Raw genomic sequence first — 72,089 nt, forward strand, 5'->3', positions numbered from 1 at the left:
AAACGCCACTAACTTTAGCAGACTTTTACCATCACATTTTCATTCATATAGAACCCAAATTGTCAATATAATTTCCTGTAACATCAAATCCAACAAAAAACTGCAAAAATAAATTATACTTCAAATCCAACCAAAAACTGCAAATCTAAATGATACTTCAAATCCAACAAAAGAAATATGTATATGGTCAAAATTAATAAATGAAATAAAAAATTATATTATATTCAAAAGTTATATTGTTAAAATATTCTCACAATAAGAAAACAAACGTCTAATATGGCAGATTTTGCGACTGCTGAAACATCTTCATCATATTCTAAAGCTCTAATTAGAGTTCGTCATATTTTCTGCTTGCCTCTACTTCCCTCGCTGCTGCCTTTGCTTTAAGTTGTTGTTGGAGTTCTTTATATTTTCTTTGAGCCTCTGCTTCTCTCGGTGCTGCCTCCGCTTTAAGTTGAGCAATTTGCTCCACTGTGCTCGCTTGCATCTGAGCCATCTGGTCTCTTAACCTCTGAACTTCAGCTTGAGCCTGATTCACCGAAGGCATGTATTAATGTGAGCTGGATCCAAAATATTGGGTTGGGTTAACAAAAAATCTTTGAAATCGAACCCAACCATACCTTTCAGGACCCAAAACTTTAGTAATAATTCAGATATCAATGTCGTCAAGATTAACAGAACTATCACTTGAAGCGATTGCTTCATACTCCGCCCTTTTATCCTTTAGTTCCTCCTAATAAATCAATCAAAGAGTTAGAAACGAAATATTTAATCAAAACAAATGCAACATAACTTAATATTATTTGCATTACAAACGATGAATTAAACCATTATAATTAAACTTTATAAATATTTAAAATAATTCAAATTTTATTAAGTAAATATACCATAATTTCTGCAGCTTTAGTAGTCATAAGAGATCCATCTTTCTTTCTATGTGTAATATCAAAAAGCTGAAGGCGTCCAACTTTTTGACCAGACGGCAGTTCCTAAAATATAGTAGGAAAAATATTATTTAGGACAAAGTAATTAATATTTGACACAATTAATAAATTCAAAATACCTCGTCATCAGCTACACAAGCAAAACTTTTCAACCCAGCTGTGTGCATGAATTTTTGTTTTTGCCTACTTGTAGTTCCAACTCGCTCACTATCCTACATTATGAAATTATTATTACGTATATAGTAAATACTATAAACCGAAATAACTATAAGAGTTTAGAAGTATGTAATACCTCTCCTTTCTTTAAATTCCAAAATCTAACTGCATCTTCTCATTGGTACCTCAGCATTCCCAACAGGACATTTCGTAATTTCTCTTTGAGGATTATATTTTTCTTAAAATATTCCTTCTAAAGCACTTTTATGGTCTCTCCATTTTTCTCCTAATTCCTTCTTCACATAATTATTTGAGACCTCTAAAGCAAATCTCTCCTACAAATAACACAAGTTTAGAAAGTAAATATAAATGAAACTTAAACCAAAGTATTGTAAATTACATTCACGTTATTACCTTAATATTATCAAGAGCATGATTTTTGTTACTATTAGGCAAATGATGCCCTGACTCGTAGTTGATAGGCAACAAATTGGCATTTCGTGCTATAATGCACAAATATCCTACTAAAAGTCGAGCTTCTAATCGAATAGGTTGTTCATGACTGTTTCTAGATACTTTGACACGCTCGATAGAATTTAACTCGTACAAATCTTTTAATAGTGTGCGTTATCGAGTTTTGCACCTCCCACCACTTTCAGCTAAAAAAATGGTATATTATAATATAAGAATTTGAAACAAAAATCAATAATAAAACTCAACATGCATGTAAATTAAAGTTAACATTACTTTGAATTTCAGCAGGTTTGTCGACTGTATTCGGAACATTCGAAGATCCAATAGAAGTCTGTTGTTCACTATTTGTTTCTTTTGAATATGGAGGATTTTGAATAAGACTTAGATCTCGCAATCTTCTTCTAGGCATTTTATCTGTAATATACATAAAATAGTTGAAATATTAGTAACTAATTACAACAATCATAGTACATATAAAATAGTTGAAATATTTAACAAGATCAATGCTTAAATTATAATATTGCATATAATTAAAAAATCATAAAATCTTACTACATCATGATTCGTAAATATCTTCATCCACATCCTGGCGAACCCATTGAAATTGTGTACTAGGACTAGGATAGTTTCATTTAAGTTTTGTTCTAGAAAAGGCAAAGTTTTTGACCTTTTGTGAATGTCATCTCTACTTCCATTGCCCATGTCAAACAAAGTCTCTAGGGTTGTTACGGAGTACAACGTACCAACCCTTATCAGTTGGATATTTCGAGTAAAAAACTTGTTTGACTTGAGAAGAAAATAGATACGACTCGTCTATCAATTGTTGTCCAGTGTGAATTAATCGAGAGAAGTTCACCATTGTAAAACCAAATTGATCTTTTTTAATACCACGAGTAGTATAAACGTCAGCCCAATCACATCGAAATAAGACAACCTTACGTTTGCTGTAATAATCCAATTCAATAATGTCAGTAAGAAGTCTGTAATACTCCACAGTTCCCTCAACAGGATTACTGTCCCTAGCACTAGCATAACTTGTTTTGCTGTAATACTAAATAATGTCAGTAAGAAGTCTGTAATACTCCACCAAGTTTTGCTTCATGAGGGAGATAGATTAGCAAGTACACCATAATAGTGAAGAAGGAAAGTGGAAAGATCTTCTCCAAATTTCATAAAGTCAAGGCAGCCCGATCTTTTACGTTCTCAAGTTCTTCAACAATCAAAACTTTGCCACAAATAGCTTTCATTATATTGGATAGTTCAATTATACAAGACGTCACCTTTTTTGACATACAACACAATAAAGCAACTGGCAGTAAATCTTGCATCAAGATGTGATAATTATGTATTTTAGGGAATATAGTCCTTGATCTTTAAGACTCGCACATCGAGATATATTTGATGCATACGCATCTGGGACCATTACATACTTCAACACCGTGCAGAACACTTCTTTTTTTTTATTCGACATGGCAAAAATAGAAGGCGACAACCGAGATTTTCCATTCGGAAGTAATTGAGGATGAAGATTGTAATAGCCTATTTTTGCCTGAGCCCAAAACTAAAACCTAAAATAAAAATTACAGTCCATTAGAGCCCAATTCAGACTTAAATTAACCCATTACATATCAAGCCCAAACCCTAAACCCAAACTAAACCCTAGCCCACAAAACTTAAAAAAAAATTCAACCAAAAGAAACACTAGGTGCGCCGCACCTAGGTCCGCCCCTAGCCGCCGCCCTTAGGCCTGCTCTTGGTCGCCGCACGCCAGCCACCTCCAAGCCCGCAGCACGCGTCTGACACTTGCAAAATGAATAACCACACACAACAGCAAAAAAATCCAATAGCAAGACGACAAAAAAAAAAATTAAAGGATTGTAACTTGGCTATAAAAGCCGAAGTATTCTCGTTGTAATTTTTTTACGCATACTAGTAAATCGAAAAAGTAGAACAGAAGTTTTAAAAGGTGTTGATTTTGATCTTTTACTATTTTCTCTTCGTTTTCTTATTTCCTTTTTATTTATTTATTTTTTACTTTTTTACAAATCAATTTTAACAAAAAAAACATAGAAATAGAAAGGGATTTTAAAAGAGGCGTACCTTAGGGTTGCGCTTCTCTGTCGGGATGTTTGAGATAGCCACCTCCGATGAAAGGTGGCCGGAATTCAAGGGGTCTCTGGTTAGTTCGGGTATTTTCGCTTGATTTTTGGATGTTTTTGCTTCAGAATGGGCTTAGGGAGGTTGTTTTAATCGAAATGGCCCTTTTTTTGGGACTCCAGCCGCTGTAGGCGGCGATCACCGCCGTCGTCGACCGGTGGCCACAACGGACAGACGGTGGCCCATTTGGCCGGAGAAAAGGGGAAAGGTTTGAGAGAATTTCAATTTTTTCTGAGGAAGAAGAAAAATGAAAATTTTTGAAAAAATTTTTAAAATTTTTTGATTAAAATAGCAACCACTAAACGGTGTCGTTTTGAGAGTTGGGTTCAGAAACCAAAACAACGTTGTTTTGGCCTCTGACTCGTGACCCGACCCGTCTGTGTATAGGATCCGCTTGTTTCTGCGATGAATGGGCAATTCGTGCCCTTAGTCCTTCCGCTTTTGAGGCTGGTTGCAATTAGATCCTATCCAATTTTCTTTATTTTTAATTTTGCCACAAAATTTCATTTTCCTTCAATTTGGTCCTTAGACCATGTGCAGACCCTCGGTTAAAACGCTGCGCATAAAGGGGACTGGGGCAATTTCCCTTTCGCTCCTTGGTAATTGCAGTGTGTTGCAAATTAGCTCGTTAGTCTATTTTTATTTCAAATTCTTCCCAAAATTGTTATTAAGGTTTCAATCCCGTCCTTTTCCTTATCCTTATATCTATTTTATTTAAATTTAGACAAAAAAAATCCTATTTAAACGTCATTCAAGTCCTTATTAATTTAAATTTGGACTCTCTATTTTTATTGCATTTTATTATCCTTATTTATTTATTTTGTGTAGTTATTTATTTATTAATAGTTATTTATTTACAATCCTTTAGCGAACACTTTTATTATTTTATTACCCTTTCTATATGTGTGTATTACCTCATTGTTCATTTATTTGTAAACATTTCCGTGTTATTTTTATCATGCACTTTTTTTATTGTTTTATTTGTTTATTTATTGTGACCTATTTATTAGTCTTGGATCCATCTTTGTAATTACATCATCGCATTATATTGTTTTATCATATGTTTTTAAATATCGCATAATTTTATCCAAATTCGTAAAAAGGAAAACTTTCAAAAAAAATAAGGCAATATCTCGCATTTTGAAAATTCGAGAAATTGTACCCTAACTTACGGGGTTTCAATTTTCTCATTAAACCTAAATAGCAAAATATCCTTTCAAGTTTCAAAATATACGGAATTTTAATGAAAATCAAAGGCAAGCTTCTTTCTATAAGGTTTCAAATGTCGTGTCCTAACTTACGGCATGTGACATTTTGTTACCTCAATACGAGTAGGTCTTTAACTTCCTTTTCGATTCATTTAAGTGTTTTTAATAACATTAATAAGAAGGGATCATGTTTTAAATTTCCATTTAGATTTTCAACCTTTGACATTAAGACATTAATTAATCAACTAGGTACCGATTTTAGGCATATCGAGGGTGCTAATCCTTTGTAACACCCCAAACCCGGCCTAAACATTAGGGCCGAATCTGGTGATGTCACATTTTAACACCTCTTACCCGTATTCAATGCTGGAATAGGGTAGAAGGCATTACCAGAATAAATACACTTATAGACATATTAAACCGAGTTATAAAATTTCATCCAAATTAAAAACTTTCAAATTATTATCTTCGAGTCGCTAATTAGGGCATACGAGACCCAATACATACCCATTCATATGCTCAATATATTCGTTAAATCAATCTAATATTGAAGAATCCACTTTATGTCATAATCAATATTAATAACAATCATAAATATTTTCATGTTAATTTCATATATCACTTACCGAACTTCGAATGTTAATTTACAAATATGTAATTCACTAGCACATCCTGGTATACACAATGTTTAATTGATGAAATCATTTAATTAAGCTGAATTTCATGTTCATTCCAAATTTTCTTCCAAATCCATAAATGCTTCCACTTACCATTTACCTAATCAATTTGTCGAACCAAGCTATCACACAACAATAATACATCACCTGTGCTTCATGAATTCAATATTCGATTCTTATCACCATCAAATCCATGTCATTCGAATACTTAAAGTTTATTCAAGCATATATTATTACGTTTCATATACCAAGCATATGTCAAAATTACGAATATGCAATCAATTCTTTTTTCATTTATTTGACTAGCAAATTAACCTCAAAATTTATAACATTCCATTACTTAAGATATGCTATAAAACACTCCTTTAACATAAACTAGCACCATGGCTGAATTTTCATTATGCTATTTATTACCCTTTTTCCGAATCACATAGCAAAATATTACAAATATGTATATATTTGAATACTATAATTATGCATCAACTTACCAACATGAGTTAATTCATGAGTCAATTATGATATCACTTCATGCCAAATATACCACACACATATGCTATGAAACTTTATTTTCTCTCATGAGCTTACCATGACCAGTAATGCACCAATATAAACACCACTCCTATTTCAACGATTATCGATTATAATCAGGCATATAACCAATTATACAAAATTCATTCATATACTTTATTGTCCTCCTCCTCGTCTCCATCCCACATCCTTTATGTATATAACATGCTCAAATAGCATTATACATAATTTCACTATTCACGTATATTTAAATTCAAAGCTATCAATTTGAGTCAGAGTCACTAAATCATTTTTATCCGAATCTGCAGAGCTTCAAATTAAGATCCGTTAATTTTCTCCGAAAATAGACTCATATATCTTCTTACCATAAAATTTTCAGAATTTTTTACTTGGAAAATTAGTACAGTTTATTCTTTAAAGTCACCCCTGTTTCACTGCTCAACATCTCAGACCTCTCTTCACTAAAAATGAATTGTCTCATGTACAAAATTCGGATAATATTTCCGTTTGTTTCCTTTGAAAATAAAATTATTAAGGATTCTAAGAATATAAATTATAACTCATAATTATTTTTTAAAAATTTTTAATTTTTTTCCAAAGTCAGAACAGGGGATTCCAAAATCAATCCGACCCTGCCTCACTAAAATTCAAATATCTCAAAGTACATAACTCTTTTGCTTGCTTTGTTTCTTTTATGTAAAAATAGACTCATTAATATTTCATTTCATATCTTATTCACTCTCTAATTCAATTTTCACCATTTTTGGTGACTTTTCAAAGTCACACAACTGTTGCTGTCTAAACTGTTTTGTTGTACAATGTATTCTTTCATAATTTCACTTTTTCACTATCTAAATTTTATTGAATTTTTTCACATCTCATTCCAATAGTTCATTTCAATTCATATACAATTCATTCAATTTATCATTATATTCAAAGCTATCCAATTTCTCATTTCTCATTTCGAATTTCAAGTCAATCTTCAATTCAATTCTACATATATATTCATCACTCAATTACACTTAGTCAATTTCCCGATGAACACTTTGGAATAATAATAGATACACGGTGGAATCAACACATAGCAACCACCTTATAATAAGTGATACCCGGTTCACATAGTAGCCTGCACATAGTACTACACATGTGACCATTTTCATCCGATACACGTAGTAGCCTGCACATAGTACTACACACGTGATCGAAGCTATCTGGTACGCATAGTAGCCTGCACATAGTACTACACATGCGACCTATCATTCCGGTACACGTAGTAGCCTGGACATAGTACTACACACGTGACCTAGCAACTTCACTCGTATCTCTTTCATTCCGAAGGTTCAACCGAGAATTTTCACTTTTTCTCACTTATTTTTTACCAATCAATGTCAATTTCTCGTCTTTCTCAATTTATAATAACATATTTAGCTTATATAACATTCACATTCTTCAATCCAGTCCAAAAATCACATTTTGGAAAAATTACATTTTTGCCCCTAAAGTTTCACAAAATTACAATTTTGCCTCTAGGCTCAGAAATTAAAATTTATTCCTTTTTCTTATGTTTTATAACATGCTGAATAGTTTCCCTTATATAGAAACAACAAATTCTTGCTCTAACATGCACTTATGAACAATAATAATTTTTACCAGTTTTGTTGTTTCACTTGTTTTCACTAAAAATCGCTTAGCAAAAATTGTTCAACACAATTTCAAGCTTCATATTTTACCATAAAACATCAAAATAAACACATTTCACCTATGGGTATTTTTCCAAATATAAATCCTAGGTTAAATTATTACTAGAATAAGCTAAATTAAGCTACCGAGACTTCAAAAACCTATAGAACATTAAAAACGGGGCTTGAAATCACTTACTATGGAGATTGGAAGCTTGAAAACCCTAACCATGGATTCCCCCTTGCTATTTTTGTTCATCCTGGAGAAGATGGACAAATTTTTGGCTATTTTGGCCTTTTTAATTCTTTTAATTACTAAATGACCAAAATGCCCCCAACTTAAAAAAAATCCTATTTCACTTATCTCTTATCCATTTTTATCCAACAAGTTAACAAATGGTCTAATTACCATTTAAGGACCTCCAATTTAAAATTTCATAACAATTGGACACTTCTAACATGTAGAACTTAACTTTTGCACTTTTTACAATTTAGTCCTTTTAGCTAAATTGAGTGCCCAAACGTCGAATTTTTTGAACGAAATTTTTACGAAATCATTCCGTGAAATTGTAGACTATAAAAATATAATAAAAAGTAAATTTTTCCTCATCGAATTTGTGGTCCCGAAACCACTATTTTGACTAGGCTTAAAATCGGGCTGTTACATCCTTCCTCGTGCGTAACCGACTCTGGAACCCGTTTTTTGGATTTTGTAGACCAAAATTTACATTTTAGTAAATTTAAACTTTTATTAAAATTATTAAATTACGAGGTGACCCGATCACACCTCATAAAAATGATCGGTGGCGACTCTCGATTTTTTTTGTTTTCAAAATCCAAGTCGACCCTTTTACAAAAAAAATGGTTTAAACAGCTTGGAGACTCTACTAGGGACTAAAAATAAGAGAGTCAAGCCATGTGTTGATTACATTTTGTCTTTTTGTCAAAAATTGAAAATTCAGGTTAAATTTACGATCCTTTCATTGTATTTCATTTTTATGGTCTGCATCATTTTGATATGTTTGTTTTATTGGTTCGAGTCCTTTAATCTCTGCATATTGCATAACATAATCGCTCGATTATACCCCTTTAAGTGGGAGTGAGAAACTACGCCTTCGTGAGGTTTTCACCTCCATATGGGATAGTGGATCGTTTTCGGGATACATCCGTACCTATGTCTTCGTGAGATTTTCATCTCCGCATGGCCGTAGGGAAATGTATTCCCCTGAACTGAACTCGGTCCATATGAGCCTATAATGGGTGAGGATTGAGGAATCTGCCGGTTCGGGTACCTTTACTTTAGAACCAAACTGCATATAGTGAGCCCTAATAGCCTACCCTAGGAAGAACTACACCAAACCCTATTGGTCACCAAAATAGGTGATTTGTTTATTAATCCTTGCTCACTTTAGCTTTCTATAACGTACTGACCTATTTTTTTTTGCTTTGACTGTGATTGCATTGCATTTTCATCATAGAAAAGAGGTGTTGATTCATGATTCAGTTGCTAAATAGAGAGCTTGTCATGGAAAATGGATTTCTTGATAAAGTGGAAGACAATGCGGTCATCTAAATAGGGTTTAAGAAAACGTAACAAGGGAAGGATGATAGTTTGATGAATGAGTACACGACTTTGCTTCGTTTCCTGATGATTCAAGCTCACAAAGATTATTCGAGAGTCGTCGATGTCCCAGCTTTCGTAAAAAAGCTAACGAGTGTCACGAGGATGAGTGAGCAATGGGTCGTAGCCTGGATCGAGCAAAAAGAAGCTAGTAGAGGTATCTATTGGAAAGTTCGCGATATTTGATCTTAACATCCGGATATGAAGAAAGAGATCGATGTCTTCGCTTGGAGTATGAAGGCAAGGCCGTAAATATCCATTTTATGTAAAGAGATTTGTTTTCTAGTAAAGTTGTTCTAATAGAATTGAATCAGAATCAACGCCTCTTTTTGCATTCATTCCATTCATCTGCATCACATTTCATTGCATACATTAAATTTCACAAAAGAACACTAATTAATTGAAATTGTTACAGTTACCCTGGAAACTAACGAAAATCCATCAACTAAATATCGTTACAATACCCGCCACAAAACCAAAGAAATGGATCAAAGATTAGAAAGATTAGAACAAATACAGAAAAATATGCAAGATCAGTTGCAAATGCAACTGCAAGAACAATTAGCGAGGGTACAACAACAGATGAGGGATTAGATACTGGAATCCCAAAGAAGTATGATAAACCAATTAATGCAGTTACTAGCCGGAGGGCTTGGAAAAGGGAAAAGCCCAGCGGTCAACTCTGGAGATGATAATGAAGACCCTGCCTATCCCCCAGGTTTTACCTCGATAAGTGTCTAGGTCCAACCCTGCACGCATCCACAAAGGGCACCCATTACATCAGACCCTAACAATATCAGATCGGTACCTCGGCACCAATAAACTACCCTACAGGCTTCAGTTCCAATCCAGGAGACAATCTAACCAATCATGTAGTTCCTGACCTAGATGAAATGGTAGAAATAGAAAAAGCAAAGATGGAACTGCCAAAAAAACTCGAAGATCGGTATAGGAGGCTGGAGGAAAAACTTAGAGCAATAGAAAATGCTGATTACCATGCAGGGTTGACGCCAAGGATCTGAGTTTGGTCCTATATCTACTACTCCCGTCGAAATTCAAGACTCCAGAATTTGAAAAGTATAGTGGGACTAGTTGTCTTGAAGCTCACATCATGATGTTCTTTAAAAAAAGGATGGGATACGTTAATAACGATCAACTGTTAATTCATTGTTTCCAAGATAGTCTGATTGGGTCGGCTGCCAAATGGTACAACCAACTGAGCTGTGCCAAAATTCACTCATGAAAGGACTTGGCACAGGCTTTCATGAAGCAATATGGCCATGTGACAGACATGGCACCCGACAGAATCACTTTGCAGAATATGGAAAAGAAGCAAAGTGAGAACTTCCGGCAATATGCCCAAAGATGGAGAGAGGTAGCAACACAAGTCCAGCCACCTCTTTTGGAGAAAGAAACCACGATACTTTTCATTAACACTCTAAAAGCCCCGTTCATTAACCACATGTTGGGAAGCACTACCATGAGCTTCTCAGATATGGTAATGTTCGACGAGATAATTGAAAACGCGGTAAGAAGTGGGAAGATAGATGTGGGGGAAAGTGTCGAAAGATCAACCCCAAAGAACAAGGAAAATGAAGTGAGCAACCTGAGCCTGTATAATAAAGGGTATTCCAAATTGGTCACTGTAGGCCTGCCGAGAGCCATAACCACTAGCTATCAAGGCCCTCCAAGATAATAATCTAACTCAAAGCCAAACACAAAAAGACTCTAGTTCACACCCATCCCGATGACATATAGAGAGCTGTATCAGAATCTATTTGATTCACATGTGGTATCCTCGTTCTATGTAGAACTCGTGCAACCTCCATTCTCGAAATGGTATGATGCGAATGCCCAATGCGAATACCACATGGGAATAACCTGACACTCAATTGAAAACTGCACTACATTTAAAAAGTTAGTTGAAAGGTTCATCAAGATGGGCATCGTGAAGTTTGACGATCCATCAGGACCTAATGTGGCAGAAAATCCTTTACCCAGTCATCTAGACCCAGAGGTAAATGCAATAATTGAGAATGAAGGAAAGAGAACCAAAACCAATGTTACAGTAGTAAAAACTCCACTGAAATGGGTTTTGAAACAAATGATAGACATGGGATTAATCATTTAGAATTTGAAGAAGAGACCAAAAGGGATGATGAGTTACTGTGAGTTCCACGCTGAAGAAGGCCATGAAATCCAGGAATACACTAAATTCAAAGCTTTGGTGCAGAGCCTAATGGATAATAAATAGTTGGAATTCTTTGAAGAAGCCAAAGGCCCGAAAGGAATGTTGGGGGAATTTTAATGTTAACGCCATATCTGAAGAGGGAGCCGGGGAAGAGAATTTATGAGGCATTTTCCCTTACACACTTGAGAGTGTTTTGAACAATGAGACTGTGGAAGAGATCCCTGTATTTTTTAGACCTAATTCAGAGTAATGTCCAAAACTCGCTTATTACTCTAAGCCTAGGAGCAATAAGAATCCTTTTGTGAGATAGGCTTATGTCCAACATATTTATTTCAATAAAATGCATCTTTGTTTCTCACTTCGAGCAAATATTCTTTTATTGTTTCCATTTCATTCATAATCATACTATAAAGATAAATATTCTTCGATTCTTTTGTTCTTTGGATCTTCCTTCGTCCCTATAATAGATCTCAAGATATCTATGATATGAGTGACCCTACTATTGACTCAGAACCCCCTTTTGAGCAAAATATGTGTCTAAAGGAACCACAAGACTTTGAAGATGACCGAGACTGTAACTTATCTCCTGATCTGTTAAGGATGGTAGAAAAAAATGAGAAACAGATCCTACCTTACAAAGAATCAATAAAATCCATGGCCTTTCTCTATGTGGGGCATGGATGTCATTAGGCTGATCTCGCCAAAAGCTTCTGGTGGTCATCGATTCATCTTTGTGGTCGTCGATTACTTCACTAAGCGGGTGGAAGCTGCTTCATATGCCAAAGTCACAAAGTCGACAGTCAGCAAATTCTTGAAAAAAAGAAATCATATGTCGGTATGGAATGCCAAAAAGGATCATATCTGACAATGCACTAAATTTGAACAACAATACGATATCAGAAGCTTGCAGTCTATTAGAGATTAACACCATATTGCCACAAAATGAACGGTACAGTAGAAGCAAAAAAAATCTACTAGGGCAACGCCTTTCTCATTAGTTTATGGATGTAGGTGCTTTTGCTCATTGAAGTCGAGGTTCCTTCTCTCTGAGTTTTATTAGAGTTTAAGTTGGATGAAACATAATAAATTTAATCCCGATATGATCAGCTAAACTTGATCGAAGAAAAGAGGCCTTATTTGGAAAAGCATCGATATTGACCAAGATGGATGGCAAGAACCTTCTGAACCCTGTGAATTCTGATTCAAGCAAGAAATACTTCACTTTTTTTTAAAAAAGAACAAAAATGAAAAGAAAAAAGAAAAAAAGAAAAGAAAAGAAAAATAAAAAGAAATAAAAGAAAAATAAAAAGGAGAGGCTAAGGTGAAAACCCGCAAAAGGGCACCTTGAGACCAAAGGGGTTTTGAGTTGAAAACCCAGGAATGAGCAATTCAAATTTTTGATCAAAGGTGGGGCATGTGGTCGTCTTGTCCTCTCCGAATTAACAAGGAGGGGTGCTACATCTTAGGGCATCAACAAAGTCTTCTAGGACATTTAAACACGTATCAAGTTCAAAGGGTCCTCGAGAAGTTTTGTGCAAAGAAGCTCATGCGACGATATCTAGGGCACCTATTTTCATCTTATTCATTTCATATCTTAGGAAAATTTTCTATCTTGATTAATTTATTCATTTTAAGCTTTGCTCTCAATAAAATTTCATCTTGTCCATTGTGATAATTTTTTCAAGCATTTTTCATTGAAATAGCGATTAATGGACTGATAATATTCAAGCAAAAAGAGTTCTGCATATTACTCTAAAAGCTTCTAAATAGTACGAGGACCTGAAACAAGACCATTTGTCAGGACTAACCAAACTTAAGGGTTGGAAACATTTGAGAAAGAATAGTCTAAATTGTGACTATTTCTTTGGATTTTCTGTTAAAGATACCAGCTAAAAAAGAAGGCATGGTAACACATCAGTGATAGAACCTTGATGAACAACGAGCAGTGTCAACCTAAGCATTAAAAAGGGATCATTGTCGTGACATCTGCATTCATGCAAATATCATTCATACACATCTAGTTATGAGCATTTGATTCATTCTAATCATGACATCCTAATCACTAGCCATAAATAAGTCCATGAAATGGATTCTACAGGTCATGTTACCCAGAGAATGGTGTAACAGGTCAATGAAACCACTAATCCTATACCCCTAAAGTTGCAGTGGGATGGATTGAAGATTATAGCAAACCTTATCTCCCTGAAGTTGTAGTGGAGCAGGTTGAAGATACCAATCTTATCTCCCTGAAGTTGCAGTGGAGCAGATTGAAGCTACTAATCCTATCTCCCTAAAGTTGTAGTGGAGCGAATTAAAACAATGAATCCTATACCTCTGAGGTTGCAGTAGGTTAGATTAAATCTACCATAGCAAGTCTTATCTCCCTAAAGTTGCAGTGGAGCAGACTGAAGATAGTGAATCTTATTTCCCTAAAGTTGCCGTGGAACAGATTGAAGCTATAAATTACGGATATTATCTCTCTGAAGTTGCAATAGAGTAGATCATATCAAACCTTATCTCCCTGAAGTTGTAGTGGAGCAGGTTGAAGATACCAATCTTATCTCTTTGAAGTTACAGTGGAGCAGATTGAAGTTACTAATCCTATCTCCCTGAAGTTGCAGTGGAGCGGATTAAAATAATGAATCATATACCTCTGAGGTTGCAGTAGGTTAGATTAAATCTACCATAGCAAGTCTTATCTCCCTGAAGTTGCAGTGGAGCAGACTAAAACCGCAAGTCTCATCTCCCTAAAGTGGCAGTAGGTTAGAACAAGGCTACTTGAAGAAGATGAGCACCAAGAAGTCAAGATTCGATGAGACCGGGTAAAATTGGTCCTTCTTAAAATTCTTTGCTCCATTCTCGTTACATGACAACGATCAAAGTGGGGCAGCTGTAATAGCCCATTTTTGCCCGAGCCCAAAACTAAAACCCAAAATAAAAATTATAGTCCATCAGAGCCCAATTCAGACTTAAATTAACCCATTACATATCAAGCCCAAACCCTAAACCCAAACTAAACCCTAGCCCACAAAACTTAAAAAAATTTTCAGCCAAAAGAAACCCTAGGTAGGCCACCCTTAGGCCTGCTCCTGGCCGCCGCACACCAGCCACCTCCACACCCGCAACACGCGTCTGACACCTGCAAAATGAAGAACTACACACAACAGCAAGAAAGCCAATAGCAAGAGGACAAAAAAATAGAAATTAAAGGATTGTAACTTGGCTATAAAAGCCAAAGTATTCTTGTTGTAATTTTTTTACGCACACTAGTAAATCGAAAAAGCAGGATAGAAGTTTTAAAAGGTATTGATTTGTGTCGAAACCATTTTTTATTTTGAAAAAACGAGGTCGACTTTTAAAACGAAAAAATGGAGTCGCCACCGATCTTTTATTGAGGTGTGATCGGATCACCTTGAAAATGATTTCAGGTCTACGAATTTTGAGAAAATAGGTTCGGGAGTCGGTTACGCATGAGGAAGGGTTTGCACCCTCGTAAAGCCCAAACTTGGTACCTAATTGATTATTAATGTCTTATAGTCGAATGTCGTAAATTTGAAATGATTAAAAACGATCCCCCTTTATTAATAACATATCTTAAAATAGTACTTGGATAAATTTAAACGAATGTCAAAAAGCCTTCTCATCCTGAGACGACAAAATGTTGTATCCCGTAAGTTAGGATGCAACATTTGAATTCCCGAGCGTAAGCTAAAAAATATTTATTGAAACTTTGTATATTTGAAAACTAAGATATTTAGACGTTTTAGTTCAACGAGAAAGATCGAAACCTCGTAAGTTAGAGCACGATTTCTCATCGTTCCAAAGACAACATATTGGAAACTTCATTTTCCTTTTTTTACGAAATTGGATCAAAGCGAAGGTTTAATGCAATATTAAAAATGATATAAATTTGATTTATTCGAAATGAAAAGAAATGAAATAATCAAATTAACTATGATGTAATGTTCAGAACTGAAAAGCAAATGTATGAACATGGAATAATATACATGAGCAGAATACTAAACAATATGCGCGTACAAACCCCAAACACACATAATAATTATCGAGCTCGAAATAATATATAAAACAAACTTAATTCCAAAGAAGGGTACATAAATAAAACAACATGAAGTAAGTAATAGGCTAAAAAATCTATTATGCAAATCAATTTAAGATAAAATGAATACATGAAATGAATTGAAATTAAATCAGTTAATAAATTGTTTAAAACAACTAATAAAACACAATATACAAAAATATTTAAGCAAATGAAGTATGAAGAAAATTAGAATATACATTATATAGAAAAATAATAAAAATAATTTAGAAAATAAGTAATATGTATAATCCAAAATAAATAGTATGTATATGGATGAAGTTTAAAACAATACATGAATTAAAACAAATAATATATATGAATGTACAATTTAATACAAATAATATCTACAATTTGAAATGAATTGGATAATTTACAATAAAATATATAATAAATTTGAAATAATAATACATATAAAATTTAAAATTTTGATGATAATTCTAGAATAATCATACGTGATAAATCCAAAATATATATAATAAATTTAAAAATATTAATGATAAATTTGAAATAGATATACATGATCAATTTAAAATAATGTTAACAATGAATTTAAAATAATAATATTGATAAATTACAAATAATAAAAGATGATAAATGTAAAATAATAATATACAATACACTTAGATAATATTAATGATTCATTTAATAATAATAAGTATAAACATTCAAATAATATCGATTCAAAAATAAAAAAAACATAATAATCAATACTTAAATAAATAAAACACAAGCAAATTAAATTAAACTAGTGAGGATTAAATTGAATTTAAAATGTAATTAAAAAGAAAAAATGAGAATAAAACCAAACTGAGGGCCAAAATATAGAAAAATAGTTGGTATAAAAATAAATTGCAATTGATAATATATGGAAAAAAATTTAAAGCAAATAATCAAACAATTTAAAATGGATGCTTTATAATACGAGTTTTAAAAATAAACAACATGTGTGACATAATATTAAAACAAATAAAGTATATAATTAATGGAAAAAATAAAAGAATGATAAGAATGGTTAAATGAATGAACAATATGTAAATAAGAAAGTTGATGGATAAATAAACGAATAAAAGTAAAAGAGAATAATTAATGACTAAACAATTAAATGGATAAATAAAAAAGGTTAAAAAAAAAGCTTAAGTCAGCCTTACTCCCAGAATATGAAGATTTAACGAAATTCCTCCACCAAAATCCATCTCAAATGAAAGCAACTTAAAAAGAAACGAAGATGAACGAAAAACAAAATAAGAACAAGCCACAGAAAATAAGAACGCAAGAGAAGGAGAAATTTGAGTGAATGCTCTTAAGAATTATTATTACTCCAAACTCCAGTGTTTTATAATGAAGGGAGAGACCTCTATTTATAGTTGAGCCTCTCCAAATCCAACGGTATAGATCAATTACATCAACGACTAAGATTAAAGGGTATCTACAAATTAAATCTCTAAGATTACAAAATCTTATCTTCTAAGATTGCATATCTTATCTAAGATTGCATATCATATCTAAGATTGCATATCCTTGAAGATTATGTTTCCATATGTGTCAAGCTTGTAGATGGAACTTCAACCTTTTCAAGTAATGGGTCATTCCGATCGGGCCAAATGATAAAATTTTCGACTAGACTTGGACTTTGTTTTATTATTTTTGGTTTATTATTTTTTTGTCAGCCCGGGCTAAATTGGCCTATTACAGTTTGAATCTTTTACTGTTTTCTCTTAGTTTTCTTATTTCTTTTTTATTTATTTCTTTTTTAATTTTTACAAATCTATTTTAACAAAAAAACATAGAAATAAAATGGGAGTTTAAAATAGGCGTACCTAAGGGTTGCGCTCCTCCTTCGGGATGCCTGAGGTAGCCACCTCCGATGAAAGGTGGCCGAAAGTCGAGGGGTCTCTGGCTAGTTCGGGTATTTTTGCATGATTTTTGGAGGTTTCGACTTCAGAACGGGCTTGGGGAGGTCGTTTTAATCGAAATGACCCCCTTTTTTGGGACTTCGCCCGCCGTATACGGTGGTCGTCACCGTCGTTAGTCAGCGGCCATGACGAACAGATGGTGACCCATTTGGCTGGAGAAAGGGGAAAGGTTTGAGAGAATTTCAATTTTTTTCTGAGGAAGAAGAAAAATAAAAATTTTTGAAAAAAATTTGATTTAAATAGCAACCACTAAACGTCATCGTTTTTAGAGTTGGGTTCAAAGACCAAAACGACGTCGTTTTGGCCTCTGACTCGTGACCCGACTCGTCTGTCTATAGGATCCGCATGTTTCTGTAGTGAATGGATGATTTGCGCCCTTAGTCCTTCCGCTTTTGAGGATGGTTGTAATTAGATCCTATCCTATTTTATTTATTTTTAATTTTGCCACAAACTTTCATTTTTCCTTCAATTTGGTCCTTAAACCATGTGAAGACCCTCAGTTAAAACGTTGCGCATAAAGGGGACTGGGGCAATTTCCCTTTCGCTCCCTAATAATTGTAGCATGTTTCGAATTATCCCGTTAATCTGTTTTTATTTCGAATTCTTCCCCAAATTGTTATGAAGTTTTCAATCCAGTCTTTTTCCTTATCCTTATATCTATTTTATTTAAATTTAGACAAAAAATCCTATTTAAACGTCAATCAAGTCCTTATTAATTTAAATTTGGACTCTCTGTTTTTTTATTGCATTTTATTATCCTTATTTATTTATTTTGTGTAGTTATTTATTTATTAATAGTTATTTATTTGCAACCCTTTATCCAAACACTTTTATTATTTTATTACCCTTTTATATGTACATATTACCTCATTGTTCATTTATTTGTAAACATTTCCACGTTCTTTTTATCATGCACTTTCGTTTTATTGTTTTATTTTATTTTTATCATGACCTGTTTATTAGTCTTGGATTCATCTTTGTAATTACATCATCGCATTATATTGTTTTATCATATGTTTTAAATATCGCATAATTTTATCCAAATTCGTAAAAAGGAAAACTTTTAAAAAATAAGGCAATATCTCGCGTTTTGGAAATTCGAGAAATTGTACCCTAACTTACGAGGTTTCAATTTTCTCGTTAAACCTAAATAGAAAAATATCCTTTCAAGTTTCAAAATATACGAAATTTTAATGAAAATCAAAGGCAAGCTTTTTTCTCAAGGTTTCAAATATCGTGTCGTAACTTACAAGATGTGACATTTCATTACCACAATACAAGTATGTCTTTAGCTTCCTTTTTGATTTATTCAAGCGTTTTTAATAACATTAATAAAAAGGAATCGTATTTTAAATTTTCGTTTACAATTTCAACCTTCGACATTAAGACATTAATTAATCAACTAGGTACCGAATTTGGGCATATCGAGGGTGCTAATTCTTCCTCGTGCATAACCAACTCTAGAACCCATTTTTTGGATTTTGTAGACCAAAAATTATCGTTTCAATAAATTTAAACTTTTATTAAAATGATTAAATTACGAGGTGACCCGATCACACCATATAAAAATGATCAATGGCGACTCCTGATTTTTTTCGTTTTCAAAATCCAAGTCGACCCTTTTACAAAAAGTTGGTTTCGACAAAGATCGTGCCGAATTCCCATGTCAACTAGATCAAGTCGACTCTGAAGATTGTCTTTCAATTTTCTATCGACATTCAGAATTGTCCCAATGATGTTCTCGCAAACATTTTTTTCAATATGCATGACATTAAGATTGTGTCGCAAAATGTCATGCTCCTAATAAGACAACTAAAAAAAGATTGGTCCACAAGTCCGCCTCATTAGGATCATCCTCTTCATCAGATTCATCATCAATCTACCGATTAACATCGCCAACATACTCCTCCCTCGGTCTTCTCTTTGTTTGTGTGTTGGGTCGTTGATTCATCTTCCAATAACTGAAATTGATATATTTTAACATGAACAAAATTTCAGATCCAAAGGACTGTTCAGGAGCTTCTCTAATCTCTTCAGTACCATCAAATAGAGTCTTCTAAAATCTAAATCTATGATTTCTATCTAACCACCGACGATGCCCCATACAAGAGAACTTCTTCCCATTATATAACCACTTAAAACATGTTTACGTCATACAACAAGGACAAGTATAACGTCCTTTGGTACTCTAACTAGATAAATTGACATAAGCCGGGAAATCATTAATAGTCCACAACAAAGCTGCACGTAAATAAAAGCTCTCCTTTCTCAAGACATCATATGTTTCAACACTCGCCAATAACTATTTCAACTCTTCAATAAGTGGCTGCATATAAATGTCAATATCATTTCTGGGACCTTTCTCTCTAGGGATAATCATATATAAGATAAAAGAAGATTGCTTCATGCAAATTGATGGAGGCAAATTGTAAGGAACAAGCACTACAGGCCAAGTATTGTACGAAATACTCATGATTTTAATGGAAATTTAATATCAAATGATTTCCAAGATCATGAAGTCACCTCATAGACTCGACTGTCTTTAAGGACATGAAAAGCCTTTGAAGCCTTGGTATTAGTGGAAAGTATCGCAAAATCTTTATTGGCTTCTTTCTTGACTGTGCCTCATCTCCATCCTCATTCACATCTTCTATATTCCTATTCATCCAACGAGATTTATCGAAAACATGACAAGACTGTTGGTTTCTCTGATCACCCCAATACAACATGTAGTCATTTGGGAAATTATGAATTTTTTCGTACCCAAGGCCTAAATCTTTTATCAGTTTCTTCATATCTTTGCATGAATGAGAGATTTTTGCAAACGAAAACATATCTCTCAAAAACTCTAACAGCAGTGTAAAAGAGTTTCCTATCCACCCTCCAAACATTTTAAGTGAAAAAGACGAATGCAGAAGGACATTTTTGAAAATTTTGATCCCTCATAAGTTCTTCATTCATTTCATTAAGTAACTTGCAGAACTTCGCCGCTTCTCCATTTGGCTCTTCATCAGGTACACTTATTCCCGTTTTAGTAAAAACTTTTCCACCAATATCACAATCATCGGATGCAATAATTTCAGGTGGAAATGATTGCAAACCATGACTGCGCATATTAAATACATCCCACAACATACCTTCCATGTCATCTTCTCTAACAGACTGATGGTAAGCATTATGAGAATAAGCCGAATTAATCATTGAAGAGGTTCTACGAGGTGTACACTCTCCATGGAAAATCTATTTTTTATACCCTCGAATAAAGCCATCAACAATTAGATGTTCGTAGACAACTGCACGAATATGCCAATTGATGTTGCCACACTTCTTACACGGGCAAAGAATCATATTCTCTTGGCTTGCATTTTGAAATGCAAAATTTAGAAAAGTTTGTACTCCATTTCGATAGTCGTTGCTTACCCTTGACAAATTTATCAAACTCTTATCCATTTTGTAGTTCTTGAAGTCTAAAGTTGACAATAAATTACATTTACTTAAGTGATTGAAATTGATTTAAATCATATCATTGTACTAAAATAGATAATACATATCAAGTATCAAGTATCTAATGGGTGTAAACTAATTTAGGTAAGTTGTTTATTTATAAGTTATGTAAGTTATGATATGCTATATATTTATGTAAGTTATGTAAGTTATGATATAATATATATTTATGTAAGTTATGTAAGTTATGCAAGTTATGATCCAAAGTTTTTTTATTCTTTAAATGTTTATGTAAGTTATGATTATCATTTTAAATTTTAATTTTAAATTTTAACCCTTTAAGTATACTCTTTTAATTTATAAATTTGTGTTTTTATCACCTTTATGTTTATTATACTTAAAAACACAAAAATTAATTAAGTTAAATATTATGTTTACTATACCCTTTTAAGTTATGTAAGTTATGTAGCTTAACTTTAACATTAAGTTAAATATTATTTTCCTTTAAAAAATTATTTTAATTAAATAATAGTTATTTCTATGATAAATATTATATTATGTTTTATTTTGAAATTTGAACTTTAAACTATATACTTTTAAGGATAAATAAAAATATTATTTAAATTAAATTTTCTATGAAAATTTTAACCTTAAAACTAAATATAAAAATTAATGAATTTAAATTTAGAATTTAAAATAATAAATTAGTAACACAATTAAAAATATTATGTTTATACTATGATTACTTAAGTGTTCTAAATAGATTTAAGTCAAATTTCAATTCTAATTTTTATATTATGCTCAAATTTATATCTCAATGTTTATAATATGATTAATTAATCTAAATTTTTATTTCATAAATTTAAGGCTGTAAATAAATAGTTTATGAGTTAGATCTTCATTTATTTATATTCGTTTGTTAAGTTGAATAAATCAACATTAATTTAAATTTTAAATTTTTATTAAATTTAAAATTGTAATATCACAAGGAGATATGTAAGATATTATGCCTTAATTTAAATCACTAACATGGATTTATCTGAAAAATGTTGTATTAAATTAAAACATGTAAGAAATACGAGATACTTACAAATACAATTAAAGAGAGCTTAAAACAGAGTTGTTTGATTAGACAATTTAAACGAGCCTATCGGATACTTCTTTTGTAGGGATTCAATTAACTGTTTCAATAAAAACATAATAAATAAATGATATGATAAATTGGCATTATTAACAACACATATTTAGAGGAATACTTAACCAAAGAGAAGTGTTAACGTATTATGGATGACTAAATACATAAAAACCATTAGCATGCTTTATGAGATTCTTGTACCCATATGATATATGGTATCATCCCTGTTTATGCAATTTATGTATTTATTATGGTACAATGAATGATAGAATGCAACATCTCTTTATGGCTAAAAGTACATATGTTATGATGTATAATCAATAACATCTTTTGTTTTAATCATTCATTTACAACAGTATAGATATATTTAGGATCTATGTATATTGATTTGGCGGAATCCTATCCAGCCACTTCAATCGAGATCATAATCAAAACTACCGACTATTCCAATTATTAATTAATCATTCTTTCAAATTAAGTGAAAATGTGTACATTCACCTATCTTAGTTAAACAATAAAGTTGCTGAATGGAAGTAAGCGTTTTTACGGTCAATCATCGATGAATTCAAAATGCATATATTTTAAAGACATTCTCAATTTTATTAAAAATATATATAACTAACCAACTTTTATTGGTTTTTACACAACTTTTCTAAGCCGAGTACATTAAACAATGAAATCCAATGGTACCAAATAGATCACTAATGATGATCCTTCATGGAAAATGAACTATGTAATATAATTACTCCATGCATAATTGAACTATGTAATATAATAAAAATGACGTTTAATTTTAAAAATCAAAAGGTAAATTAAATAATCTACTTAATTAGACTTTTATCAGTTTAAAATTACTAACTAACAACAGGAAGAAGAAAATTGACACGTTACTTTGAATTTTTTCCTAAAATAACAATTAAAACATTGATTAATAAACATTATTAATAACAATTTAATGATATGATAAATAAACTTCTATAGTTTTTATTTTTTATTAGAGCTCTTTTTGATTTTTCAAAATTATATATATATTGAACAATCTCAGAGTGTACGTGAACCTCTCTTAATGATGATATAAAATATATATGTTACATTGTTTGACAGAAAAGTTCAAGAGTTAATCTTGACAAAAATAATAATATTTAATGAATTGAAAAATATTATCAAATTGAAAGACTAAATGTTGTTTTATGCCACAAATTTACCAAGATAAAAACAAAAGCAAAAGGGAAAACAGTGTATTTTCAATCTCACAAAACCAAGATAAAAACAAATTTACCAATAATATTGAATTATCAATCTCACCAAACCCGAACTTGGAAACAAGATATTTTCAAATTTATCTCAAAGACACTTAAAACTGGGGTTTGAAGACCGAACCGAACCAGGCAACCGAAGACCCTACAGTCTACATCATTTATAATAACACAACCAAAGACCCAAGCCTTGCCTTTTTTTTCCCAAAAGAAAACAGTGTAAAACTGATAACAAACAGGAAAGCAAAAGGAAGATGGTAGCTAGGATAAAAGGATAGTAGGGTAAATTACATGTCAAAGTCAGGAAACTTTTAACCAAATATTTTGAACAAAAAGAAATAATGCAGAAGAAGAAATTACCTGTCTTTAGCCGAGCAGACAATTGATATTTTCCTACAAGCATTAGAAAGAAAAAATCAAAATTCAACGGAAATAGTTACAGCACTAGAAGTAAGAAATGAAGATTGGGCAACATTTAAATAGCTCCAGCAACAATCAATCAGCACTTGTGCCAACTTTTTGAAGCTCCAAATGTAAAAACACAACATTGGCTTAACAAAATTACTTAAGATATTACTAAATATCTAAAAGTCACGTTCGATCAGTAATCTTCAGTAATAAATCTTACTTTCTATATTTTTTTTACTTCTTTGACTTTCTGGAAACCCTGAAAGTTCAAACAATGGGAGAACGAAATCATATTACTTAAAAATGCTGATCCCTTTACCAAAAGAAATTCTATTTCGAAGATGGTACTTACACGGCTGGTTGCATAGTTGCCGCAAGCTGTGCTGCAATTGGCTTTTCTCGTCCTCCAAGTCCCTAAAGAGAAGAAAAATATTGTACATTAATCCATAATTACATAAAAGATAACCAATCATGATAGGAACTGTACCATAAGACCACAGAATTTCAATTTTTTTTCTAAAATAACAGTAAGAAATTATTCAAATGTTCCTACATGGGCCAAACGCTCTTCCCTCATAGCAAACTTTCTGTCAAATAAGGACATTGCAATCAAATTCGAAGAAACCATGCATAAATAGGCATAGCAAGAAAGCAAATAACAGAAACCATGCATAAATATGCATCAATACCATTGAAGACTGAAAGGCAGGTATGCATTTATTTTGCTAATTACCCAAGAATTCATTCCTACAAATAAACTTTTCAAAAACTAATAAATTATCTTGCAGTATAAATTCATCCTAAGGGGGTGTACAAATAACTCAAAGACATGTGGATATTTGTGAAGAAATTCACCCATGCCCACGTTCAGACCAACAATGTTTCTCCATCGTGACATCAGTTGCACAGAGACAAAAGGACCACACTTTTGCTGGGCCATAAGCTGCTGGATGTTGAGGATGGTTTTGAGTTTGTTAATGTGCATCATGAGCTTGTCTAGTTTTAAATCTTTAGTTCTGGTTTCTAGGTGAGTTAGGGCTGAAACAATTGGTTTTTTCCATCGATAAGATTTGGTTTTTTCCAAACCTAAGATTGCTTAAGGTATCTATTATTTGGTTCGTAAAAGTATATTGTGAAATTTTTATGGATTAAACACCATTGTAAATCACAAATTCTAGTTTCGGTGGGTAAAAATTAAAAAAATTAAAAAAAATTAGAAGAACTAAAACATTAATGAAAACCCCAATTTTCTAAGCACCCAACCAGCATAACCCAGAATTCAGAAGAAAAGAGAAAATAAATTACAACAGATCTAGAAATTAAAGAAAAACACAAAAATAAAAAGCCAATAAGAAAATTAAAAAATAAAGGAAGAAATGAAGTAGAACTGTCTTACCTAAGACAATGTCGATTGAGACTGAGAAAAGACTGATATTTTCTTCAATGTGAGGAGTAGCTAAAATAAAAGCACAAGGGGCAGGATTTTGGGGTTTTCAAGCAACAAAAAGACTGAGAAAAAAAAGGGACGAGATTTTGGGGTTTTAAGCAAAGAAAAGTCTAGAAAAGAAAAGGGAAATGATTTTAGGGTTTCAAGTAAAGAAAAGACTGAGAAAGAAAATAATTCGTGTGTGGGAGATATATCACTGTGAAAAACGACGCCATTTCAGTCAAAAGTAAAAACCCTTTTGCGGCATTTTTACCACAAACGCAGCTATTACTAACCTTTTGCGGTGTTTTTATCATAAACACCGCTATTGCTTACCTTTTGTGGTGTTTTTATCATAAACGCCGCTACTGCTTTACCTATTGCGGCGATTTTCCGTTAGCACCACTAATGTATAATATTTGTGGCGTTTTCCGTACAAACGCCACAAAAAATGTCACTAAAACCTTCATTTCCTGTAGTGATTTTTAGATTTAATTTTATAAAATTTCTTGCTTAACCGACCTTCGCACTCTACCAGATTGAGCAACTTGACCTTCTTACTCGAGATGACGTGGTTTGGATATGGTGTGTTTAAATTTTATTCGCACCATGTGCCCAAGCTTTCCACGTGGGAATTGTGCATTTGATTACAATTTTATTTAGATGTTATAAATATTTTCAACTTCGAACTTTAAGTTCCAAGTGACATTTAAAACTTAAAAATTGACATATAGGTCAACAAAGGATCTAATTGATATGATACTTATACTTTAAAGATTCAATTAGAATATTTTGAAGTTTTAGAAATTAGTTTACAGTCTAGACAATAGTTTGAGGTTGTTTGGTACCATTAACCCTTAATTTGTTATTATTAGTTTTGAAGATCACTTTGGCTTTAATGCTGTTTATTCACCTTGGTTCTTTGGTTTGGTCATCATTTACCGCTTTGTTAGCGTCGTTTCAATGTTGCCTAAGGTTTGGAGGTCGTTCGTTGCTTTTAAGGAACATGTCATGTCCCTTGTAACTCTCCATTACATAATATTCTTCTCTACTTTTTTTATTTTCTTGTAAAATTTCTCGGTGGGAGTTTTCTTATTTGCATGGACATATCCTTTGTTTTTTACATCTTTGAGGCTGTCCTGAAGCTAAAACAGTTTGTTCTTATGTTCGTTTAAAGAGACATTCGACAGTATATTTTCATGCCATTTTAGCTTTGTATACTGGATTCCATTAGCCCTGTTTTGTGTTGGAAGAAGTTCAAGCCCAAACTGGGAAAAAAGTTGTGTTTTCTCTTTTAGAAGTTAAGCAAGCATAGGGTGTTTTCTGAATTTTCTGCCAAGAACTCGTTGCTTGTTCTACCAATGGCAACCTCCATGAAAGTAAAAACTGTGTGTAATTTGCTTTGTTCTACCATTTCACTGATTCACCATATCAATACATCAAATATATATAGACGATATAAATAAAACGTAAATCACCAAAGCTGTTGAGATTTTGAAAAAAAGTAGAACAGTTTTTATCTTAAAACCTACAATTTGCAAGGAAAAAACATGAAATGGAGCATGATAGCGTTGCCTACTCTTATCTGCTCTAGCCTGAGTAGATGTGAATTCCAATAGCTATCACAAAGATGGTGACTAGGCCAAAGAATATGATTGCGTGAATAAAAATGGAGATGGGGCTGGTCTGAAAGTTTGCAAATTCCACTGGCCTTTTGTTTCCAGGCAACTGACAAAGCAACCCTGGTGTGCACAACACGAACAGCACCGTTGCCACTAACACAGGCCCCCAGTCGCCCGACATTGCTCTCCCTTTGTTTCCTCAACACTATTGAAATTTATGGGGTGGAGCTAAGAAATGCATGAAGGTTTTATACGCAAATTTTTGCTTAGGAAGGCCTAGTCAACCACGATAAAAAGGAGGAAGCAGAGATAGAGACAGGTGGAGAAGGACAAAGGGAAATGAATTTAAGGATAAAGAGAGAAGCAGAAGACAAAGGAAAGGTTCATGACCGGAATAGGAACTTGGAGCCGACGTTGTTTTGATTGGAAGAAACCCTTGGACGGCCTATTTTGGCATCAAATCCTGTTGCTTGCTTTTATAAGCATAAAGAAAACCATTACACAACAGTAAGTTATGTGCTGCCACATGTTTAGTACCTAATTTTTAAGTCTAATTTGGAATTTGAACTTGACAGCTATTTCAAATATAGTATCTAAATTTTTTGTTTGTCAAATTTGCTATATAAATTTGTCAAATGTTATATAATTAGCTCTATATACTAACAATTATATTTTTTTACGAAGTAGCAAAAATAATCAATGTATGATTGACATGTAACATATGACATGGAATTTCTTCTTTTGTATTTTAAATATTCAATTACTTTTAATTTAGTTTAATTTAATTTATCTTAATTTATTTTTAATTTAACATAGTAAATTTCTTTTATTTTGATTTTTTTAAATCTTGTTTTCTTTTTCAATATCAATTTGTTAAACATAGTTCAAAGCACAATTTTTCATCACAAATTTCCTTTGATACCTATGATAATTTTTTGGGGCATGTAGGGCTTTGTGAAAACCAAACCATGTTTTAAGCAGTTGATCCTTCTTGAATTATTCTTGTCATGAACCATCAATGTAATCTCAACTCACTAAAAAGTACAATTTGAGCATATTATTTAACAAAACAAAAGAAACTTCAAATAAATGTAATTGTTTTTTTCATTACATTACATGCTATTTGTCACATGATGGTCATATATTAGCTATTTCTATCCACTCGTAAAAAACTAACATTATTAGTGTTGGGGTAATTTATATAACATTTGACAAATTTAGGTACCAAATTGGACAATAAAAGCTTGGATAACAATTAGGAAAAAGTATCATGTTTAAGTATCAAATTAGAAAAAAAAACACTAAGCATAAAATTAAGAAAAAGTGTTCAATTTAAATGAAAATTTGAAAAAAAGAGTATTAAATTAAAAAATATAAAATTTAAGTACAAAATATTATATTAATGTAAAAAAGTTTCTAATAAGATGTAATTGATATATAAATTTATACATTATATGTGAAATAGAAAACCCATGTTTTTATTTGTCTTTAAGATTTATACTTCTCCATTAAATCATTAACAAAATGCTAATGTGACCTTGGTTTTATTGATTTAATAGTAAAATTATTCCTCCAATATTTTTGGATTCTATCAAATTTGTCTTAATTCTAAAAATTCAGTACATTTAATTCTCAACTTTAGACATTCTATTAATTTAGTCCTTATTCTAAAAAATTCAAAAATTTTAAAAATTTAAAAAGTTTAAAATTAGAAAATTATTTAAAATAAATCATTTCAATAAAAATATATAAAAATTATAAAAATACATGAAAGTTTAAGTAAAAACATCAAAAAGACATGAAATAGATGCATTAAAACAAGAACTCCAACTAAAAATGAGAGGGAAAAAGAAGAAAATGCAAGTTAGATCTAGTCTAAAATAAAAGAATTAAGGAAGAATATTTGAAAATGTAAACATTTACATCCTCAAGTACAACTGTAAACTCATGCTTGAACTAGTTGCCATCTTTAATCTATAGTCACAATTTAAACTTTATCAAGATCTAAATCACATCTCATCAATATTTTATGTGGCATGTACTTCTAGACTCGTTTTTGATCCTACGTTCAGTACAGCAACTCGAGTAAAGGATGTCACATTTTTCTTAAACTTTTGATTTCAATCCATTCCCTATAATTAACTCTTCTATCTAATCCATGTTGTTAATGAAAGCCATGAGGAACTAATCCTTCTATGGGGGAATAGTGAGTGGAAGCATGATCTCTTAACTGTTTTGTAGGGTTACTCAATGGATCAACTATTTAGGAAAGGAAGAACGTGAAGTAAACCCTAGGCCTAACAACCCTGGGAAGTCATCAAGGTGGGAATTAACTCAAAGTTGGGATTACCCATTCATGAACACCTTTACCCCAAGCCAGGTTGGACTGTGAGGTCGAAAGATAAGTATTTCTTGCTGACTCATTACGTTTTTGGAACATTGGAAGATCCTACTAGGGTAGCGACTAGTTGATTGACAAGGAACTCGAGAAGACAGATAATTGGGATTGCTAAAACGAGTTGACTACCCATCTTTAAATTTTAATTCCGTTATATTATTTTATTTTATTAGTTTACAAACCCTAAAAATACTTCTTATTCTACTTTTGTACTATAACTGATTTAAAAGTATTAATTAGATCTTTAATTGTTTAAGTTAAGATTGATTTAGTACTAGCCTCCTTAGGGTACGATCCTTGGAGTACTCACCTACTTCGCTGTAAAATCTATATTACAACTCGACCTGTATGCTTATGGATACCACCTCACAACTCTCTATTTTATTGCAGTATTCACACTTTGTACGTTAGTACGTCTGAAGGCGGTCAAGTTGTTGGTCCCATTGCTGGGGAGGCAATGTCACTAGGTTAATTTTAATTTTTTCACTTTAAATGAATAATTAAGAAATTGGTAGGTTATAAATATGATTTTCTTCCATTTATTGCTACTAACCTCCTCTTACTGGGTTTAGTGTATGACTTGCAGTAGGGGCATACCTATTGTAGCAGCCACAGATCTAAAAAAAGTAATCTGAAGAAATCACCAACAGCAGCAACAATAGATGCAAGAACAACCACCACTCGTTGTAGGTAACGTACCACGTGACAATAACGCCCTAGGAGACCCACCAGCACCATAGCTACCAAGAAACATGCATATGGCTTGAAATGAGAGAACTCTAAGGGACTATGCCCTACCAAGTGTAGACACGGTTTAGGAAAGTATAGCAAGACCGGCGATTACAACTAATAATTTCGAACTGAAACCAACGATGATACAAATGATCCAAAATAAGCTAAAATTTAGGGGCACTATGACAGAGGACCCTAATAAACATTTGAAACGGTTTCTTCAACTCTGTGATACTTTTAAGTATAACGGGGTCACTATGATGCTATTCGTCTTCGGTTGTTCCCCTTTTCTTTGAACAATAATGTTTTTTCTTAGTTAGACTCGCAAGCACTAGAGTTTATCACGACATGGGATGAACTCGCTGGAAAGTTCTTATAGAATTTTTTCCCAATTAGTAAAGCAGTCCAGCTAAGAAGAGAGATCATTGTCTTAAGATAGATGGAGGGAGGAAGTTTTTATGAGGCGTGGGAACATTTCAAGATGTTCATTCAAAAATGTTGGCACCACGGATTTCAAAAGTGGATGCGATTGCAGGTATTTTATAACGGGCTGAACGTAAATGCACGATCTAGATTAGATGGAGTAGTAGGAGGAGCCTTTATGAATAGGATGTACAAGGATGTTTACGAAATTATTGAAAATATGACATTAAACTCCTGTTAGTGGCTGACTGAATGATTCACATATGGCTAGAAACCCGCTACGATCAAAGCTATTCAATAGGATGACAAGTATTAGCAAACAGTTGATAGACTCAACTGTATCGAATCTGATTCTACACCGTCTATGCATGGAGGAGACAATTCGCTCTTCCATTATATCAATAATCCTTCGTAGGATGTAAATTACATCGAGAATAGGGGTGGAAACCCTTATTCAAATACATACAATCCTGTCTCGAGAGATCACCAAAATTTGAGATAGGGCGGAAATCAAGGAGAAGGTAATAGTTCAAATCAAGTTAAAAATACTAATTACCAACCTCCTTACTTGTAAAAACCTCAGTATAGAACCAACCCAAGTGACCATACTACATGTGGTCAATGTCTGGATAGAGTTGAGGGAGAGATGCAGTCAATGAGAACAGATGTTAAGCAGATGCAATTTGAGTGCACTAACTCAAAAAAAACATTATCTAAGCTCGAAGATCAAATGAGCCAATTGATGAGCATAATGGGCGACATTAAAAGAAAAATTGGCATAGGTATTCCTAGCAATACAAAGGGTAATCCATAGAGGGAATGTAAAGAGCATGTGAAAGCTATAGCACTCCAATCGGGCAAAGTACTGAGTAGCCTAGACACACCTACAGAGAGGTAACTATGGATAATACTAATGAACTTGAAGATAACTACCTAGAAGTAGAAAATAAACCTGAATGGGAGAAGGAGAATGCACTAGGGGTTGAGACAGGAAAGGAGACACTTAAAAATGTTGAAATCACAAAAGTCCCATTCCCATAAAGATTAGAAGAAAGACAAAAGTAGGTCAAAGATGAATTTGTAAGTTTCTTGAACTTTTTTAAAACATTAAATGTTAACCTACCTTTAATTAAGTTAATTGAGAAGGTTCCCAAGTATGTCAAGTTTTTAAAGGAGATGATGGCAAGGCAAGGCGTAAGAAAATCAAGGTAAGAGAACAAGTTAATTTAAGTGCTTCCTGTAGCGTGATTATTTCAAGACAAGTACCTCAAAAGTTGAAAGACCCATGAAGTTTTACTATTTCTATAGAAATAATGAGGATTCAATTTAATAGAGCTCAATGTGATTTAGGAGCTCGTATGTTTTTAATGCCCTTATCATTTTTTATAAAAAAAACTCGGGTTAGGGAATCTTAAAATAACTCAAATTACATTACAATTGGCTGATAGATCGTTGGTACATTGGAAGGGAGTACTAGAAGATGTGCTAGTAAAAGTGAGAAGTTTGATTATTCCCGCGGGTTTTGTGGTGCTTGATTTTGAAGAAGATCGTGAAATACTAATACCCTTTCTAGCCACCTCTAGATCCACCATTGATTTAGAGAAAGATGAATTAACTATGAAAATTAATGGTGAGACTGAAACCTTTTAATGAGCCATCAACTGAGAGGAAGATAAGAGAAAGATAGGGGAGCAATGTAGAAAGATATTTATTCCTAATGTCCCCGAGTCAAGGGATACTCTTCCTTTTATGCATGCAGAAAGAATAAATAGGTTCAAGGAAAGGGACAAACGGGTAATGTAACACCCCAAATATTGGGCCTAGAAGAAATAGGTTTTGAACAAGGGAATAGTTAGGAGACTGCACATAAATATTTATTTCTGCAAGGAAGTGACATAAATGAATGTCTGCTTCAGTGGTTAAGTGATTTAGGAGTGTTTGGAAGTGTCTGAAAAGTCAGGGGCTCAAGCCTTGGCTTATGCAAAATTTTTATTTTAAGTGAATAAAATCCTTGGATCTAGATAATAGGTTCTTAAATTATTGTGGTTAAAATATGATGCAAAGGAGTTGTTGGTCTAGTGGTAGGGGGTGTGTAGAGTGTACATGGGGTTTAAGGTTTGAGTGGTGGCGCATCAAAAAGGGAGTATTTATTTTGTTGTCTAATTTGTGTGGATGGTAGAGTTGGATTGAAATACTACTAAATGGAGTTTGAACTGGTCATAGAGAGAATTGAGGAGGGATATTTGGAGAGATTTGAGGAGAGAATATTGGGATTTGGGGAGGTTATTCTTGTGGAGAGATATATATCATCTCATTTGTTCCTTGTTCTCAATGGAAGATCGGTGAGGTTTTCAAGGTTTTCGTCACTTTCTCCAACTTGCCTTGCTTCCATTCCTAGCTGGTGGTGGTCGAGGTTGATTGGCACATTGCCTGGGAACCAAGGGTGCGATCATACCAGCACTAATGTGCCGGATCCCATAAGAACTCTACAGTTAAGCGTGCTTGGGTGAGAGTATTACTAGGATGGGTGACCTCCTAGAAAGTCCTCATGTTGCATCCCTCTGTTTAACTGTATAGGTAATCCCCAGTTGTGGGCAAGTCGATGCTGCGAGGGACTTGGAGGTGACCACAGAACTGCAGCTGTGCTACACTTGCTTTATTTAAAATTAAAGTTTATGTTGGGTTTTGTTTATGTAATAAGGCCATTTATGTTTTTTTAAATTTTTAGTTAGGCTTTTGCTTACTTATTTTAAACTGCTAGTTTAGCAGAAAACGAATTTTCAAAATAATTATTGTTTTCAAAGACACAAAATTTAAACATTAGAGTTTTCAAAAGCTTCTTCAATTTTAGATCAACTTTTTATAACAATAGTAGATAAAAAGGTAAACATTTTTGACTAGATGATTTGTTAAATAATAAAGGGGTTTTTAAACCTAGAAACGAATTTTTACCAATGAGTTCAATTTTCGCTAAACACCTCAATGTGACACTGCTAGGTTCGGCCATAACTGCTAGGCCGGGTTTGGGGTCTTACAGGCAAGGAAAAAATGGCACGACAAACAATGGACCAATACTGATAGAATAAAAAGATCGTCCGCTAGTGAATTGACAATACTACTAGATAAATCTAGCTGTATAACATAAAATTTGTGAATTGCTGTATGATATTTGTAAATTACCATATATTTAACTAACCACATAGTTTATATTTTAAATTTTCTATATGTAGGTTTATCCTTAGATCGAAACATCCTTAAGATAGAGTTCTAGGCCGAAATAGAGTTGGTGTCGCGACATCACAACAGCAAGTCGCAATGTAGCAGACAATCCATGAGGATCTCCAAACTGATGGATTTGTGCGACACGAAACCCATGTGTCATGACACCAGTATCCTACCAGGAATGTCGCGAAATGGAACCCCTATGTCGCGACATCGCTGTAATTTTTTTAGGGTTGAACTGACCCATTTGCGCAACCCAACGACCTACCTTTGATTTAACCCGATTTTTAACCCTTTAAAACTCTTTTTTATAACCTAAAACCTTATTTACTTCTAATTAAAACACCTCCTAACCCCTAATCCCTCCAAATCTCTTAAATCTTTTAAAACCTCTTAAACCCTAAAACCTTAATTTCTCAAACATCCTATTACCTCTTTACCAACTCCTCAATCATACTCAGAACAACAAGGAACAGGAATATTGTGGGAATACAAGGAATTCACACAAACTTCAACTATATATTTAAGGTTAAGGGTTCTTAAACTCAAACTTTCTACTATTTCATTGAATTATTTTCTTAGGATTGAAATACAATGCGTTCTAGGAAAATTAGGCGAACCATGGAAACGAAGCCATTGATGGTTCAAACTCGCTCTATGTTCTTAAATACGAATGTTGAAAATAATTTTTGTGAATTTCAAGGAAAAACAGTCATTCAAGAGAGGAAATTTGATTAGATATCGTCGATGGATTTTGTGTAAAGAAATATTTCATTTGGTCAGATATTATCGATGGGAATGTTTTTCGACTATCTCGAAGGATAATGTCGTGGTCCCTATTGTCCAAGAGTTCTACACATCTCTATGGGACAACAAGTTTAGAAATGCTGAAGGTCATAAATAGGATACAATACTTGTGTGAGGGATAGATGTGCAAGTAACACCTAGAATAATTTGCCACTTTTATAATGTTCCATACTATAAGAATGATTTCATTGATGAAACTGACTTATAATATTTTAGAGACATAGATATGGATAATATTATAAGCTTTTTAACTAAAGGAAGGGGTGAATAGAAATATCGTACAGGTATTAATATCCCGATATATTTTCATCAAGTTATTATGTTTCTTAAAGCTAATATGTGGATTCAATTCATTTGCACACAAATTGTACCTGCTTTAAATGTTTCTAACGTTAGTAAACCAATTTTACTCTATGCTATTTTGTAGAAAAAATAGGTATGTGTTGGCAAATGGATCCACCAGAACATGGGAAGATGCATTAGTAGCTAGAATATGGGAGTATTCTTTCCCCATCTAGTGACGACTTTATGTAAAAAGGTGGGTGTACCTATGACATTCACTGAGCAATTGTTGAAACCATCCCGAAGTATTATCTGGGCCACCCTGTTCCAACAATACATTGAGTTGCAGGCCACACAGATAAAAGACTAGAACAAGTGACAACAAGAAATGACAGCTACACCTACTTCATAAAAAAGGTTAGCATGAGCTCAACAGGACATTAGTGAGAATAGTCATCCAAAGTTAGATTGGATTATTTAGTGGATACAAGAATCGATAGCACTTTTTCAAGAGTTTTCTAGGAAAAATAACATTCGAGTCCCCAATTATACACCAGATATATTCGGTCTAACGAATATGGAACAATAAGAAGAAGTGCTAGAAAGTGAAGAGGAAGGAGAAAAAGAAGACGATGAGGAGGCTGACGAGATGGACGATGAGGAGGATGATTGAACTATTTTTAATTTTAATTTAGACTTTGTAGGAGTAGGATTAATAAGTAAATTTTAGTATGTTGCAATCTGTTTAAGTTTTCTATGTAGGAACCTAACACGAAGGACACACAAACAAAATTCGAACTTTATACGAGTAAGGGAGGAACTACCCATCAATAGAAGTTGGAGAACTCACGGGTAACTTCTTTTCTCATCTATTTATTGGCTACACATTGAGGACAGTATGTCAACTAAAGTGTGGGGGATAACATAGAAAACTTGTTTATTTGATTTTTTATGTGCTTGAGCTTATAGAAATACCACTGGTTGGTTAGGAGCATGTACATAGGTTGCTTGTGTTTGTGAATAAATTTAGCATGATGATAGGTGATTTTAAATTTTTGATTATTAGACCACTAAATTCTATATGTTACACTATAAATAGGTATTAAGCTATCGTTTGTACCAAGTGATATAGAAAATACAAGGAAACGAACATGTTAGTAGGAATGATAAATGGTTGAATTTTTGTCTGTTTGGTTGATTAAATTTGTGCATGATGAGATATTTAGCGATGACCTAAGGAATTGTTTGGAACACATCTAGAGCCAAAAAGCTATCTTATTTATACTTAACATTTATAACTGGAATGACGAAAATGTGCAAGTGTATACAATCGTTATCAAGTAATAAAGTGACAAGTAAATCTCGAGTTATCATGCCCAAAAGGATTGTGAAAGAAAAATATTTATGAAATGTACATCAAATACTTTGGTGATGAGAAAAATCTTTTGTTTTGAAGAAGTGATTTAAAAACTACATATTAGCTAAGTAATAAAAATAAAAGTAAAAATTCCAATACACGATTTCAAAAGATAAGTTTTAATCAATATGACATAATTGTGTCGATCAATTACATTCCTTAACTTAGAATTACTAAACCCATGTTCATGTTGTTACAAATATTTTCGCGACAACTTGATAATTTGTTAACTACTATACATACATACTTACTAAATTAACCAATCATTGAACATTTTTCAATGCCAATTCAAAAATTAATCAATCTTCGTAAGCACATATAAGATTAAGTGAGGTAACAATATATTTCTATATTGAAATAGTTTAATCACAATAATCTTGCAAGTTACGCAAGGCTAATGTACCGTTTAATATCGTCGCTAATTTAACCCTCAACTACCTTAGAAGATTAAACATGCACCAATTAAATATTTTTTCAATTAACCACAATTTCAATACATTTAATAATTAATTCATTCGTTACCTTACATTTTATAATGCAAGTATAACATAAGCATGATTTTATTTAATTGAACAACTTACGAAGGCCTAGAACAACACAAACATATTGTTAATAATTTAAGTGGACAAAATGCAATCAATCCAAAATGAATTAAATTTAAGTCATTTTAATTAGAACAAGAACAACAACACAAAAATTATTTATATTCATAATCGCAACAAAAATATGAAAATTAAAAAGAAAGGAACTAGGAAGCAATTCAGTATTTCTTTGAAGCTAGAATAATGTGCTCCTCTTTTTCTCTGATTATTTTGTTGAACTGATGTCTCTATGAACAATTGAGTGTTACTATTTCAAGGTGGAAGAAGGATCCTCTTCAAAAGGGAAATCGGCAAAGGAAATGGAAAAGAAAAAGGGAATGAAAGAGAGTAAAGTAAGTGAAAGAGAGAGATGTGTGGGAATGAATGGTGTGTTGAATGAGGAAGAGAATAAGGGTATTTATAGGATGTAATGGCTACTAAAAATAGTAAATAGATAGTATCCTCTCCTCTTCCCTTGGCTGGCCAAAAATGGTGCAAGTTTGAATTGCTCAAACTAGCTATTTTAAGCTAGGGGCAAAAGTTTGAAGGCATGAAATGTGGAGGGATTTGAATCGGATTTTAAGGAAACTTCAAGGGCTATTATGAAAGTGTGGAAATTAGCTAGAATCAGCTGATTGGGTTAGCTTTATGGATGGTTTGGGCTGCCCCATTTGCTAACTGGATTAGTCTTCTTTACTTAGCATAATTGGGCCTCTTTTCATCTTTAGGCTTATAATTTATTTTTAACCCAATTAATTTGGATCAAAATTAAATATAAAATAATTTTAATACAGTTTTTTGGATCATCCGTGGCTGGAAAATATTATTATTCTTTCTCTTGATCACTTGATGCACAACATTGCCCCAACAGTTCAAGCCTCTCAAGGTATCTACCAAGCAAATTTTCACCCTTTGTGCAAAACTATCGAAAATAAACCAAATTTCTATAAATTTATTATAAAATAATTAAAATTAAATATGTTAATAAATTAAGTTTAAATTAATTATTTTATAATTAAAGTATGAATTTCAACAAAAATTACTACAAAACTGCACGAATTAGGGTTCAATAGGTGCTGAAAAGTCTATATATTTTTGTGTCTCCAGACCCCAGACTTAATTCATTGCTCATCCCGAGAAATGTGTAAATTGTAAAAGAATTTCTCAAAACCACCTTTGAATTCAAAAAACATTCGTCCCATAATTATGGTATTAGTATAATTTTATTGAAGAACAAGAAGTTTGAGATTATGCAATGCAAGTATACATATTATTCAAATTAATCTTAGTTATCATTATGATAGCAAGAATAGAATAAATGTTTTCTCAATAAAGATATGTTAAATTCCTATAAATTAATTTTTATTCCCTTATTTAAGACTAAACCGCAATCACTAAGTTTAATTTATACTTTCATATGTTGAACTTAGCAATTTCTCTCCTCTAATGTAGGCAACACGGAAATCTGAACTGAAAGGTCTTTTAAATGGGTTGTAGCGTGGCTAGGTTAGGGGTAGGTAAAAGATAGATAAATTTAGGCTAAAAACCTAGACTTAGCATGTATTGGACCTTCGGAATAAATACCTTCAAATTCACCAACTCATTTTGCAATTGAGTTCACACACGCTCTTTGTACATCTATTTCTTTTGAGTACATATGCTCTTTTTTTTTTCTTTTTTTTCAAGCATATTATTATATGTACTACAATTTTTTCGAGCATTTGATACTTCTTTTCAACTCCCCCAAACTTATTTTCAGAGAATATTCTGGATAGACTGAGTCTAGTATTTGGGACAATTTAGAGATAATTATGAGAGAAGTGATGGCTTAATATTGCAATGGTTCAAAAAAAATCAGGCTATATCGTCTCAAATTTGGGTTTCAAGGGATAAATATTCATTAAAGTTGGCTTGAAAGGCTCAAACAGTCCAAACAAAACTTTGCCTAAGTCATTTTCAAAATTCCATGCTTCCTAGGATTTCGCATTAAGAAATTACTAAGTCAATTCTAGAGACTTAAACTTTCATTCATGCCTAGCTCTCCTAAGGAATTAAAAAATTTATCGTACAATTTATAAACTTTATTAAGAGTAACATTTATGTCATAATTCAGCTAACATTTTAACGCCCCAAAATTTTAGACTAGAAGTATTGGGCCTTAAGCAATGGAACGGTTTACAAACTGTGTACAAAAGTATGTCTGCTTTAGTGGTTAAGGGCCCTGAGAGGAGTTGGAAAAGTCCTGGGTTCAAACCTGGGATTTAGCAAAAATTTTAGTTTTAAGTGGATAAAACCTTGGATGCTTGGATGTAGGCCTTTTAAATCCTTGTGTTAAAAAAATGTCACAAGGAAGCATGTGGTCTAGTGGTTGTGGTGTCATTAAGGTTGCAAGGGAACTTGGGTTCATGTCTTGGCTCTTGCAATTTATTTTGGTTTTTCTTTTAAAGGAACTTGGACTTTGGCCTTTAGACCTTTTAGTTAATTGAAGACAAAATGTGACACAAAAGAGCTTGTGACAAGGAGGCAAGTGGCGTGTTGAGCTATTGAGGGGGGCTTGGGTTCGAATCCCATTGCAAGCAAAAAGGATATATATTTTGCTGGCATGAGGTTGTAGGAGTTTGAGGTGGTTTCGAACTCTGTTGGGTGAGAGTTTGAATGGGTCTTGGAGGTTGTTATGGAGGATATCAAGGAGGGGTATTTGGAGAGATTTGAGGAGAGAATATTGGGATTTGAGGGGGTTGTTGTTGTGGAGAGCGCTATATATCCATCTCATTTGGTCATTGTTCTAAATGGGGGAGATCGGCGAGGCTTTCAAGGTATTCGTCGCTTTCTCCAACCTGCATTGCTTCCATCCCTAACTGCTGGTGGTCGATGTTGATTGGCACATTGCTTGGGAACCAAGGGTGCGATGATCATTAATTTGCGGAATAAGAGTGTTCAGATCGAAGGGAATTTGCAAATCGCATCAGGTGTGTAAACTCCCCACTGTAAATGTAGAACAGAAAAAGCCGAAAAGCTAAAATACGGCATTTGAGACCACACGAGCGTGCGATCGCTCGTGTGGAAAGCCGAACCTGAAAAACATGGGCGATAAACTGTGGAGGCCTCCATGAGCATTTCCATGGGCTTAGGCCATAATAGGCCACATTGGGCCAAAATGGGCTGTGTGGGCCCCACACGGATGAAATCCACAAATTGTGACAAATACTAAACTGGGCTATGTAGATCTCATAGCCGTGGTGAAATCTGGGCTTAACAGGCAACACGAGCGTGTGGGCCCACTAGGACCGAACAATGGGCCTTGGGCCCATTTACACTGTTATGATCAATTAGGTTACCTTAGTCGCTTGAGGCAACTGCAGACCTTTCGAGAGGTCGAATACCTAAATAGCATCGATGGGTAAAATGATCGAAATACCCTCGATGGGTAAAATGACTAAAATACCCCATAAGGTAAAATGATCGAAATACCCCCGTAAGGTAGAATATCAAAATACCCCCATAGGGTAAAATGATCATAGTACCCTTATAGGGTAAAATGACTGTAATGCCCTTGTAGGGTAAAATGACTGTAATACCCCTGTAAGGTAAAATGACCGTAATGCCCTGGTGTGTAAATGAGTATTTTTGCTCCTTGAGGTCAAATGATTGTTTTGTCTGTGGTTAAATAACTGATTTGTCTGTGTTTGGTATGATTGATTTGTCTATGATTTGAATGACTGATTCTAAGCATGGCATTCAGCATACACGACATACTGCATGGGTTGGGATACTGTTATGGAGGAGGTACTATATTGGTGGCTCTGCCACAATCACTGTTACTGGTGGCTTGGCCATATATACTATTATTGGCAGCTTTGCTGCTGTGAACCTACTGATGACTTTGTGCCGATCATAGTACCGTTACTGATGGCTTTGTGCCAATCATTTCACTGTTACTGATGGTTGTGTGCCGATCATATCACTGCTACTGATGGTTTTGTGCCAATCACATTACTGTGCTTATGGCTTGTAGCCATTCTGTTTATAGCTTATACGGCTCTTATCCATTCTAACTATTGGCAGCTCTGCTGCATTATTACTACTAGCAGTTATGCTGTGATATTGGTGTGAGAGTTGGGTGGGTCGACTCGGTCCCCATATGGTGTGTTGGCTAGATTGGGATGGGTTTGCATACTTGCACCATACTGATATTGTATCGGGCTTAGGCCTACACTAATTCTGTATTGGGCTAAGGCCCACACTGTACTATTACTGTTAAAGGGCTCTGGCTTAGGCTGATTCTATTCTGTATGCCGACTGTTTGATAAGGGATTACACACTGAGTTTTCGCAAACTCACCCTTCTGTCTAACTGTGCAGGTACTCCCCAGCCTTAGGCGAATCGGTGCTGCAAGCGACTTAGAGGTGGCCATACAACTGCTACTGTTTAAATTTGCTTATATTTTTATTGAATTTTATGCTGGGTTTTATTTCTGTAATAAGGCCTCTAAAAATTCTGGGTTCTAAATTCGAGATTTTATTAATTGTGATTCTTATCTGCTAGATGTAGAACCCGATTTTCCAAAACAATAATTATTTTCAAACGCTACGGTTTTGCAACTTATTTTTATTTAAATATCACTTTTTCGTAAATCATTTGTTTTAAATTAAGCTTCCACAACAATAAGGTTTTGAAGGTAACAACTTTTCTTTAATAAACCTAGATCAAAGATAGACAAGTGCAAAATGAGGTTTTGTATTTGAAATTTCAAGAAGGGTTTTCAATGAAAACATGGTTTTCGAAAAACACTTCAATGTGACACGCTAGATTCGGTCATAACGTCTAAGGTGGGTTTGGGGTGTTACAAACATAGCAATCATTGAGATAATAGAACTTTATTTATACTAAATTTTTGCATAATTAAAAAATTCCAATTTTTGAGCAAAATATAACTTACCATAATTATAAGAACAATGTATCTTGAAAAAAAAATTTTGCTCCCCTCTACTTAAGATGAACAATGTCCCCATTGTTAAAAATAATAGAGAAAATGAAAATATAGAAGTGAATAGATACTGTACACCAAGTAGGATCCTACAAAAAGGAGGTGAGTCAAGTTTGACTGCTTAAATACCAAGCTCTTCCTAGACAGATTCAATCCTAGACATGTACATACCTATTGTCACACTTCTTATTTGTAAATTGTTCAATTTTATTAATGATTTCAACCTCTTATTTTATTATGTGAGAAATAAATTCCTAAAAGAGCTTTAAGCTAAAAACTTAAAATATCCTGAAAAGTAAAATAAAGTAAAAACAAGATCCCCCCTTTTTTATTTATTTGTAGTCCCCTCTGAATACGACCGCCTTATTCCTTCCTCGACATTGGAGTCCATGGTTTGAGTATAAAGTCTGGAAATTCAAGCATAAAAAAAACGGGCTATGAAATATATATTTCAAATGCATCTCTGATTAAGTCATCCCGTATTTTTGAGTATCTTTAGTAAGCTTGTTGTTGCAACTGCATGTGTTGCAGCATAGCCATTATATCAAACTGTTCACTTCGTGAAATGGTGCAAGATGAAGGGACTCTCAGTGTCGAACTTAGAAAATATGTTAACAGTGGTTTCAGTTTTGGGCAAGTGGTTGAGTAGCCGATGGTAAGGTTTAGAGTTGAAGGGGGTGGAGATTTTAATGATAGTTTAGGTGCGGTAGTTTGTGACTTTGAATGAAGGTGTTTGGGGTGGTGATTTAAGGAGTTAAGGGTTGCGACATTAAGGGGTTAAGTGAAATGTACTATTGGGTTACTTGGGAGTGGCAGTAAAGCAAGGTAAGGACTTTATGTTTGTGTAGAAAAGGGTTGAATATTTCCATTCCTAGAAGTGTCTTAAGCCTAATGGTAGCTCATTTTTGGATCCTAAATTCATATACAAAAATTAAACAGAAAAAAACTCAAAGAAATTAGTGCATGGGTAAAAAAATTACCCTTTTTTTATAACAAAAAAATTAAATAAATTCTTTGGACTACTTAGAAAAATATTTTTCAAAAAAAAAACATTAAATTGAACTCTCAGGAAAGACTAGAGGCGTCACAAATAGTCCCGCTTAAGTTCCAATCTCCTAGAAAGAATTTTAATTAATGTAATGAACTAAAGAAAATTTTATCTAAGTCTACCATTTTATTTAAATGAGAAAAAAAATGAAAAATATAAAACAACGATAGAGAAAGTGAAAAGAACTCCCTCCATTTTATTCAGGATTGTCATTGACCATGGTGGTGATAAATGACCATTTGTCATACCAACCATACCCATCTAGGAATTAATCATATTCTTTCTCATCAAATAGGTCCAACATCTTATTAGGGAAAGAAAACCTAAAATGATCTTTCCTAGTGGCCTTATTTAACTTCATGTAATTCTTATAAATCCTCCAACTTGTGACTCGAATATATGAAATAATCCATCCAATACCCTTCTTGTGCCTTTCCAAAACCATAAGTGCCTCTTCTTATTGATCTTTGGTGAACTCAACTGAAATAATGATTGGTAAAGTCGAAGACAGACCCAAATAGTTATATTTCAAATGATGATACAAAATCTTCAGTTCCAATTCAGCTGGCTCTTCAATAAATGACTTTGGTTGTGTATACTCCTGAGATTATAACTCTAATGATTCGATTGAAACTTATTGAATGAATTCCTTCGAATTAGCTTCTAACAAAGCCAAACATTCCTTGTCTTCATCATCACTTAGCGAATCCACCGGAAGAATATGTTCTAACAGATCGTCTAAAGAATTGAGCTCCAATTCTGTAAAAGCCAACGATTCTATCTTTGAAATAGTAGAGCAGTCTTCAACTACATCTGGGGATTTACAGCATCGAATTCATTAAAAGTCACCTCGTCATCAAAGATTTCTTTTAATTGAGTATCATTTTGCTACTTCTAGAATCATTGAGGATATGAAAAAGGTGGAATCATAGCTTTAACCAGACAACTCTTCTCTGGAAATTTTTTTATATCTAACAAGGGTGTTAGATAATCAGAACTAACTAGTTTAGAGTTTACCATATCAAGGATCACTGAATCTAAGTTCTATGAAATAGGAGTTTCAACACTCGTTGAACTTTCTCTTTGTCTTGAGCTACAATAGGTTCATCTTGAACCTCAACCACCTTGGGCTTCAATGTCTTTCCACTTGGAAAAATGACTACTTTGCAATGTTCTTTGCCCCAAATTCTTGGATTTTCTGTGTCTCTCGGCCAAATACCTTAGGGTCTACTTTTGAGCTTATTGATTAGTTGTCTTACTTGGTTTCCTAAATTATTCAATGTTGCTGCTTGGCTTTGGATTAGTTCATCATTCTTCGCTATGTACACCTTCAAAAAATTCTCAAGATTACTTGAAGATTCAATTGGTGGGGCTTGTTGCACTTGTTAAGAATAGTCTGGTGGATAATTTGATTGACATGGCATAGAAGAGTCACTATGGTCCACCCATTGATTACTCCATGGAGAAATTGGATGATTTTGCCATGAAGAGTTGTAAGAATTTGATTGCGGACCATTCCAATTCTAATTTCCCATGTAATATTGACTCTTGATTTGATAGGCAATTTTTAAAGAAATTGTCATCTCCACAGTATTCACAAGAAATATTCTTGAACTGGTTTGGCTAGGCTGCCAAAAAAGCAAATGTATTCGTTTCATGTACTCGTGTTACTCGTCTTTCTAAGGTTGCTCGGTTGGTTGGCCACTGATAGTTATTGTTGTCAATTCTTTCAATAATCTCGTAAGCATCATTATAAGACTTAGAAAGAAGGATTCCATTCGTCGAAGCTTCCACCATAATTCTAGTATGAATATTGAGACCAATATAGAAAGTCTCCATTTAAATGCAGTAAGGAATGCCATGATGATGACACTTTCGTAATAACTCCTTGAACTGTTCCCATGCCTCATATAAAGATTATTCGTCAAGTTGCTAAAATGAAGTGATTTCATTTCAGATCTTAGCAGTCAAAGATAGAGGAAAGTATTTCATTAAGAAACGTTCAACCAACTCTTACCATGTAGTTATGGAATAGGATGGTAGGGAATTCAACCACACTTGTGCTCTATCTCTTAAGGAGTATGGAAATAATATCAGTCTCAAGGCATTCTCAGTCACCCAAACTAGTTTGAATAAGTCACTCACTTCCATGAATAGCCGAAGATAAAGATGTGAATCTTCAGTAGGCATCCCACTAAATTGACCAATATTTTGCAACATCTGGAACATGAATAACATTAGTTTGAATTGCAGTACCACAATTTCGGGTATCACAATACTCAGGTTGAGCTTGTTGAATAGAGGAATGACATATTGTCGAATTGCAAAGTTTCAACCATCGGCAACAATGATCAGATTGTAAGTATTATAAGTCAATACTCCTCCTAGATTTTGGTTTTGATTTTTGCAATTCATCTATTCGGTCCTTCCTTGGTTCGCTTGTCTCCTCCTTTGTCTGAAAGTCCTTTCAGTTTGAGAGTCTACAAGGACTAAGTCAATAATTTGATCAATACTCATAAACACTTGAAACAGACATTCAAAAACAATATTGGAATTAAATTTAATAGAAAAAAATAGACCAAAATGAAAAATTAACAATTTCACAAATAATATCTTTTAAAACTGTCCCCGGTAATGACGTAAAAACTTGAAACAACGGAAATGTGCAAGTGTACACAACTGTTATCAAGTAATAAAGTGACAAGTAAATGTCGAGTTATTATACCCACAGGGACTATGAAGTTTTTTTTAATGAAATGTAAATCAAACACTTTGCTGATGGGAGTAATCTTTTGTTTGGAAGAAGTGATTTAAAAACTAAAAATTAGCTAAGTAATAAAAACAAAAAGTAGAAATTTCAATGCACAATTTTGAAAAGATAAGTTTTAATCAATATGACATGATTGTGTAAGATCAAGTACATTCCTTAACTTAGAATTACTAAATCCTTGTTCATGTTGTTATGAATATTTTCATGGCAACTTGATAATTTGTTAACTCGCACATACATACCTACTAAATTAACCAATCTCTTGAAAAATTTTCAATGCCAATGCAAAAATTAATCAATCTTCATAATCATATATAAGATTAAGTGAGGTAAAAATATATTTCTATATTGAAACAATTTAATAACAATAATCTTTCAAGTTATGCAAGGCTAATGTACGCTTTAATACCGTCACTAATTTAACCCTCACTACCTTAGAAGATTAGACATGCACCACTTAAAAATACTTTATCAATTATTTACAATTTTGATAAGTTTAATAATTAATTCATTCATTAACTTACATTTTATAATGCATGTATAACATAAGCATGATTTTATTTAATAGAACGACTTAGAAAGGCTTATAACAACACAAACATGATTATAATAATTTAAGTGGATAGAATGCAATCAATCCAACATGAATTAAATTTAAGTAATTTTAATTATATCAAGAATAAGAACACAACAATTATTCATATTCATAACCACAACATAAAGAAGAAAATTAAAGAGAAGCGAATTAGGAAGCAAATCCAGTATTTCTCTAAAGCCAGACTAATGCGCTCCTCTTCTTCTCTGCTCGTTTTGCTGAATCAAGGCCTCTACAAAAAATTGAATGCTATTATTCCAAGGTGGAAGAAGGCTCTTTCTCAAGAGGGAAATCAATAAGGGAAATGGAAAAGAAAAATGGAATGGATGAGAGAAAAGTAAGTGAAAGAGAGAGATGTGTGGAAATGAATGGCGTGTTGAATGAGGAAAGGAAGAGAGGTATTTATAAGTGGTAATGGCTGCCACTCCTCGTCCATTTTCTGGCCACAAATGGTGCAAGTTTAAATGTCTCAAACTTACTATTTTAAGCTAGGGGAAAAAGTTTGAAGGCACGAAAAGTGGAGGGGTTTGAATAGGATTTTAAGGAAACTTCAAGGGATATTTTGCAAGTGTTGAAATTAGCATAAATAAGCTGATTGGGTCAGCTCTGTAGATGGTTTGGGCTGCCCCATTTCCTAAGTGGACCAGTCTTCTTTACTTAACACAATTGGGCTTTTTTTATCTTCAGGCTTATAATTAATTTTTAACCCAATTAATTTTTGATCAAAATTAATTATAAAATATTTTTAGTACATATTTTTGGATCATCCATGGTTGAAAAATATTATTAGCCTTGCTCTTGATCACTTGATGCACAACATTGCCCCAACGGTTCAAGCCTCTTGAGCCAATTTTCACCCTTTGTGCAAAGCTATCGTAAATAAATGAAATTTTTGTAAATTTGTTATAGAAATAATTAAAATTAAATATTTTAATGATTTAAGTGAAAATTAATTAGTTTATAATTAAAGTATGACTTTCAACAAGAATTACTATGAAACTGCACGAATTAAGGCTCAATAGGTGCTGAAGAAGTGTATATATTTTTGTGTTTCCAAGTAACAATTTTGAGCCTTTTGAAACTTCTTGGTGAACTGAATTATAAATCCCGAGCATAAAAATGTTAATTTTTATATGCCCTTTTTCTTTGGTCCTATTCTTTACAGTTATAGATGTCTGGCCACATGTATTGAGGGTTAAGTAGATACGACACAATGAAGTTTATAAAATTAGAATGAAATAAGAATCATTAGTGTGATATAGGAACTATAAGTTAGCCTAATGTGTGAAACAAAAAAAAAACTGAAAAGATAATTAGTACGAGTAGAAAAAGTATTAAACTAGCAAAAAAGCATTCATGAGTGAGATGTATTGAAAAGGAGAAAAGTCACAAAGTCACAAAAGAAAGAAAAACTCGTTCATTAATGCACAAAAACTCGTAAGGCTAGCCATAGTTACTATGTCATGCTATGACTTCCATAGATGGAGACACAAGGAAGGTAAGAGAAGGAGAAATAAGGCGGTGAGCGGGTAAGGGTCACTAAGGGCGAAAGAATAGGGATTAATGTTTTCAAATTCCATACTTTTCCTAAGCCACAAAATGTTACAAGCTAAAATCTCCTATGTGATTCATACATGAATGGATATCATACTAAACATATGCATAATCAACTATTTTTATTATGCTCGGATAATCAAAGTACTTGTATGATTTGTTGATGGATTCCTATAGATGAGAACCTTAATATTTGTACATTTTTTAACGTACTAAACATAGATGTTTGTGATCGACAGTGGGAAGTCGACCACTCATCATGTTAAAATTATTAGTAAGCGTGAAATACCTCACTTACATGCTCCAAAATTAATACTTGTACCATACTTGTTTAAGGGTTGTCATTTTTATTTTTGTCATCTTTGTTTATGTTGCTTGAGGACAAGCAAGGACTTAACTGTGGGGGAGTTTGATCTGTCGTAATTTGGTGTAGTAGATTAAACTAGTTCACATTTAGGAAGCTTGAATACAAGCATTTTCGTTATGTTTTAAGTAAGTTTCCTTAGTTTTATTTACATCCAATAAAATGTGAACAGTGAGTCTTTTATTGACCTTGAGGGCCGAATGAGGCCTGAAGGAGAGCTAATGTACTTTCTGAATGTATAGGAAACCATTAGAAGGCATTTTGGACCAACACTAGATGCTATGTCGAAACATGGGAGATTCGGTGTCACAACATAGAGAACAGAATAGAGAACATAAGAAACTGCCTTCAATGTCATGACATAGGCTGAGCGTGTTGCGGCATACCCCTGCAGATGGCTACAGAGGAGCATACTAGTTGCTTTGTTGTGACACAGGTCTTTATGTTTCGCAACATCGGCTCTGTAACGAGAATAAAACACAAAGCATGGGCGTTTTGGTTTACACAATCGAACTTAAAGCTCGGGAACATCAGCTAACCTAGGGTTAAGGATGGCAGCTACCTGAAGGCTATAAATAGTTTCCTTTGGCACATATTATGGACTCCATTCTATTAACTTAGATTCTGTCTTTAGGTCTAAGTTTTGTTTTCTTGCTTTCTTTAGGTTTTCACAGTTTTAGTTTATTTGTTCTTTGTTTCTTTTAAGAGTTCTGATTTATAAATGAGATCAATTGTTGTGGATTCACATTTATTATCAATATCAATCAGGCTTCTCTTAAACTCTCAATTTCAATCCATTCCCTATGATTAATTCTTCCATCTATTCCATGTTGTTTATGAAAGACATGAGAAACTAATCCTTTTATGGGGGATTACCGAGTGTAAGCATGATCTCTTAACTGTTTTGTAGGGTTACTCAACGGATCAACTGTTTGTGAAAGGAAGACCATGAAACAAACCCTAGGCCTGATAATCTTGGGAAGTCATCAAGGTGGGAATTAACCCAAATTTGGGATTGCCCATTTGAAAACACCTTTACCCCAAGCTAGTCTTGATTGTGAGGTCAAAAGATAAGTAATTCTTGCTAACTCGTTATGTTAGTAGAACATCGAAAGATCTTGCTAGGGTAGCGACTAGTTGATTGACAAGGAACCTACGAGGATAGTTAATTAGGATTGCCGAAACGAGGTGATCACCTATCTTCAGATTTGATTAAGTTATTTATCTTTGTCTCTTGCAATTTTAATTCCTTTATATTATATTATTTTATTAGTTTACAAAACCTAAAAATACTTCTTATTCTACTTTTGTACTATAACTGATTTAAAAGTATTAATTAGATCTTTAATTGTTCAAGTTAAGATTGATTTAGTACTTGCCTCCCTTGGTTACGATCCACGAAGTACTCACTTACTTCATTGTAAAATCTATATTACAACTCGACCCGTATACTTGTGGATACTGCCTCATAACTCTCTATTTTATTGCAGTATTCACGCTTTGGACGTTAGTACGTCCAGAGGTGGTTTGTCACTTTGGTGGCTAACATGGCACACCAGATTCGGGTCGAACCTACTTGGCTGGGTTTGGGGTGTTAAATTGTCCACAACTTTCATACTTGTCATAACCATTTAACAACACATATCTATGTAGTCTGCCAAATGAAACCAAGTAACTTCATACATTCTAAACATGCATTCATTTTTATTCAAGCATTACATATTAATACCATATACATGAATAAGAATCATCAACTATACATATAAAATTTCCTAAAAATAGACATCTATATGATTTAAATTTACATACATGCCACTTGACCGAGTGTAAGATTAAAAGTAAAATCTATCGAAGTAGGAGCTAGATAGTGTGAGTTGTGGTTTGATCTGCCTATCGAGTTTCGCAGAATATAACTACAAGGCAAGGAAATTAAATAAAGGAAGCATTAAATATGCTTAGTAAGTTCATATGTTTTAAACATAAAACTCACCTCACAAAACTTTAATATAAATAACTTGACTAAAACACATTTCTCCCTATTGACACATTTCATACGTACAAGGTTAGTACATCACATTGAATCATGTAATACTTTTAATGTATTCGAACCATTCATGTTGATTTGCCATAAATCATACTATTATTTACATCCCTTTTTAGACATAATTATATCTTGTTTAGTAGTAAATCAAATTATCGTAGTATATATCTATGTTTTTCATACTTGAAGTAATGATTTATGCTTTTTAGTATTTTTTATTATATTTTAGATATCTAAATAAGGTTTCATGGTCTTGTAGGACAAATCGGGAGCAAAATATACATATTCGAGTCGAAATTGCTGCCTATGTGACAACACTAAGACATTGATGTCGTAACTGCCTCCGGACGTACCAACGTCCAGAGTGTAAATACTACAATAAAGAATTACGAGACAGTATCCACAAGTATACGGGTCGAGTTGTAATATAGATTTTACAATGAACCGAGGATCGTACCCAAGGGAGGCGATTACTAAATCAATATTATCCTACACACTTAAAGATCTAATTAATACTTTTAAATACATTATAGTAAGAAGGTAGAATAAAGGATAATTTTAGGGTTTCTTAAAAATAACATACAAGAATTGTATTTCAAGAGTTATAAAGAATAAAGTGAATCGAACCTGAAGATGGGTGATTAGCTAACTTCAACAATCCCAATCAACTGTTGTCTCGGGTTCCTCGTCAACTAACTAGTCGCTACACTAGTAGGATCTTTCGATCTTCCACTAACATAACGAGTCAATAAGAACTAATTATCTTTCAACCTCATAGTCTAGACTGGCTTGGGGTAAAGGTGTTCATGAATAGGCAATACCAATTTCGGGTTAATTCCTACCTTGATCACTTCTCAGGGTTGTTAGGCCTAGGGTTTGTTTCACATTCTCCCTTTCTCAAATAGTTGATCCGTTGAGTAACACTACAAAACATTTAAGAGATCATGCTTACACTCGCTAATCCCCCATAGAAGGATTAGTTCCTCGTGGCTTCTATAAACAACATGAAATAGATGGAAGGATTAATCATAAGGAATGGATTGAAATAGAGAGTTTAAGTAAAGCTTGATTGATATTGATAATAAGCGCAAATAGTTAACATTTGATCTCCTTTATAAATTAGAACTCTTGAAAGAACAAAAGAACAAATAAACTAAACCTATGAAATCCTAAAGAAAGTAAGCAAATAACACATAAACCTAGAGAGAGAATCTAAGCTAATGGAATGGTGCCCATAATGTGTGCCAAAGGGGTTTATTTATAGCCTTCAGGTCGTCATCTTCCTTCACTCTAGGTTAGGTGATGTTCTGAATCTTTAAGTTCGATTGTGCAGACCAAAACACCCCTGCTTCATGTTTTATTCTCATCACAGAGTCGATGTCGCGACATGCTAGGACCTTTTTTGTGACATAGCTGCCGGTCAACTCCACTACAGTTGTCTTTAGGGGTATATCGTGACACCCCCAGCCTATGTCACGACATTAAAGGCAATTTCTTACTTTCTTCATTCTGCTCACTATGTTGGGACATAGCTTCCAATATTGGCCCAAGATGCCTTCTAATGGTCTTCTGCACACTTACGAAGTACGTTAGCTCTCCCTTAGGCCTCATTCGATCTTTAATGTCAATAAAAGATGCAATTTGTAGATTTTATTGAATGTAAGTAAAACTAAAGAAACTAAATTAAAACATAACGAAAATTCTTGTATTTAAGCTCCTCAAATCTGAAAACTAGTTTAATCTGCTACACCAAATTACGTTAGATCATTTCGTAACATCAAAGATAGAAGCAAAAACAAGTCTTGAAGTGAATATGCTTGCTATGTCGTGTCATAGCAGGGCTATGCTGCGACACCAGATCCGATGTTGCAACACTTTAGGCCTATGTTGCAACACCGCCCCACCGCAGCCCAAGAAGTCTCTACACGAGATAATTGCGTTTTAGAGGGAACATAAGAGTATTTTACCTAGTCAAACTCTAAAGACTTCAAGGATAATTTATGCACTTTAATATTCTAAGTTTAACCTATATAAAGGCCACTATAATCGATTTAAAGACACAATTGGAAATGAGACAAAAATTATTCTTAGGTTTTTATTTCATTCTTAGTTTTCACTTTGGGTATTTTATGTTCTTGTAATTGAAAATCCTATTTTGAAGTGAGACTTTTGCGAGTGGAGATTGTTTCAGAGCCACGCTATCATCGATAAATCCATGAGCATCTCTTTTCCTTATTCTATTCTTTATGTATCTTTCTTTAACATTGTTAGTTGAATGTTTGTGTAAATATTTGAATCAATTTCTGCTTTATACATATCTTGCATGTTTCAATTTTTTTAACATAACCTAACACCCTAGGCTTGACGACCCTAGGATGTCATATAGGTATTGTCTATAAGAGAAAACCTTACCCTAATCTAGTTTTAATTGTAAGGTTGAGAGATACGTAGTTCTTATCGACTTATTAGGTTAGTTGAACACTGAGAGGCACAACTAGGTTGATGACTAACTGGGTTAATAGACCCTTACATCAATAATTAATTAGGTAAAACAATTTGATCTAGGCTAAAGGAACTCGTGTAGTCGAAACAAGGGATATGAGAAGCCTATACATGAACTCAGGAGTACATTTAGGTTTATCTCAATTTATTTAGTTTATTAATATTATTATCACCTTGCTTCCATATTAACTCTGCTAATTCCTGACTCAAGTAGATTAGTAATTATTTCCAGTGATTGGCTCGATAACAGTTCTCCCCAAACTACATCCCTTGGTTATGATCCTCGGTGGTCACATGTAACACTCCATATCCCATCTGGTGGTCACATGTAACACTCCATATCCCATCTGGTTGCCCCAATCAATCTACAGAATGCCACATTAGCCACTTAAGTGACTCTCTTTTTAAACCTAACCTAATCTCCAACACACCTAAGTTAAAACATAAGACATGTTTAGATTTAAGAAAACACAAGTTCACAAACTCACTTCACTTGCTTCATGGTACACACAAAATGGTAATATGTGAATGTACATCACTTGCAAGAGCTTACTACTCTTTTCCTAAAGACATAAAAAATTGGTAAAAGGAATTAAGAGCATGTGAACCCCAATTTTTGTATAACAATATACCCCGTGGAACACAACAGTTCCACAATCTAATATTGGGGTTCACACCCTTGCTTAGCTTACGCATTCTAAGTCTTTCATGGGGTAAATTTCCTTCAATAGGGTAAGTCTTTACGAACAACCATTTGTGTTGATAATCTGCAAACACGTCTCACATGGTCTCTCCTAATTCCATGTATAAAATATTATTAAGGGTTCGTAGGTACCAGTTCACAAATTTTTAGGCTTCACACTTAGCATAGTTCGAAAACCTTGTCAGTATCTTTGTGAAACTCTATATAAGTTTGTTAGTTTAGATTATGGTGAACACTCTGTTAGAAATTAGATGCTTAAGTATGAACTTGTAAATTAAGAAACAAACAAACTAGACTTGGGCTATATTTATATACTTGAAATTCAAGTTTATAAATATAGTTTTATCGGTTCATAAATAAAAACATAAAGAAAACCTAAGTCCTAGAACAATCGATGAAATCAAAAGATAGAAATATATTTCTAAGCCTAAGTAGAGTCCCAGATTACCTTTAAGCCCAAAGTTTGCTTGTATCACCTATTCAGTGTTTATGATTCGCCTGGATCACTCGCTTCTCCGCTACATATCCTGTGATCTAACTATATTAAGTGTTTAGAAAGGAGTGTGTGAGCTCTTCTGAACTTAGTGAATATAAAGAGAAACCACATAGCATGCAGAAAACATAAGTTGAACAAGAGTTTTAATAGAGTTACTTTTCTGCAAACTGGGTTCGCCATATTTACGCAAATTTTGGTTTGCAGTTTACCTGCTGTTAGTTAGTTTAAAACAATAAAACATGGTATTTTGGAAAACACAATCTTATTCACAGGTTCTTTTATGTTGGATAAGTGGATCTCCTTATAACTCCTTACTTTGACTCAAAGAGTTTTAACATGTATCATATATGTAGCATAAAGCTAGACACTCTCCAAACACACCAACATATTTCATTAAATGGAGATTAGATCGACATTCCCTTATTCCTTTTAACTTGTCCCGGAACCTCTCGTGCAAAACACAAAACATAAAGGTGAGTACTCATAATCTTATGGCATGTCATTATATCCAAAGGACTCAGAAGATTAGATTGTCTAAAATATTTACTTAAACATAGAGATCAAAAGCCATGAAGAGCTTGTAAAACACTATTCATAATTAGTTCGTACATCGCTATTTATAAAAAAAGATATATATAATCATAAACACAAACAAGAATATAGAGAAGACTTACTCTCAGAACATATGATAAAATCCTAGGCACCTAATTAACCCTATGATTCATACATACATGTGGCGATCCCTGAATACACACAAATTTGCTGAAAGCATTAAACAAGTTTCCCATTTCCCTTTTCTTTGCTTGTAGACGGTTCTGTCAGGTTCACAATTTCACAAACATTTATAAGTCACTAACAAACAAACCACATTAAAACTCATACATAAACAGAAGCGAACCTAAGTTCGTATATGTTATACTTTTGGTGAACCTAGTTTCCTTTGTTGTGAACATTTCTTGATTACTTCTAAAAATCAACACAATAGACAAAAAGAGTCTTACCTTAAATCCTAAGAGATAAGTTTTAAGTTCTTGTTTTCGTAGAAACTTGACAACAAGAGAAATAAATAATCGATAAAGATATTTGAGAGAGTTTTATCTTTCAAAAGAATATGAAACTTCAATAAAAATAGCTTAATTTATAGCTACTAAGTGTTTTGATGTTCTTAGGATACCCTAGTCGCAGTAGAAATAGAAAAGAGTTACGTGCATGAATGGTTTTATGAAGAGGAAAATAAGTTGACTTTCTAATTTTGGTATAATTGCCCTTTTTTCTTCTCTTACTTTTGACTTTGAACCCAAAATAGTGATCACAGCTCAACAAGCCCACAACCGATCTCAGTTGGCTAGGCCCAAACTAAAGATTGCAACCCGCTAAGCCCACTAGCGACCACAACTCACTAGGCCAATTGATAATCACCAGCTCACTGAACCTTCTAGGGAACGCCAGCTCGCCAAGCCTCAAACTCCTATGCCCTGTTATGGGATGTTACAACTCTAAGAAATTTCATCCTCGAAATTACCCATGCCAAAATAGATGAGGATATTGACACTTCATTACTTCTTAAGGTTCATAATTGGCTTCGTTGGTTTTGTGGTTTCACCATAACACTTTCACTAAAGGTATTCTCTTTTCTTGCTAGATTGTTTCTTCGCGAGTTATAATTTTAACTGGTTCTCATCATAAGTAAGTTTGAGTCGCACATCAATTTCACTACATGGGATGGGTTCGCACCATATTTCCTCATCATGGAAATATGGAAAACATCATTGATTTGCTCAAGTTCTGGTGGCAACTTGAGTCGATAAACCACTGGACCAATCCATTCAACCACTTCATATGGATCAATGAATCTTGGACATAATTTCTCTTTTCACTGAAACCTCAAAACTTTTTTTTCTATGGTGAGACCTTTAAGAGTAGTTGCTCCCTTAATTAGTACTTAATAATTTGTTTTTTTAAATCAACGTAGGACTTTTTTTGTTTGAAGTAGTTTTCAGTTGTTCGCATATCATCCTTACTTTTTCCTCTATTTGAGGAAGTAGCTTTGGTCCAACTAACCGCCTTTCAACTAGTTCTACCCAACACAAGGGGGTTCTGGACTTCTTTCTATTCAACATTTCATAGGGTGCCATTTGAGTGCTTGATTGATAGCTATTATCGTATACGAACTCTACCAAAGGCAAATAACATTCCCAACTTCCTGCAAACTCTAACACACAACTTTCCATCATGTCTTCTAGTACTTGTATCACCCTCTCTAATTGACCATCTGTTTGAACCCAGAGCTTTTTGCAGACATTTCTAGAATCTTGAAGTGAACTGAGGATCTCGATTCGAGGTAATAGAAACTAGCATGCCATGGAGTCGCATTATCTCTGTGATGTATAATTCAGCTAGTTTTTGGGAAGTATAATTTGTGTGAACTACTAAGAAGTGCGAACTCTTTGTAAGGCGATCCACAGTTACCCATTTCACATCTTTCTTTGTCAAAGTTAGGGGTATGCCTGAAAGAAAGTCCAAGGTGATCCTTTCCCACTTACAGTCTAGAATTTTGAGTGGTTGTAGCAATCCTGAGGGAAATTGATACTTTGCTTTTAACTTCTTACAGACTAAGCACTTTGCCACAAATTTTGTGACATCTCGCTTCAACCCAGGCCACCAAAACAATTCGCAGAGGTCACGATACATCTTATTCTTCATGGGTACATTGCAGAAGGGCTGATGTGAGCTTTAGAAAGGATTGCATGTCTAAGCTTGTCATCACAAGGTACGCAGATTCTCCCTCGAAAACAATGTACCCCTTCTCTATTCAGTGCAAAGCCTCATTGCACCCCTTGTTCTTTTTTTTGACCCCACCTCACTAATTCCTTATCCGTGAATTAATTCTTATTTATTTATTATAAGAGGGTTGGGTTTACTTGTAATTCAATGAGCAGTCCCCTATCACTTGTCACATTCAAATGTGCAAAAGAGCTCGAAGTTCTCTCATTAACTTTCTACTTAAGGCATCTACAACCACATTAGCCTTTTTAGGGTGATATTCTATGCCTTTTTATGGTGATATTCAATCACATAGTCATAGCCCTTTAGCAGTTCTATCCACTTTCAGTGTCGTAAGTTCAGCTTTTTTTGTGTGAGAAGATACTTGAGGCTCTTATGGTCTGTATATATGGTACATCACTCAGCATACAAGTAGTGTCGCCAAGTTTTTAGTGTGAACAATACCATTGCTAACTCCAAATCATAGGTTGGGTAGTTTCGCTTATGAGGCTTCAACTGTCTCGAAACTTAAGTCACCACCCTACCGTCCTACATTAGCACGCTACCAAGTCTTATGTGCAAGGCCTTACTGTAGGCTACAAGGTCCTTCCTAGATTCTGGTTGGATCAATACAGGTGCTTTAGTGAGTATCGCCTTAAGTTTTTTGAAACTTTTATGCCTTTCCTTTGTCCATTTGAACTCCACATCCTTCTGTAGTAGCTTCATCAAGGGGGCCGCTATGCTGGCAAACCTTTCCACAAGTATGCGATAATATCCTGGTAACCCCAAAAAGCTTCGTACTTCAGTAACACTCTGCAACAATCAACATTCTAAAATTGCCTCAATCTTCTTTACGTCTACGTGAACTACCTTTGCTAAAACCACATGACCCAAGAATGCTAACTCCCTTAGAAAAAATTCATACTTGGTGAGTTTCGCGAATAGTTGCTTCTCTCACAAGATTTGTAGCATAGTTCATAGGTGAGCATCATTCTCTTCTTCAGTTTGCTATTACAGTAGAATATCATCTATAAATACCACCATGCACTGGTCGAACTACTCATGGAACATTCAGTTTATCAAGTCCATGAATTCAACCAATCAATTAGCTGAATCAAAGGGCATGAAATTCATAATGCACATACCTTATTTTAAATGATGTCTTCAAGAAATCTGACCCTTAAGCTGATAATACCCTAATCGTAACTTTACTTTCGATAACGCTGTGGCACCTCACAATGGATCAAATAGGTCATCAATCTGTGGCAGTGGGTACCTTTTTTTGATGGTCAATTTGATTAACTATCTGTAATCGATACACATCCTCAAGCTACAGTCCTTCTTCTTTACAAACAAAACTGGCAATCCCCATGGTGATACATTTGTTTGAATGAAACCTTTGTCAAGCAACTCTTGTAGTTGAATCATTAGTTCTTTAAGCTCTTTTAGTACCATGCTGTAGGGTGTAACTGATAGTGTTGAACTACTATGGTATAATTCAAAACCAAACTCCACCTCATGATCTAGGGTTAAACTAGATAGCTCATCTAAAAATACGTCAGGAAAATTTTTACAATGCAAATATTGCGAACCCCTTTTTCTTTGTCCCGTAAACCCATCACATGATCTCGGTAAGCTTCACAGCCTTTCCCCATCATCTTCTCTACTCTAATTGCTAAGACCATGTTGGACCATTTCCATCCCTTCACCACTTTGCAAAGTCAATCTTTTTAGTTCAAAATCATTCTTGGCTTTATGCTCAGTTAGCCAGACCATTCCCAAGATTATGTTGAAACTATAAAAGGGTAATTCCATCAAATCAACAAAGAAGACATGTCTTTGGACCATTAAAGGACACCTACGATACACTTTATTGACCAGTACACTCTCAGCAAACGAGCTAGTGACAATTATAACTTTCTCAATGTTTGCTACGGGAACACCCAACTCATAGGCCAGTTCGCTCAAAACGTACGAGTGTGTAGAACCAAAATCAATCAAATAAAAGAACATAATAGTTTGTAGAGTGAAGGTACTTGTGATGAATTCATCCGTTTCTTGATCCTATGGTTCCTTAACAACATACACTAGTGCGAGCCCTCTTGTCTCAGCTTGAATTGTAAGAGTGTGATCTAGGGTTCGCTGTCTAGTCTATCTTGTGTCACTACATCCACCTTGACCTCGACCGCAAACAACTATTTGTACTGGTTTGCAGGAATCTTTTCAACACCCTCGAGCAAATACTCTACCTTAGTAGGATCAGCTCACTTGAAACCCCTAAATTCCTTACCACCTAGAGCTTGTAGACGATCTAATGGCAATCATCGATTGGCATAAGCAACGTTGGCACCAACAACACGATGGAAAACCCCAATCATGGTTTGTTCCAATGGTTTGATACTCTCATCTAGAACATTTTCCTTGCGAAGTCACACAAGTGACACCGAATTCCTTTCACCTTTTGGAGGGTCCACAACTCCATTAACACCGTTCGTATTCGCAGTTACTCTTTTGGAAGGCATTTTTCTAACTCAAAACATAAAAAAGAAACAAGTTTAAGCAGGAATAATAAGCATGTACATTTATGCATCCTAAGGTTGTCAACCATAATTGCAAACATAGTTCGCCAAAACTCATTTGTGAACTTAGTTCGCCAAAAACACATTTGTGAGCCTAGTTCACCCCAACACATCTATGAGAATAGCTCTCACACCACACCTGTCAGCATAGCTCACCAAACGTATTTGAGAGTACAACCAATGGAAAGGTGAGTTGTGAAGAGTGACCCAAAGCATAATCTTATGAATGAATCAGTTGAACCAAGGCAATGTATTATTCTCAATCCTACCCCAACAACAAACAATCAAACTTATTACTTCAATTAGTTTACAAATCTAGCGAACCTAACCAGTTAACCAACCATCATGGCTAGATCTTATACCAATAAATGTAACGCCGTATACCCCGTCTGGTCGCTAGATTTGGTGTCATTGGACACGAGCGTTTCAATGCCGGACCTGAGCATATGTTAAAACATATGATGTGTTGGAGGTCAGGTCACCGGGCCCTAGCAATTGAATGCCACATTAGCTATCTAAGTGACTTTTTGTTTAAACCCAACCTAACCTCCAACATACCATATGTTAAAACACAAAACTTGTTTAGATTTAAAAAAATAGAAGTTTACAAACTCACTTCGCTAACTTTATAGTACGCAACAACAGTAATATACAAACCTACATCACTTGCAAGAACTTACTACTCTTTCCCTGAAGACATAAAGAATTGGTGAAAGGAATTTAGAGCATGCGAACCCCAATTTTTTCAAAATAATATACCCCATGGAACACAACAAATCAACTATCTGACATTAGGGTTCGCACCCTTTTTAGCTTATGCATTCTATGTCTTTTGTGGGGTAAATTTCCTTAAACAAGGTAGGTCTTCACAAAAAACCCCCATGTGTTTATATTTTGCGAACACATCTCGCATGGTCTCTCCTAATTCATTGTATTAAAATTCTTAAGGGTTCACAGGTACTAGTTTGCCAAATGTTAGGGTTAGCACTTAGCACAGTTTGACAACCTTATTTGCAAATTTGGCGAACTCCATATAAGTTGTAATAGAAATTAAATACTTAAGTATGAACTTGTAAATTAATTAAACAAAAAAACTAGACTTGGTTTATATTTATATACTTGAAATTCTTGTTTATATATATAGTTTTATCAATTCGAACAATAAAAACAAAAAGAAAACTAAGTCCTAGAACAATTTGTGAATTCAACAGATAGAAATATATTTCTAAGCCCAAATGGAGTCCCGCATTGCCTTTATGTCCAAAGTTCGCTTGTATCACCTATTTAGTGTTTATGCTTCTCCTGGATCACTTGTTTCGCCGCTACATACCGTGCGATCTAACTATCTGCACTGCTTATAAAGGAGTGTGTGAGCTTTTGTGAACTCCGTGAATATACAGGAAAACCACATAGCACACACAAAACATAAGTTAAACGAGTTTTAAGAGAGTTACTGTTCTATGAACTGGGTTTGCCATATTTACGAGAATTCTAGTTTGCGGTTTACCTACTGTTAGTTAGCTTAAAACAATAAAATATAGTATTTTGGAAAATACAATCTTATTCACATGTCTATTTTTCTTCAATAAGTGGATATCTTTATAACACTTCACTTTGACCAAAAGAGTCTTAACATTTCCCACAAGTGTAGCATAAAACTAAGCAGTCTCTAAACACACCAACATGTTGGATCATTGGAACGCCCCGTGGCATAGTGGAAAAATTATTCTGGTGATCCAAACCAGGAATCCATGCACAATGAACGAATTAGGATGAAAAGGTTTGAAAAATATATCTTTCATACTCTGAAAAATAGGAATGAATCATTGTTGTTTTAATTCCCTACGTAGACTACTGATCCAAAGCCGCAACAGAATCATCCCGGCCTCTACATAGTCCACCCTGTTGCAAAAGAACGAACAAAAAAGAACTCTCACTGAACGTTTTAGAGATTTTTTCGGAAAATGAAATGCAACTGATAGACCTAGGTTCTTTTTCTTTTGTGGTTAATGTTGGTTAACTTTTTTCTACACCCTGGGGTTTTATTTTATGATTCCTTTCCTTTTATTTAATATTCCCTAAATAAATAAATAAAACTGGAATCCCCTAGAGGTAGAATATATATGAAAATATCACAATGTAATATCCTTTCCAAAAGGATATTAATTTCCATATATATTTTATGTTTGATCGAAATTAATTATTAGAATACTTTATTTTAATAATTTGTAAAATGATCATAATTAATATTTTATATGAATCAAATTCGTACATTTATTTTAAATATGTTCTCTATTCTTGTACAACAAATTTGTACATATATTTTTTATTATTTAACTGTCAAATTAAATTAATTAATTAATTAATATAATTATCATGAAAGTGAAATTTAATACCAACTGTGTTTAGATTCTGTTCGTTTCAACCATAGGGTGTGACCCTGTAGGCTCTTGTAATATTAGTAGTAATACTAGAACACTTCTAACATTACAAACAATGAGTGGCATCTAGCAATGCATCATCACTACCAAAGTTACAAGAAGTCTTGGTTCAATATAACCTTTTTGTGATAAATTTTCATGTATTATATCATTTTGTCTTTTATATCTCGATTGGACACAAGTCGTCAAATAGTCACGCTTGCAAAGTCCAATCTCATGTTTCTTGATAGTCGAAGTAGACTACAATAAACAAATAAATGTGCTTTCTCATATTAATTTATTTGAGCATGGCCATGCATTTCTAGTCTCACTTCATCAAGTGGCCTAAGATATTGCTCCCATTATGTAAGAGGGATAAATCCTATCTTGATCAATCATATCCCACTACATAGATTGTGGAATACCCAACATCAATCTTTATAGTACAACCTGTTACAGTAGACGTTTGATTGTATCAAAATATACGGCTCACAATGTTGGGACAATGATGATCTCAAGTCTAAGGATCATATACATAGTTATCACTATGAGTAATGTTGTGTCTATTACATAATAATCCAGGAAATATACTCATAGTGCCTCAGTCCAATATGTCATTCTCTAACAAATACTCATGTATTGACTTTGACATCCCTATGTCAATGACAACACTTTGTCATCAATCAACTACATGTTAGTCTCAAAGCAATATTGTTGTCCAAGCCACATCTGGTGTACTTGTATGGTCACAAAGGCATAGATTATGCGCCAAAGGAATAGTAAAATTGTGTATAGGTTATTAGTGTATGGTAATCACCATCTGGCAAACTATATGATTGTGTTTAACTCTTTGATGTGATCTACTTAAAGTATTAATGGTTAATGATAAGACTTCTTACGGAACTCACTAAGTTCTTCTGAACTTACCTTGTTTCCTTTTTCCTTCTCAGGCTTATTGTTCAAAGGAGACATTCTATTAGGCTACGTCAAAGGACATATACTACTGTGAAACTTCTATTGTTTTGTATTATGCATGATAATGGGGGTGATGTCTGATTGTATGTTGGAAAGAATTTGTACTTGAAACCTATGTTGATAAACTATGTTTTAAAGAGGCTTCATTTGAAATATGAAATGGTTTTCTATTGTTATATTTCATGCAATGAAAATTATCATATTAAAGCTTTTGCGCGACATGGCTTACACTTTATTTTATTATTTTATTAAATGTTTAATACAAAATCCTAGTTGTGCAAAGAATAAGCCAAAAATAGTTTTAAAGATAGATGATTTATTTGATGTGCACGTTATGCTCGGATCCTCTTAAAGGATCGGGTTTGGCATGCTAGAATTTGTGTTACAACGGAACACTAATAAATATTATGAGGATCATACCCAAGAGATTGCAGATTTGAGAATTTATTATTAAATTAATTACAGTAGATAATTACGAATCTAATCAATTTACAAGTTAGTAGTAAGAATCTAAATTAAAATATTACTTAAAGTAATTAAATTAAATACCCCATATTAACATAATGGAATATCGTATTCCTAATGTCGATAATGCAAGCTCTCGGACTATGGTTGATTAGCAGATAAAAGATTAACTTATCTTCGTGGTTGTAATTAACTTCAAAACTCGAGGTTTTTTTAGAGAATTAGTTATTACCTAGATAGTATTACCTCTTGGCCTTTACTGCCTAACTAATCAAGCAGTACACCATTACCTCTCGGCTTCACTTTCTTGATTTAGATAAATACACAATTTACTTGATAACCTCGTCTCTCAATCTACTTACCTATATTACTTCCTAAGCCGTCAAGTAAAAAACACATGCATTCATACTAACTAATCTTATGGTTTTTCCGTTAATTACTCCCGAAGTAGTTAATCAGTTCTATAATCGAAGTATGCTATATATAAATAAGACACATAATTTATTTTAAAATTCATAGAACATTAGTTGATCAAGCTAACAAAATATAACTAAAAGAGTAAAAGAGAGATAAATAAATTGCTCATTGATAAATATAAGTGTGACTCCAGAACAATCTCAGCTAGCAAATGTCTCCAAATCGGAATAGAAAAGGTACAACTAAGCAAACATAAAAATAAAACTAAAGGAAAATGAATAAAATTGTTTGTCTAATCTAGGTCTAACCAAGTCTAACTAAGTCTAACCCATTCTGAGGAGACTTTAAGTCGACTTATATAGGCTAAATGTTGATTGGTGCCCACACAACCCTATATACCCATTAATTATAATTAATACAATATACTATTGCATACTTAGGGTCGAAATAAGGAAATAATCCAAAATTTTTATGCAAGGAAAACAACCATTTTTCAATGATTTAGTCGCGTCATCAGGACATCAAGAAGGCTATGTCGTGACGTCATCCTCCTTTTAGCCCTGACAGCTTCGATGTTTAGTGTCGTGATATTGCATGCTAGTGTCTTGATATAACCGTTGTACTTTATATTCTTCGGCCTGAATTGGCACGCTACACACTCAAATTTCCTATTAGTCATTCCTGAGGCCTAAATTGGCCTAATAGGTCATTAAAACACTGGATAATGTGTAAAAATGCATATTTTTCTTAAATAAAACCTAAGATACATGTGCCGGAGAAACAAGCACGTTAAATGCTAAAGAAACATTAATTTGCCACAACGAATTATAATAGATAAATGTGGGTCGGGTATCCCCAAATCGTTAAATGGTTTAAACTGACTTACTACCATGCCACAATTCATATGGAGTTTTCGGTGCTGCCTAAGTTCACACATCATTCAGAATATAGTAAGTCGTTTGTACCGCATCTCTCAAAAAAGAGATTGGAAGTTTCAAATAACTTAACATCGAACCAAACATGTCTAAAAAAATTAGATTCCTTCTCTCTGCCATGTAATTTTGTTGTGCAGTGCCCGGTGTAGTTAACTGGGGTAAAATCCAATTCTCTACGAGGTACCCTAAGAACTCATCTGACAATTTTAATTTATCAAAGGTTTCACTCTTGTGGTGCATTAGGTACAGATACCCATATATGGAATAATCATCAATAAAAGATATATAGTACTAATAACCACCTCTTGCACTGATGCTCATGGGGCCACATACGTCAGCACAAGTTCCAAGGGTTTCTAAGCCCTCGTTCCTTTTGCATTAAAAGATTACTTAGTCATCTTACCTTTCAAGCAAGATTCACATTGTGGAAAGTCAACTCCTTTAAGGGAACTTAAACAATCATATTTCACAAGTCTAGTGATTCTTTATTGGTTAATATGACCAAGTCTCTAATGTCAAAGGTACGCCTAATTAGAGTGAAAAGTTTAAAGTCTTTTATTTGAAATTTTGATCTCAAGAAATGTGAGCATCTTTGGTTTGATAAAATATAGATTATTTGACATCCATCCATTATAGATAAGTTTTCAATTTCTAAATATTGCAATACTATTATTAAAAGTCACAATCAAGTCATCTTTCTATAAACATGAAACATAATTCAAGGTTTTTTTGAAACTTGGTAAAAAGAATATGTCTTTCAAGATAATCTCCCTAAAATTATCAAAATAAATATATACATCTCTCACAGCTTCAGTTGCCATAGTTGTCCCATTTTCGATTCATAATGATAGACTTCTTATCTATAAGATATTTTTTCTCATTGAACCCCTGCAAAGACACAAATAAGTGATTATTGGCTGTCGAATCAATGACCCAGTGCTCTATTGAATATTCCACTAAACAAGCTTCTATCATAAAGAGTTTCATACATTTTCCTTTAATGGCCAAGTGTTCCTTCCACTTTTACAGTTTGCCTTGCAGCGTCGTTTCTTACTACAGAAGAAGCATTTTAAACTTAGATAAGTCTTTAGGCTTCCTAGTTCTCTTGTTTTCAACTTGTGGTGGCCTAGAGACATTTGTTCTACTTTTCTTAGCATGCATTCCCTTCCCGTTTGAGGAGATGCGACAACTATGTTTGCTTCTACTCTTCGGATCGACTAACCATTATTCAAAATCACTCATAGAATTGTAACTCCTTCATGAATTATGTAAACGGCAAGGTCTTATTCCTAGTGTTATATGTGGCCCGAAAGCCTGCAAAATCCATGGACAAGCTCTTTAAACACCATCTTAATTTGACTGTTTTGGTCCAAATTGGCCTCATTATTGGTGGCCTCATTATTGGCGGCCTCGATAAAGTATCCCATAAGAGTGTCGAGTTTTTGTTGGCCATTAATCAAACTAGTAATAATTGACTATCAAGCCAAATCAATTTGGCCTCTAAACATGTCTTCAACTTTTTCTAGAACCGCTTTGGCATTCTTAGAATGCTCCAGTTGCTTATAAAGGGTGCTAACATATAGCAACGAGCTATCTCATTAGACTCTTCCTAGCACTTTCTAGCCACATATTAAGTGGTCGGAGGGCATTTATTATCAAGAACTGTTTTAAGTTTCTCAAAGCTTAAGACAATCATCAGGTTCATCCATTCTATATAGTTATTTTCGTTCATTTTGTTCTCAGTGAGTATATTTAATGAGGGAGTAAGTGTCATTTTTGAACTAAAACTGAAACATTCATTCATTAATATCTTTTATATAGAAAATATTTGAAAAAAAATTCAACATTATGATATGCATTAATATGATAAACGTGTCTTACATTAAACATTGAAAACATTTCTAAGCCATTGCAATGGTAATTCCCGCACTCATTAAGTCAAGCCACTGTGGGATGATCGTGATTTACAAATAAGAACATGGATTTCCATCCAATTCATACATGAACCTTATTCCTTAAGCATTCGCACATACTAATAATCGTGCAATGTTTGGCCATCATTCTAACTTAAGTACAACTTCATAGGAAGTTACTTAACTAGAAGATCTTGAGTCTATAACTATGAACTCAGCAGCTATCACATCATGTACCAAAAATGAGTCATTGTGGGTAATCTCATCGAGTAGCATGCTATGACTAGTTGTCCTCTTTGAAGACATAACTTCTTGTTATATTGCATGATAACATCTAGCACAGAGGTTGATCCAACTATTATACGAATACAATATTGTTCTTCATACTCTCAGAAAATTTCTTCAGTGAGGTCCACATTACAATCCTACCACGGGGTAGTTAAATTGTTATGCCATCACAAAAGACCATTGATGGAGGTTATAGGTTTTATTTTGAGACCTTCTCCCACTCAATATTTTAAAAATAGACCGTAAGTCTAGTTTCAATCATAAATGATCAATATAAGCATGAAAAATACAAGTGGCATTCTTCCATAAACAATATGGCATGCTTATCATACATATGCTTGAACATACATTCTCAATCAAATAAATATCATCATGCTTATCTCATAAATAAAAGCATAAAAATTTAAATGATCCTGACTAGCCAAAGTTTCCATTACTTTATTCTAGAAAAAAAATTACAAAATTCACCCCAAAACATACTTTGGGTCTTCTATTCTGCCACCATGGACTACTGTTGCGGTATCAATTCACGTTTTCATTGTTGCTGTCTTTTCATCATTATTTTTGTGTCGTCACTATCACCAGGCACCGCTAGGCTATCTTGGGTCTCTGTCAGACCACCACCGCCATCGACCCTAGCTGTCAAACATTATCGTCGGGCCACCAGTAGCCTCCTACTGTCAGACCACCATTGGCCTCTTGTCGGTTTAGTTGGGTTCGGTTTGCATCATCTCGGTTGGCCTGAATACGTCTTGGTTTTTCGGTTCAGTCAAACACTTCTAGCTCACATATTTTATTCTAAAATAATAAAGTTAAGCCCTACGTACAGATGATAGTCCATAATCCAAAAATTATATATCCGAGAAAATTAGTAAATTACATTTAATTTTCTAAGATTCACAGCTTTGGAAAAATTACATTGTCATACATAATAAAAAAATAATATCATACATTCATTTGCATAAATTTCCCTAAAGATGCATACAGTTATAAGAATGCCACATCTTATCAAAATTAACCACATATGAAGAAGTTAGAGAATTTCAGTCTTGGTTTATACTATAAACATAGTACAACTAGGCTCTGATACCAATTGTTGGAAAAAACTGGTTGGAAAATGATTTTGTTTCAAAGTGTAAAATAAAAATTTTGAAAATCGAGTTGGTTTGTGATATATATAGCAATAAACACTTTTCAAATTCACACACCTGTGTTTTAAACTAGGCATATCCTTTAATTCCTAGCTTTCAACTGAATGGCCTTCTCCGTTCTTCTCGTGCCATGAATTACTCTGAGTGTGGGCTTGAATGATTCGAATCAAATATAGAACCAAAAATAGTTTTCCTTATTTTTAGTGTGAAAGCAAAATCTCTTCTTAATAGAAACTAGTAGAATTGTTATTTCGGAAAATAGTTTCAATACTTAGAGAAAAAAATCTTACTATTTTAAGACTAAGCAGCAATATCTTAAAGTATTTTTTAGCCCTACCAATGCCATCTATTTATAGGGAGAAGAGGTAAAACCCTTGATGAGTTGTAGAAGTCTATTTCGAATGGAAAAATGAAATCATAGTTTAACTACGATAATAGGGGACAAGAACCTTAGTTAAACAAACTAGGGTTTTCCATCCCCTTCTTAAGTATAAGGGACTTTCGGGCCTTTACCATATTGGGTCCACTTACAATGACTTAGAATTTTAACCCAATACTTTATAATTTGATTCAATCCGATATTTATTTTTTATTTCCCAAAATAAACATTTGAAATTAATTTAAATAAATTAATTTTCGATTTCAATTATTTTCTCAACCTAATTTTAATTCTGTTAAAATCATTACGAGTTTACTGTAAAATAATCTATGAGAAAATATATTTAATATTTCTATATTCAATGGGTTCACTATGATCATATTAATTATAAGCTAATTTAGTCACAAAGTTATTCCACTATAGTATCGTTACTGAACTCTCCCCAATTACATACCATTAGGAAAGTTACTCGACTTGTGCTCGCCCACTGACATTATCATAAGTGTGTTACCCTCATAGGATATCCTTAATCTCTTTGAGATAAATCTGTTCTCCCACTATGATCCTATTTTATCTCATGGTAACCATTATATCTTCCTCCATGAAAAGTCAATTACTATCAAATAGTAAACAAGTCATTCATCAAAAAGATGAATGACCCGTGGCCACGTTTTTAATTTCATCAACTATGTAATGCCAATGAAATGATATCATTTATTTATATCTCAGGCTATGACTTCAACTATTGTGAATGACACTACATACTACAAAAGTTATATATATCCAACACACCAGCTTTCAGTTACTTATCTATTTGAACTCAGGATTTTACTTACATCAAAGTAAAAATGTCACACATACATAGTTTGTCATCCACTCAGGATTTAGGTATGCCACACTTTAAACACCATAAGTGAATAAATCCATAAATAAATTCATGATCAATTCTTCTTGGATCAAACCTGATGTACTATTAGTCCAGTTCGTTACATCTATGTCTCTATCTTTTGGGAGTCATCCGCTCAAATGCTCAAGACAATGCATCTTCCCAATTGGACTTGATAGATGACATTAATATTTCAATCAGTTTACTCATTTCTAATTAGAGTAATGACATGTTTAGGTGCGTCTACTAATATAAGATTTCTTTTCATATTATGATCCGACCAACCATGCAACATTACTTAGTATTAGTTGCAACATTAGACAATCAGTGAGCCTATATTTGCTTCTATTTTACTTTGCATGCAAAAACCACATGAGCACAATTATATAAAAAATGTTAATTTAATCCATGAAATGTTATTTTGACCAATTTGTTTGAAAAAAAATTCAAGTCTTCAAACGAATATACTATACTCAGGGCACCAGATCCAACCAATCGTATTTTAACTAAGCTATTCCCAATTATATACCATTATGAAAGCTACTCAATCAGAGCTCATCTAATGAACTTGTCATAAGTGTGTTTCCATCGTAGGATATCCTTAATCTCACTAACATATATCTGTTCTCCTAATATGATCATATATTATCTCATGTTAACCATTACATCTTCCTTCATGAAAAGTCAATTACTATCAAATAGTAATTAAGTCATTTATCACAAAGACAATTGACCCATGGCCATATTTACTTTTCGTCTATCATGTAATGCCAGTGAGAGGATACCATTTATTCATTTCTTAGCTATGAATTTCATTATTGTGAACGATGCTACATACTGTAGAAGTCGTATTGTAACATTCCACACTGTGAAGCCCTAGAATTTTGGGAATGAGTTTTGAATAAGTAAAATCATGGATTCATTTAAGAAAAAAATTCATGAGTACGCCCTTGGGAAAAGTCTTGAAAGTTTGAAATATAGTACATAGGAGTAACGCTTAATAGGATAGTTTTAAGTGTCTGACGTTAGGATAGAATTAAGTATAAGTTACTTTCTGAGCGTGTTTATGACGCCTTAGTCTGGTGTATTTTGGTGGAACGAAACTTATGGCTAAGTTAAGTATGGCGATTCAAAGAATAGTGGTAGGAGTGTATAAGTCTTTGAATTCAGTGTATAGTTATAAATGATGGGTGAAGAAGTGTTCCCCCAAAACGGCCCATCTTAGAGTATAGACTAGGCAAACCAAGAATGTTCTATTTTTATAACCATCTATAATAGGAATGATTAAGGAATCATACGGAGGAATATTTGAATAAGTAGTAGTAGTCGCCCAAATGAATTTTTTGGTGTATAGAATAAACAGTCTTTGATATAGAAATAAGTATACAAGGATTCCTATTCAGATTAGGATGATAAGTGAAAGAACAGTGATGGTAATGAAAATGATGGGTATGAGGTATGAGGCCACACCAAAAGCCATAATACCTCTAGTGACTAACATGGTCCAGTAGATCTGTCGTAATTTGTTATGGCAAATTAAACTAGTTTTCGTACTTTAAGAGTTTGAGCACAAGAATTTTTTGTTAAGTTTTAATTATGTTTTTGCAATTTTAGTTAAATTGAATAAACTGTGTAATTTGAGTCTTTTAGTGACCTTAGGGGTCGAATGAGGCCTAAAGGTGAGATAATATACTTTAAAAGCATGCAGAAGACCATTAGAAGGCGTGCTAACTTGTTACTGGTCGTTGCATTGCAACACATAGAGTCAGATGTCGCAAAATAGGGAGCAGAATAGAAGGATTTCATGACTGCCTTCAGTGTCGTGACAAAGCCTAAGGATGTCGCGACACACCCTTGAAGACACCCTGAAGATGGAGTATACTGCCCTTGATGTCGCGACACAAGACCTGGTGTGTCACGACATCACCTCTGTACGAGAAACAGTTATGAGCTAGGGGGTATTTCAGTCTGCACAATCAAACATTAAGCACGAGGATGACAACTGACCTAGGGTTAAGGACGAGAGTGCCTCTAAAGTCTATAAATAAGCTTAATTAACACATGTTAGAGACAACATTTCTAATTGTATAATATTTTCCTTAGATTTAGTCTTTAGTCTTTTTCTTTTATTAGGCATTAGGTTTATTTCAATTTTTCTTATTTACTTTGGTGGAAGAAATCATATTTGTAAATTTGATCAAAATCTATGAGGATTCTGCATTATGTTGAATACAAATCAAGATTCTACTAAATGTTAAACTCTTTAATTTTTATTCATGTCTACTCTTTTTATGAAATTCATATTGTTTATAAGACCCTTGAGACACTAATCATCCTGTGGGGAATTAGCGAGTAGAAGTATAAATAATTAACTATTTTGTAGAGTTCTCTTAGCGGATTAGCTGTTCAGGAAAAAAATAATCTAAACCCTAGGCTTGATAACCCTAGGAAGTCATTAAGGTGGGAATTAACCCAGATTTGGTATAGCCTATCTGTGATCACCTTAACCCTGAACTAGTTTGGATTATGAGGTTAAGAGATAAGTTGTTCTTGCAACTTGTTATTTTAGTGGAATATTGAAAGCTCCTACTGGATATCGACTATATGTTTGAACAAGATAACCCGAAGCAACATTTGGTTATGATTATTGAAGCAAGCTAATCATCCCATATTCAGATTTCATATATTCTATTATTTGATTTCTAGTGATTTATTTATTTATTTTCTGTATTTTATTATTATTAGTAAAGATCACAAAAACCTTTCTTTCTATTTCATCATAATATAATTCATCTAAAGTACTATTTAGATCTATTTATGCTTAGATTACAATTAATTTAGTGCTCGCTCCCTTAGGTATGATCCTCGGAGTACTTATCTACTCCGTTGTAACTATATTACAACTTGACTCGTATACTTGTGGACACCGCCTTTTCATATTTTTGTGTAGGATTTCTACTCTGGATGTTGCTACGTACGGAGGCTGTCAAGTTGTTGGCGCGGTTTCTTGGGAAGCAACGCCACTGATTTAATTTTAATTTTTTCATATTAATAGAAT

The 72,089-nt window shown here is 33.6% G+C and overlaps 1 protein-coding gene, 1 long non-coding RNA gene and 3 other non-coding genes across 5 annotated transcripts; 2 read left to right on the forward strand and 3 right to left on the reverse strand.

Moving 5' to 3' along the window:
• Window positions 1-22,169: 22,169 nt before the first annotated feature.
• Window positions 22,170-25,475, reverse strand: LOC105798466 (uncharacterized). The gene is made up of 5 exons (XR_001135124.2): window positions 25,287-25,475; window positions 24,243-24,304; window positions 24,111-24,149; window positions 23,843-23,875; window positions 22,170-22,272 (listed from the first exon to the last, which is right to left on the reverse strand). It is a non-coding gene; the product is annotated as an uncharacterized LOC105798466 (long non-coding RNA).
• Window positions 25,476-26,703: 1,228 nt separating this feature from the next.
• On the reverse strand, window positions 26,704-27,377 carry LOC105798467 (uncharacterized). The gene has a single exon (XM_012628535.2). It carries the CDS (start codon window positions 27,117-27,119, stop codon window positions 26,907-26,909), a length of 213 nt encoding a protein of 70 aa, XP_012483989.1. The 5' UTR covers window positions 27,120-27,377; the 3' UTR covers window positions 26,704-26,906.
• Window positions 27,378-30,475: 3,098 nt separating this feature from the next.
• On the reverse strand, window positions 30,476-30,581 carry LOC128032990 (small nucleolar RNA R71). Its single transcript, XR_008189326.1, has one exon. It is a non-coding gene; the product is annotated as a small nucleolar RNA R71 (small nucleolar RNA).
• A 2,351-nt stretch (window positions 30,582-32,932) lies between these two features.
• On the forward strand, window positions 32,933-33,051 carry LOC128033133 (5S ribosomal RNA). Its single transcript, XR_008189469.1, has one exon. It is a non-coding gene; the product is annotated as a 5S ribosomal RNA (ribosomal RNA).
• Window positions 33,052-44,690: 11,639 nt separating this feature from the next.
• On the forward strand, window positions 44,691-44,797 carry LOC128032874 (small nucleolar RNA R71). The gene has a single exon (XR_008189215.1). It is a non-coding gene; the product is annotated as a small nucleolar RNA R71 (small nucleolar RNA).
• The last annotated feature ends 27,292 nt before the right edge of the window (window positions 44,798-72,089 follow it).

This window comes from Gossypium raimondii, chromosome 9 (genome assembly GCF_025698545.1).
Source record: "Gossypium raimondii isolate GPD5lz chromosome 9, ASM2569854v1, whole genome shotgun sequence".
Taxonomy (NCBI): Eukaryota; Viridiplantae; Streptophyta; class Magnoliopsida; order Malvales; family Malvaceae; genus Gossypium; species Gossypium raimondii.

Excerpts from the sequence above, each read along its gene's own strand:
- LOC105798467 (XM_012628535.2), bottom strand. The coding sequence starts at position 27,119 with ATGTCGGGCGACTGGGGGCCTGTGTTAGTGGCAACGGTGCTGTTCGTG.